The sequence below is a fragment of the Phoxinus phoxinus genome (assembly GCF_949152265.1).
Source record: "Phoxinus phoxinus genome assembly, chromosome: 10".
In the NCBI taxonomy this organism is placed as follows: domain Eukaryota; kingdom Metazoa; phylum Chordata; class Actinopteri; order Cypriniformes; family Leuciscidae; genus Phoxinus; species Phoxinus phoxinus.
The window spans coordinates 7,910,489-7,982,577 of NC_136885.1; the positions used below are offsets into that span (position 1 = coordinate 7,910,489).

Here is a 72,089-nt window from a genome sequence, read left to right on the forward strand (position 1 = left end):
ACCCGACAAATTATCCGCGAGGCAGTCACGGCCAGAGGTCTCTGGTGGGCCCAGTGTTTCATTCGGCACCCCAGCAGATGAAATCATGTCTATCGCCTCTGCCATTTTGGGGACGGCGCGTGCTGAATTAATTTCTTCCTGAAAGTGCATGAAGAGGTCTCCCTTGACTTTCCACGACTGCTCAGCGATCTCTTTCGCCTTCTACACTGGCGTACACCAAGGGCACACTGGAGTCCAGGAAAGACACCTCTGGCTTAACCTGGTTGATATGCGCAAGGCTGAGCTAACCCGCTTCCTCAACTCCCCATATTCCAGGCTGGCCTCTTCGGTGGCGGGGTCAAGGACTCCAGAAGCACACTTTCCAGGAAGTGGTTGCAGGGCCACTCCTTCCCCCGGGGGAGAACCTCTTCTTCCAAATAACTGACATTCCCATCTCTGAGTCCCCAGAGGGCGTGGACATCAGTGTGCGCCGCTTACAAGCCTCGCCACTCTCACCCCCCTTCTGTTGCCAGAACCCTGTCAGAACAGGCCCCAGTGGAACGCAATCCTGGACCTGCACATCTTTTACCGATATGTTGACAGTCTAACGCATTCTCGAATGTGTTCGTCCGTTGGATTGGATTTTGAACGACCTGAAGGACACATACTTTCATGTCTCCATTCTTCCTTGACACAGACCGTTTCTTCGGTTTGCTTTTGAGGCTCAGGCATACCAATACACGGTTCTCCCATTCGAGTCTTCATGAAAGTCGTCGAGGCAGCCCTTGTGCCACTCCGGCAACACAGGGTTCGCATCCTGAACTATCTCGACGACTGGCTGCTCCTAGCTCACTCTCGAGACCAGGTTTGCAGACACAGGGATCTGGTGCTCTGGCACCTCGCCCGTTTGGGCCTTCGGGTCAACTGGGAAAAGAGCAAACTCTCACCTGTGCAGAGGATCTCTTTTCTCTGTATGGTCGACTCGGTCGCCATGTGCGCACAACCTATGAACGAGCGCGCGCAGTCACTGCTGACTTGCCTGAGTCAGTTCCAGAGCAAGGGTGGGATTCCACTGATGTTTTTTCAGAGGCTCCTGGGGCATATGATGTCGGCAGCAGCAGCCCTGCTCGGACTGCTTCATTTGAGACCCCTTCAGCACTGGCTTCGTGATTGAGTCCAGAGATGGGCATGGCAACCAGGCACGCTCCGAGTACTAGTTATTCTGGCCTGCCGTCAGACTTTCACCCCGTGGTCAAACCTCTCTTTTCTACGGGCCCAAGATCCCTCAGAACGAGTTTCCAGGCATGTTGTTGTCTAAACAGATGCCTCCACCACTGGCTGGGGTGCCATTTGCAAGCAAAATGCTGACGCAGGCTCTTAGACAGGATCCCAGTGCCTTTGGCATGTCAATTGCCTTGAGTTGCTGGCAGTACGCTTGGCTCTGCACCGCCTCCGGGTGTTGCTCTTGGACCAACATGGCCACAGTAGCGTACACCAAACGACAAGGTGGTCTACGCTCCCGCCGTATGTCACAACTCGGCCACCATCTCCTCATATGGAGTCAGAAGTTTTTGAGGTCTCTTCGTGCCATTCACTTTCCGGGAGAACTGAACCGTGCTGCTGACGAGCTCTCACGGTTTCAGCCACTTCCGGGTGAATGGAGACTCCCAGTCTTATTTAGCTCAGTTATCTGCCCTGCAGAGAGCTCCATTTGAGCCTTTGCAATCAGCTGAGCTTAAGATCCTGTCTATGAAGACCCAGCCTTGTTACTGCTCTGTCCAGTACGCACCCTCCGTTCCTACGTAGACAGAACACAGTGTTTCAGGACCTCAGACCATCTCTTTGTCTGCCACCTTGCCACTCCTGGGGTTGAAACATTCCACTCTGCGGGCTGGATACCCCAGTGTTCTCCATATGAACCTGCTTGCGGGTCATATGTGTATTCTGTAATTCCTCCCTTCGGGCAGGCATTAAGTTGCATTTTCCACTGAGATGTATCTTGGTATTCCTGTGTTAAGTAGGAGTCCTTCGTCCGTGCTAGTCTCACGGAAGGGAGCTCAGACTTACACAGGGATCTGGAAGACAGCCGAGGTGGCGTGATTAGACTGGGAACCCCATACGTCACTGATGTAATTCGAAGTGACTGAACGAAAGGGAACGTCTCGGTTACGTATGTAATCCTCGTTCCCTGAGGAACAATCCCTTAAGTCTCCCTGCCACTTCCACTGTACTGCTAGAACAGCCTGAGTTCAGTGTCAGCTCCTCAGCAGGTAAACATAACTTGTTGCCAGCATACTTCCTTATATACCCACGAGGTGGGGTGGAGTTACGCTATGCAAATTCTGCAGACCCATGGCATTTTCTTGCTATTGGCTCGTTTTGTAAGAACTCGAAGGTGATAGGCTTTCTAAGCGAAACCCCATTCTTCAGTCACTGACGTAACGTCTCCGTTCCCTCCTCAGGGAACAAAGGTTACATACGGCGGGCAGGAGTGGGACTGAAAAATCCATCCCGCGCAGGTCTTTACCTTGAGGTATACTGCACATGTGATCGATATGACACCTCTTCATTTACTGCTACAAATTGATAATGGTCAGATAAGTATGATTTGAACCATGCCAATACAATTCCACTAATGCCAACATAATGTTCGAGTCTAATACTGCCTTTTACAGTAGAGGTAAATTCGAGATCGGCCTGTAGTTGACTAATTCTGTAGGATCAAGTTGCGTTTTTTTAATAAGCAGATTAATAATGGCCAGCTTAAAAGTTTTCAGGTACATATCCTATGTGTACCTAAGATTCTTCCTCTCCAACAGCAATTAATGAATGGAATTTGTCCTCAGGTAAACTACAATGCACTGTCTGATGTGATACTGTAGTAGACGGTTGCCTGCTTATAATTCTCTGTCCTTAAAGGCCTTTTTGTATACAATAATGCTTTCTTTCCTCAAAATGTGAAAAACACTCTAGTTTTGTTTTCTTCCAGCTGTGCTCCATTTTTTGGGCTGCTCTCTTAAAGCAGCTCTAGGTAACTTTTCAACCTTAATAATATATTTCCAAGTCTCTTGTGATGGTACATCGACTTACAATAGGTTGAATGACACGTCTGCCATAGCCTGACGGGGTCTGTAGCGTTTTTAATCGTACTTTTAAACTTCGGGTTTCGGGTAGTAACCGGCGAACAAAGAGAACTACAAAATTTGACTGCTTTACGGCATATACGTCACTTCCACCACCACCCCCACTTCCTTAAAATCGGACGTGCGAGCCAAACTAGCGTTTGTTTGCCAAATGTTATAGTCATGGACGAAGCAGCACAGAAAAGCAAGAAAGCAAAGGTTTTGTCGGAGGAAAGCAAAAAGAGGAAACGAGAAAGTAATCGCATTAAAGGCAGAACGAGGATCAACATTGGGCCAGCGTTTTCTCGCTGGCGTGAGCTGAAGGAGGAGGACGGAGGAGGGGTGCCCGATGCCACCCGTCCCGGTTCTCCAGGGATTGTTCTCTTTTTTGAGCGACAGTCCTAGAATTTTTTTTTTTGTGAAAATGTACTTCTAAAGTAGAATTTCCTGGTTTCAAATTAAACCGTTTCCGTCTACTGTTACTGTGTTTTATTTATAGTTGTGTACAGTACATCCAATCCTGTGTCCGTAAACGGGTAAAAACCATGGTAAAAACGGGTAAAACAGTGGATTGGCCAATGCCAGGCGTTTACTTTTATTTGATTGGAAACTCAACTTGTCGCCTAGCAACTGCCTGTGCTGTCGGTCGCGCGTGCGCATCAACACACATCCAAGATGATACAGTGTGAGTTTAGTTGCTAGCTAGCTTTATAAAAACTGTCTATTTTTACATCTATTGTGTGAAATGGGGGGAGAGACGGACGAGGAGAATAACACAACAAAATCGGATGAGCCACCAGTGTCAAAGAAAATACTATTTACAACCTACAACTCAGACCCCAAAAAATAATAATAATCTGAGTGTCCCGGTTTTTCACAAATCAAAGGTGGCAACCCTATGTCCGACCGATGCGGACTTTCAAATATCCAATGAAAGCCTATGTCTAAAGGGTGTGTACAAGTTTGGTAGGGGCTACAATTTTGCAAGTAAATATATAAGATGTACAAAATCATATTTTAGGATACCTAACATGTCTGTGATATTTGTTTATTTGTCTTGCCTTGCTCAAGCTATAATGCAAATCGATTTGTAAAATTTGCAGATTCATCTATGGTAGCTTGATATTATAATATTGACGATATATGGTTATTATATCTACCACTCCACACATTGCATTGAAGTATCATATAGATTCAGTAAAACGGTAACCAATAGACTAGGCTACTATAATGACGCTGGCTTGTAAACGTGAGCATCGCGATAATTTTGTCGTTTGAAAAAAAATAAAACCCATGAAATTATATTCATATCATGACATGCTGAAATATATGCCACTGTACCTGGATGAAGACATTTCACACGCGACGCAAGCAGAACACCTGCATGTGAACTCCTCCTACAGTGTTCTGGGCTATCATGGTTGTCAACAAATGCACGTGCACGTATGACAGAGTTTACGACAGTAGTAGATGACAATACTGTTTCCCAACTCTAGGGGGACCCCGAGAGGAAAAGTTACCTGGTGTTACTTTAAAAGGGGTGGTTGATTATGATTTAACTTTTCTACCTTTAGTTAGTGTGCAATGCTGCTGTTTGAGCATAGACAACATATGCAAAGTTACAATGTTCAAAGTTCAAAGCAAAAATGGTTGCTTTTAAAGAAATAGTTTTTTAAGGACTACAAAAAACGGCTGGTAGGGAATACACTACATTCCTCCTGGGTTAGTGACAAGGGCATTATACCACCCCTTTATTTATTTTATTTTATTTCAGGTTTTTTTAACAGGGACAATACACACTAATAATACATATATAAATGTACAGTGTGCCAAAATTAGCCAAAAGGCTATTTTACATCTGCTGTCCCTGGACAGATCTTATTATGTCACACCTAAAAAATAAAAGGATTGAAATAGTACATACAGGTTAATAAGAATAAAAAAAATACTAAACCAATATATAAAATAAAATAATTGGTCAATATCAACAACAACACCAACACACACATGCCAAACTGTCAGTCCATTGAACAAACATTTTTTGGACATGCACAAAAAAAACAATATAACTGGGACAATAACCAACAACAGAGGTTTCACCTATCTAAACACAAATGAGTCAACCTCATCAGAGAAGCACAAACAAACAAACAAACAAACAGGCAGGACAGAGAAGACAGGGTAGCAGCAAGATTTCATGTCAAATGTATTGTTGACAGTCCTGACTAACTGTTAGCCACTTCTTTAAGTTTAATTTAAATGAAGCGTAAGTTTTAAAATTCCTAATGTGAATTTGAATGAGGTTCCATTCACGAGCAGCCCTGACTAAAAAAGCTGTTTGACCAAGTGCACTCTTCCTCAACGGGACAATGCAGTCACCTCTTGCTGCACTCCTTGTAGATCTGTAAGCATGTGGTGCTGTTTACAAACTGGCGCAATACCGGAGGAGCCAGTCCATGTACAATTTTGTACACAAGACAGAGATCTGCATACATAATCAAATTTTCGAAAGATTATTGGACTTTTTAAGAACATGACAATGATGATAATATATGGATTTCCTATCAAGTACATTAAGGGTTTTTATATAGGGAGAGTAGTGGTTTGAGAGAAGTGTTGCTACAGTAGCTTGTGACCAGGTTGTCTAACAATTATAGGTGATATGAGATAAAATCATTGAGTGCATGAACATCAAAGCAGCCCTTTTTGACATGCAGCTACGGACATATCTAAAATTTTCCAGGTTGTACTTAATGCGATTACAAACCTTCTTAATGTGTAATTTTAAAGTAATTGTTATCTATGTATACTCTAAGGTATTTAAAATCTGAGACGACTTGTAGTCTCTCCAATGCTACGACTACATCCGGTTCTGCACAGTGGCTTTTAGATATACTAAAAAACATACATACAGTTTTGGATACATTCAGTTGAAGGCAATTGTAATTTATCCATTCTGTAATCTTTTGCATCAAGTTTGATAGCAGATCAGCAGCTTGAGATGCACTGTTAGCATGTACAAAGATTGCGGTGTCATCTGCATACATTTGGGTGTCGGCATTAGGACAAACATTTGGCAAGTCATTTACATACAAAGAAAATAAAAGTGGACCCGAAATAGAGCCCTGTGGGACACCTGCAGATAAGGAACTATCACCTTGATTGATGATTCCTAACTCTAACAAACCGAGTCCGATGTGTTAAATAAGATTCTACCCCTTTAAGGGCCCGAGTGTGTTTGTTGTACCATAGCATTGGACTATTTTCTTTAATCTTCTAATGTGCTGGAAAAGAGAGAGTCAATAGTTTCTGTAGCAACATCGAGTTTTTCTAAGCTATCTGGGATGCTAAGGAGATTAAACTTAAACTATTAAACTATTCAACTATTTATAAAGCAATCTTTAGTGGCAATCTTTAAGTGATAGTTCTACTATATTTGTGAGTCAGCTTTGCAGCCTTGGCTAAATAAAGTGTACACGAGACTATAATGATATATGTCATCGCTCTGCTGCAGAATTTCAATGCCATCAACATGAATTCCATTTGACAATATTAGATCTAAAGTATGATTACCATAATTAGTGGGGTCATGATAGCATTAGCATTAGCTATTACTTTTATTGTTATCCCTTGTTTCCCAACAGATATTACAAAAATGTGAGGAAAAAAATAGCAAAAAGACAGTTTGAAACTAGATATTTGAAACCAACATACAAAACCACTTCACATTATGTGAAACAAAAAGTCTGAGATATATCTCCAGTGTGACAACGTGCCCCGGTCTCATCAACATATTTTTGATCTCTAGCTTGCTGCTTCATGTTTCTTGTGAAATCACCACAAAATCAATCATGTTTCCCATATGATGCTGTCAGTTCCCTTTTTAAGGGATCTCAGTGCTGCGTCAAGTTGTTGACGCTATGGGAATGTTTCCATGTGACCAGTCTCTGAAGCCCATGTGGAATCACACTAATTCTATTGCCTGCCAGTAGTCATACGACGAGAAATGGTGCGTTGCATGACTAAAATGGTGCCTGCATTGAACGTCATTAGTTTCTATGTCTTCAGGAAGTGCTAATTATTAAGACTTATTTATTTTTTTATTTTTGTCTGCGTGGCTCGGAACATGCACAGTCACACAGTCACTTGTTTCCTACTCAGGGAACCATGATTGCAGTCGTAACCCGATACTTTTCCTACATTTGGTCAGTTAATAATGTTTGATATTTTTTATTGACAGTAGAAAATGCTGTTTTAAACACTTAAAAATAAAGCTTCTCTATTTGCATCTGTGAATTATTAAAATGTTTTTCACACACTCAAAGTTTTTCTTTTAAAAACAGTTAACCGAAAGGTTATTTGGGGAACCCACAATGCTGCCTCTATGGAATCTCTTCAAAAACCTAATTTTGGAACATTTAGTGTAGCTCCAAATGAACTGAAACTTGAAAATGAATAGAAACCTCTATAAATTGTGCTAGAGTTTGAGAAGTGCAGGTGTTCTTTACTGTATATTGAACTCAATTGGTTTGTCATCCTCTTACAGCATGAACACAGTGAGTCGGATGAAGGACAGGTGAGTGTGTGATTCACACTGATGAGATTTCGCGAGGTTTGTGTTCTTATCATCATAAGCGCTAGAGTTACAAGCATCTCTTATCAGGAGTTTCCTTTTGTTTGGACATGGCTGTAAGTGCGGAGCATAATGGGTGGTGGATTTGTGGTATCTGTGAAAGGGTAAGATGATAACTCTCTGTTTGATCTGTTATTTGCTGCGCTTGAGCCAAACTGCTGTCTTACTTCAGCAGATGTCGGCTTCAGATGATTAATTCTCAGCCTCAGGCCAAGATTAATGCTTTGAAATAGCACATCGTCACAATCAAACCACACACATACAATATATATATATATATATATATATATAAAACCACATTTATTTGAATAAGCTGTTGAGATCTATTCAATGTCTCAGATGTTTCTCATTGACAGCATTGAGTTTCTATGGAGAGCAAATAGAGACATTGAGACAGTAGCCTGATCTTCTGACATTTCTCCTTTGTAATCTCACACGTGTCTCCTCGATAGAGAGCTAAGCGATGTTTCAAACTGTGCCTGATATGCCTGAAATTTTGAAGTAGAAAAACTGAAATAGTAATTCCTCGTAAAATGTACAATAATCTGTTTCATTTACAACTTACCACTTACAATTTATTTACAATTTACAACAGTGTCCTTATCAAAACTGCTTTAGGTGTATTGAAATTAGAAGAACAACTGCTGAGAAATGAACATGAGTTGTTGTTTTTGGTTTTGTTTTCCTGTTTTAAGCATTTAGCAATTGCTTTATAAGGGTTTATACTTGAAATATGAAAAAAAAATGCAATGCAAGAGATTCTCTGAAAACAAGAATCATTATCTCCTGATGTTGCGTCTGATTTGAGAATGTTTATTGAAATGGAGCAGAATGAGGAGGTGTCAGAGAAAAGGAGGAGGAGATATGGGAAGGTGCTCATCCTTCATATTTCATCTCCTGTGGTCAGTGGAAGTGTGTCTGCTTCTACCTGTGTGGGAGAAAGACCACGTCCCTGCTCATCACCGTCCCTCCTTCATTCACGCCTGCATTTACAAATAATGGCCATAATTATCTCACACATTGACGTGGATCATCAATGCATGAAGTAAGAGGCTTTTTTGGAGAAGTGCTTTACCCCAAATTGAAGGTACGATTCTTCCTGTGCTTTTGTGTTTTTATTGCATGTTTCATGTTTGGACAGATATTTCAGAAGCTCAACAAACTCTGTTTTTCTGTCGTGTCAGTATTTGACTAAAACAGCTTGTGTACTATTTGGTGATCTTATGCGAGCAGCAATTGAGTTTGTCAGAGAAAATTTGCTTCAAACTATTTCATTCTCGTGGTTTTATTTTTTTAAATTTCACTATTTTCATTATAACTCCCTTAATATTTTGTAAAATGTCTTTATTTATTTTATGTCAAATGATTCAAGCACATTTTGGGTCGTCATTTATCAAAAAATAACATTATTTGTAAACACTTGCAATGAGATTTCAATATTTAAATCCTAATAAATCCCTTATACTTTGTTTAATTTCCTTACTTATCATATGCCTGTTGATTCAAGCTAATTTTAGTCACCATTTACCAAATATGATATTATTTGTAAACAGTAAAACTGCACAGTTGTAAGGTATTTACATGATCTGATCATTAAAATTACTTTCATTGGTGGAACCAATTGATTTGGTCATTACATAATGTTTTGATTAGAGGATTTTTTAATTTTTTTAGACGAAGCTCATGTCCAAGATTTTCTAGAAGGATTATGGCAGTAATGAATCATCTATTACATGTTTATTACAACATAATGACTATCTCATTAAACGGATCTAAATTTGACAATCTTGGTTGTTAATTTTTAAATAGATCTGTTGCTTCAGTCTAGTTTATTTAACAGCCTGCACCGACTCATTGAGCGAGTTTAAGCGGGCGCCATCCGGTTCGGGTTGATCTCGTATCAACATGGTTGATTTGCTCCTCCCTCTGTCTCTCTAATCATCCCTCTTTCCTCCGCGTCCATCACTGCACTCTCCTCATCCCATCAGAGAGGCTCCTGTATCCGAGGTCTCTCTCGATCCTCTGCACTCCTGCCCAGCGACCCATGCCAAGAGGCAGACTCGCAGTCACACTCATGTCCTCAGCCATCGCCCCCGTTAAACCCTCCAGCACCGCGGGCCCCAAGGAGGTGGAGCTGATCCTGGTGAAGGAGCAGAATGGAGTTCAGTTCACCTCCTCCACCCTGGTCAGTCCCAGCGGTCAGACTCACCCGTCAGGGGAGGAGAGGGAGACCTGGGGCAAAAAGATTGACTTCCTTTTGTCAGTGATTGGCTTCGCTGTGGATCTCGCCAATGTCTGGAGGTTCCCCTACCTGTGCTACAAAAACGGAGGAGGTGAGAGAGACTGGCGTCATTGAATGTTGAAATAGGTGTGAAGTCTGAGATGAGCTTGTTTGGTCTTTAAGCGATGCGGAGGAAATTGATTTAAACCTAGTTGTAGAGGAATATAGATTTACTAGCAATTTACAGCTGAATAAGTCGGTGAAAAGAAATGTTTAGTGAAATGTTAACATGTAATGATATTGAGCCTGTAAAACCTTGATAAACCAATATTGTGAATTCAATGTACGTTTCCAGTTTGGACAAGGGTTATTGTAGTTAACTAAAACCATTATACATTTAAAAAACAAAAAAAACTATTGTTACTTGAATTACAATGACCTTCAACTTAAAAAAAATCCTTCAACTAGTTCCCAAAGCAACATTTATCATTTTGATTAATAGCTAAAATAGCAAACTGACACTGATATAAAAGCAAGGGTAGCTTTATATGGACAGTCCACTTAAGACATTCTACTAACTAAATATAACTTTGCAACTACGTGTCAACTAGGAGTCATTATCAGTAGACTGTAGCTTAATATTTTAACTTTTCAAGTTATGTCAGCCTATTCTACTAATCTCTAAACTCTAATGAGAGTTAGTTGACATGTAGTTGCAAAATTGCTACCAATAAGATCTAAAGTGGACTATCAAAATAAAGTGTCACCAAAACTAAATTGACATATCAATAAAAAGGATCAGAAGGTTGCATACTCTATAACTGGTTGGTTGGGTTGTGGTTGTGTCAGGTGCTTTCCTGGTGCCGTACCTCTTCTTCATGGTGATTGCTGGGATGCCGCTGTTCTATATGGAGTTAGCGCTCGGCCAGTACAACCGTGAAGGAGCAGCAGGAGTCTGGAAGATCTGTCCTATCTTTAAAGGTAACGTGACCTTTAGCTGTTGTGTCTCGTTTATTGTGTAATTTTATACAGCTGGCACGTGTACGTCTTAAGATGACACTGCTGTTTTGATCAGATGTTCACTGGCTCTGGAGGCAGAAGGTGTTTGTGTCCCCGAAACGAACTCATCATGACAAACTCTAGACAGGTGCTGTTTATCTAAAGCTGAAATCATCTGCAGTCAAATGGAAGACAGAAAAATTGGCTTTTAGAATGAAATTTGCCTGACAGACCAGTTGTTGGTGGATTGCAAATTTTGCGTTACTTCACATCATGACGGTGGCCTGACACAAGCATACAGAACATATTGAAGCTAAGTGACCTTCACTCTCAGATCTGCACTGTTCCAAAAATAAAAATAAAAACTTTGTTATGGGATGAGAAGCTTTCTATAAAGAATGTATTATTCTCTAGTTCCTTAGAAAATCATCTAGCTACACTTAAAAATAAAGGTACCAAAAGGTAGGTTCTTGCAGCAATGTCATAAAATAACCATTTTTGGTTCCCTATAAAACCTTTCAGTGAACAGTGAATTGTTTTTCTTAATTTAAATAACATTTTTATAATATAAATATTTTTTTCCACTATAAAGGACATTTTGTTCAATGAAAAATTTGCATGGATGTTAAAGGTCTTCATGGAACCATCAATGCTAATAAATAAACTTTATTTTTAAGAGTGGATGTGCTTTCAAAATTCCAGAAACTAATGTGCTGATCTGAAGAAACTGCAATGTCACATTGAGGACTTTTATTATTCACCAAATAATGAAAAGTGAAGAAGATGGCTCTTTGATGAACCTTTTTTTGAACACCTTTTTTTTTTTTTTTTATGTATAAGTTGTTTTAAATGCTGCTTTGGTATAAATGTTCATGCATGTTGGATTTCAAGTTGGTAAATCGCGGTTCTTCAAAATAACATCTTAAATATATTCTGCTTGAAATGTAAAAACGTCCAACACCATACATTCTTTTCAAACAGTTTATTAATCGAAACACAGTATCTAAAGCTTTATTTTAAACACACTCTGCATGGTTGACAAAGCCATCATCTGTTTCCTAAATACGCCTGTTTTCCATATCCGTTACGGGCTGTCAAGCATATCGCGGATGGAGAGAGAGAAGGAGACGGACATTTTAATCACAAGCTTGGCTCTCTGTAAGCCTGCCACTCAACGAGAGATTACTGTAATTACCGCTGATCAACATGTTTGCTTCCTCAGGATCGATGCTGGGAATCACACATGTGCTGCTAATATATGACGGGAGAATCCTGCTGTTTTCTTTAAGACAAAGAACTCAGTTTGAAGGGGCCATGGGGGTTTGATGGCAGTGGAAACTAACTCTGTCTTAAGTTCATGCGCAGAGACCCTGATTTTGAATCTTAATTGCACCTCATATGTCAATTTGGTTGATTGATGTGCTAAATAAGAGGAACTTCTTCGGGAGTAAAGACTGAGCTGGACATTTAAAAAAGTGAAAACTTTCCACAAACAGTGCAGCAAAAAAAATATGATATTATATTATATTATATTATATTATATTATATTATATTATATTATATTATATTATATTATATGATATTATATTATTATATTACTATGATTTTTTGTTGTTGTTCCTTTGGATCTGCTTTGGATTTGCTTTTTTGTGCTTTTTTAAGTTTCCAAGTTATGTATTTTCTCGAACACTACCTGGTGTAACAATCCTGGCATAGTATGCTAAATATACGCACCATGGTGATGCTGGAGTGACCACTCAATACATGGTCCAGATCAGCCTCCTGACAGCAGATGGACTTTGGGCATCGTCATACATCATCTGCACTTACACCAGGTAATGTTTCCGAACCCGCTCTTCACCCCAAACTTAGCGGGTTCTCGACTTCTTCCACCAGTAACGGTAGTACTGTTCGGTCCCCTCGCCATATCGGCTCAAATGCATACGAATTTGGACTTATTATGGGCTCAACAGTTCTGTCAAGTTCATCTTCTTCCATTTCAAAACAAATGTGTGCTCAAAAAGTAAAGAACTGTTTAAATTACTTCACTGGCCAACGGAGCAAACCAACCCTGTGACTGACGTCATACGCTGTGGTATTTTTTATTAAAGTGGAAATCAGTTATCATAAATCATAAATAATGTAAACTTGAACGACTGCTTCATTTCCACTTTAATACTCACTGTTACGTTGCTTTATCGCAGTGTTTCCCAATCCTCTCCTGAAGGACCCCCAACACAGGAACCACAAAGCTGCCCTGGACTGTGTGGAGGAGTTATTTTAGTTCTCCAAGGTGGTCGATGTTTGGAAGATTCACTAGAAGTTCACTGATCTGCCACCGAGCAACGTGTGATGACCTCACACTCATGGAAGGGTTTTGGTGTGGGCTGGACGAGGACAATTCGTTTCCTCATGTCCAGAGGGGATCCCTGTTGCAGTCTAGCGGAGTTCATCAACTTTGCTATCTGGGTGGATGGATTCTCCTTTGAGTTGGGAAATGCTGAAGAGGAGAACAGCGCGACCGTCCAGCCCCACCCAACATCCATCGTCATGTCGCCAATTCCATAGCCCAGCCAGCCATCACCGACTCACATGAACATTTAGCCAGAGCCTACCAAAGACGAGGAGCTCAAGCCTGTCACGATGAGAGAGCCAGAACCTGAAAAAAGGACAGTGCCAGCCATCACCCCGGAGCCTGAGCCCCATAAAGAGTCTGACCATAGAACGTGGGATACCTGGTGGATTATGAGGCTATGGACAAGGACCCCACCACTGAGGGTGAGCTGAAGTTGGACTATGTGGAGTGTAATTATTTGGAAAGTTTAGAGGAGGAAGTCTCCTTTTTTCTCCCATCACCACAGATCCGCCCAGCTTGTGCCCGTGTCATCACTGATCTCCCCTAGTTCAGAGTCCACTGTGTATTCGTCATCGCTGGTCCTGTCCAAATCTGAATTACTTTTACATGCAGAGCACTCGCCCAGCCTCCCTCTCCCACCCCCTCTTCACAATCCAGTCATAATCTTTGGCCCTGACTCTGCTGGTTCCCTACAGTCCATCAACATCTCCAGGTACCCCTATCAAGTGTGCAGATCTCCCACGGGTCCTCCGGTTGCCAGCACCGTCTTGGCAAGAGGTTCCCATAACTCCGCCTTCAGCTTCACTCCACATCGGCCAGTCGACTCACAAGCTCCGCTTTGGCTACTCCCTCCCTTGGCTTTACCCAGAACCTTCATCATTCTGCCTCTGACTGTTCAGTCGTCGTTCACATATTCTTTCAGGACGTCAGCTACACTTATTCCCTCCATCCGTACGGCTTCACCAGACTTCTCCTTCCCTCTGGCTCCTCCTCTGTCCTCAGTCTCCACATTGCAACCTCAGTCCTCAGGCTCCTTGGCTACACTTCCATCGCTCGTCATGGTGGCTTCACAGTGGTCTCCTTAGCCATCAGAGTCGTTCAGCCACGTCAGCTCTCCGTCTGCGCCCTGGTCTACTTTGGTCTACTGCCAACGATTCCATCTCCGTCGGTCATTGCCATGGTCCCTCCAGCATGGCTCCTCCTTCCATCAACTCCAGGAGTTTGCCTACACCTCAAATGGTCTCCATCTTGGATCCTTCCGCCATCAGCTCCTCCCTGGATTCTGCCACCATCTGCTTCTCCCCGGTCCACTCATTTGCCCTCCTGCCGGTTTCCAGTCCTTCACCATCCCTTTGGGGTGGGGGTGGATAGTTCTGTCACACTTTCATTGTGTTTGGTTCTCATTTTCAAGGAGTTTACATCCTGTTTCCTTTGTTTCTTGTTCCTGCCATTATTCGTTTTTATGGTTATTCATTAATTAGTTCACCTGTTTGCATTCAAATCATTAGCATGTGCATATTTATGTCCTTCAGTTCCTTGTCTTCATTTGTCTGGTGTTGACTTGAGTTTTAATACTCATTGTTATGTTGCTTGATCATGCCGGGATATCTGATTTTGTTTATTTGTTTAATAAAGCATCAACTTATTTGAACTTTCATCGTCTCCTCTTAGTCCTTTTTGGACAAAGATTATTGGAGTACGAAGAAAAAACTATTTCAGTCTTTCTCACGTTTAATTCAATGTGTTGCTTGCCATTTCTTTGTAGCTGTTTAAGGTGCCGTTTAAGGATTCTCTTAAAAACGAATACAATTTTACATTGTAGCTGACAATACTTTTGACATCAACTCCTACATTTGTCGTCATCTAATATCCCAAGATGCAAAGATCATTTAAACCCATTAAATCCAGGCTGGTTAGTGCTGGTTTAGCTGGGGAAATGACTTACTGTAGCTGATAAGGATGATTGATCAGCATGTTCATTATAAGGCTGACCAAGGAAATCTTGCTTGTTAAATTATTTATACACCAGCATCAAAACATAACTTGGTGAGCAGTCATGGTCTTTACAGTAGTCCTTATTCACGTCAGGTTTGCTTGGTTTTCTCAGGTGTGGGCTTCACGGTAATCCTGATCTCCCTGTATGTGGGATTCTACTATAACGTCATCATCGCCTGGGCTCTGTTCTACCTGTTCTCATCGTTCACCAGTGACCTGCCGTGGATCCACTGCAACAACACCTGGAATAGTCCCAACTGCTCTGACCTCAATGATACTCTGCTCAACGACACGCATAAGGCCACGCCGGCGCTCGAGTACTTTGAGTACGGCCAGCACAAACACAAGCTGTCATTACAAAAGCATTTCACAAATAGGCCTACAGAAAACCCCCTCTACAATCATTACTGTGCAGTCAGCAAGAACAATCATCATCTACACTGTAAAAAAAAATCATGTAATTTTAACAGAATAATTCTGTTGCAAACAGTAAAAATGCAAACATATTTACAGAACAACCGTACATTTTACAATTTAAAACTTTACAACAATTTACACAAACAAATTACATTTTAAAAATCCAAACAACGGTACATCCAACAGCCCCTTTCTCCTGAATTGGGAAAGGCCACTATTTTTTTTTTAAACCTTTATAATATACTGACATCCACCATAATAACATGGGTGTTAAAGAGAAAGACATGATGAGTTAAAGTTCTTCACAAGTGACTATAGCCGATAGCCTGGGAAAACCCAGACCACTCTCAGTTGTAACTGAGTTAGGGTCTGGCAAAGCTCCATAGACAATTAATTTCCACAGGGGCGTCACCAACGGACGTCGCTCAAATGGCTCTGGGCGCAATTGGATAGAGCTAAAACCAATCAGAGCGACGGAGAAACATCTGAGACTCTCAGCAATTCTCTGTTTGTGTTTTTCAGGAAGATGTAGCAATGGCTTCTGACGACTTTTGCCGTTTTTGTAAATTACAATTTTAAATTGCTTGAAACAGACGCGATAGCTGATTCAAACGAGTGATGTTCCACGGCGGCATCCATCTCTGTAATGTACAAAATCTGTGTCACCGTCGCTGCTCTGTCGTCATCGTGTAAAGCCCGCCCCAACGTTTCTGATTGGTGCCGCGATTTCGACAGATTGGAAATGGGTTTCAATGGGCTGTTTGCCAGACCCACTTGCAGAGCAAATCTAAATTTGCCGGAAGTGGTCTGGGTTTTCCCAGGCTATATAGCCGAGGCACAGTAAATACGAATATATAGAATACCCACAGTGTCATACACACACAACAAAAAACAACATCATGGTAACATACATGTCACTAAATAATGTAATAAACATTTAACAACATAAGATGTAACATAAAACCCGAATGTACCTGAACGATAATAAAAATGAAGAAGAAACATAACTAATACAAGCAAAACCCATCAAATTTGATTATGGGAATGTCAGTATACAGCTTTCACTGTAAAGTAATGTTCTTTTTTACTTCCAAAAACCTTTTGGAATTTACTGTTAACAAATTAACAGATTTTTACAGTCTTTTATAGTTAAAATTACAATCAGTATTTGTTTGCTCTGGTGTCTCTTGCACCTCCAGACGAGGCGTGCTGCACCTTCATGAGAGTACTGGGATAGATGACCTGGGTTTGCCCCGCTGGCAGCTCACCGCCTGCCTGGCCGTGGTCATTGTGGTCCTCTACTTCAGTCTGTGGAAGGGAGTCAAGACATCAGGAAAGGTTCGAGCTCTTACACAAACTCTAATATATATCTGTCTTGCCAAACTGATGTTTTGCTGGTGTAAGTGTACAAAATCCCTATAAAACAAACCTGCCCAAACAGACTGACCAGACTTGGAAAACAGGTAACTAGAAAATTCCACTTTTAGCACTTACCACAAACAGTATAGCAACAATTGGTATTAGTACCCTCACTTAGTATGAAGAGATCAGAAAATGGTGACCATCAGTGCTATGAGGCCAACACAAATATTAAATGAGCTGTTTTTATTTTATATTTACTTTATAAGAGTTACATTTTGTTTTCCCCACCCTGTTAAATACAAAGTTCTGTCATGAAACTCACAGGGTGGCGTATGCTGCCAGGTCCTTAACTCAATCTGCTTGCAATCACATCACTCTCTATAGGGCACAGCTGATTGTTTCCTGCTGTATCAGTAGCCAGTGAGCTTGCATGCTCAACTTTCAAATACTGGTCAGCATTTTCAGTTAGCAGATACTTTCAGAAACCCTCCACCTTCCCTAGCTCCACCTGTACAGATCTGCTGCGGGTAATATGCTATTTTGTACAGCATCAGCAACATGTCTTACTTGCTCACAGCAGTGTGTTGTGTATGTTTTGGCAGTAGCAGCAGTAAGTGGTAGGAAGTATCTTTGTGACCAAACACTGGTATTTTTTATATATTTATTATTATAGGTTACTGATTTATTCATATTTAATCATTTATATATTTTATATTTGATACAGAGCAGAATAACAGAACTTGGTGAATGCAATCAATCTGACTATTTTTTGTACAAATTGCAAAAATCATTTTTCCTTTCCATGGAAAGTGTCCAAATTATTATTATTTTTTTGTATTGAGGGGAAATCGTGCTGAAATTGTTCTGCACAAAATGTATAACACTTTTTTGTTAAATAAAAGTTCATAGAAATTTATAATTTACAAATTTGTATGAATCTGAGACTACTGAGGGGGGACAGATTAAAAGTACGACTTATTTTCATGCATTATTGTTATGTTAGATAATCTTTTAAAAATGTTACTAATAGACATCACAAAAAAAAATCTATGTTTCTGATCGATTAGACATGCTTTCAAATGACGTATTACAACACTACTCATGATTTCTTTAAAAAATCCGGTTTGCGACTGTCATGCAACTTATCTGTTTTCAGAAAATAAGTGAATAATAGACTGTTGTTTGGTGGTTTAAGCATCATATAAATACGATGCATTGATGTTGTACGTTGACATTCATGATATATGTGTGCAGGTGGTGTGGATCACAGCCACAATGCCTTATGTTGTCCTCACTGTCCTGCTCCTGCGTGGAGTCACACTGCCTGGAGCCATGGATGGCATTAAAGCTTACCTGAGTGTGGACTTCCTGCGGTTGTGTGATGCTCAGGTATACACATACATACGTGTACACACACTACCATTTAAAATTATTGGGTTCAGATTTTTTTTAAAGAAATAATTTTTTTCAGTAAGGATGCAGTAAATTGATCAAACGTGACAAAGACATTTATAATGTTACAAACAATTTATGTTTAAAATAAATGCTGTTCTTTTGAACTCTGTATTCATGAAAGAATCCTGAAAAATAAAATGTACCATGGTTTCCACAAAAATATGAAGCAGCACAACTGTTTTCAACATTGATAGTAATAAGAAACGTGTCTCGAGCAGCAAATCAGCAAATTAGAATGATACCTGAAGGATCATGAAACTGAAGAAATTATGCAAAAAATTCAGTTTTGCATCACAGGAATACATTACATTTGCAATATTACAATGGAAAACAGTTATTTTAAATTGTAATAATATTTCCCAATATTGCTGTTTTTACTGTATTTTTTAATCAAATGAATGCAGCCTTGGTGAGCAGAAGAGACTTCTTTCAAAAACATTTAAAAAAAAACTAACAACCCAAAACTTTCCAATGGCTAGTGCATCTCAATATATCATAGACTGCATATAAAGCTTAGTATTTGTATAAAAAGGCTAACCCATAATACTAAAATAAAATGTCAAATTGTATTCAAAAAATAAAACATTTAGTATGCTTTATACAAAAAACGTAGGGAATACCTGAACTACATAACATCTCCATTAAATGCACATGCATATAATTGCATTAAAGAGCAGCTCTTTATTGCTCTTTGAAAACCAGTGGCATTTATACAAATTTGTTTTGATCAGTCAATAGCACATTCTCAGATTCATATGTGTGTGTGTGTGTGTGTGTGTTTACCAATCAATTTCTTGAACGCCTCATAAGAATCGCTCATGTCATCGTCATCAACAGGTGAAGTTACTATTAACCTTAAGTAAGTTTTTCCACGATCCACGATTCTTTCCCGGAGGACCACTTGGCAAAGAGACCTCAAAGCGGCAATTTCAGAATTAGATTAGACACATGTGTGCAGCAGCAATTTGCAAAATTACCCTGTATTCACAAGTGTCTTTCATCTTTCTGCTGAATGAGTTTCCTGCAATTATCTCTAATGATAGCTGTTGTGCGGGCCCTTTTGTGCGGCCGGCCGGGGCCGTTTTGTGTCGCAGGTCTGGATCGAGGCAGCCACGCAGATCTGTTTTTCTCTGGGAGTGGGGTTTGGTGTGCTAATCGCCTTCTCCAGCTACAACAAATTCAGCAACAACTGTTATAGGTGAGCAAAGCCGAGTCATACTGGAGCAATAACGCAAACAGACACAGCGGGATTCACGAGCGACACACACACACACACACAAACGCATTTTCTCACACTTTGTATTGCTGAATTAAAGCCCCTTTGATGCTTTTTAGCACAGAGGCTTTTTGCATGTTCATCTTGACATCGACCGTTTCATCAATCTCAGACTGAACAGAATAAAGCCGCCGATGTTTGTTTGTGTTACAGAGACGCCATCATAACCAGCTCCATAAACTCTCTGACCAGCTTCTTCTCTGGGTTTGTCATATTCTCCTTCTTGGGTTACATGTCACAGAAGCACAACGTCGCTCTAGATAAAGTCGCCACTGATGGTGAGTGAGTGTGTTTGTATTGTGCACTCTCAGAAAAAAAAAAGTACAAAAGGTGTCACTGACACTGCATTCAAAAAAGACTAATATACAGTCTATATTTAATTACTAATATGTATATTTAGGGTACTATACGTACACTTTAGGGTTACATATGTTACAAATGTGTACCTATTTAAAAGGAAGGCTGCCACCTCTTATACCTTTTTTTCTGAGAGTGCCATGTGATTGCTTACAATGACTTCAATGCATTGTTTCCACAGCATTTATTAATGTTCATTCAACATGTAGCACAATTTTAACATTTCAAGTTGTATAAATTAACATGTACATTTACATATATTCATTTAGCAGATGCTTTTATCCAAAGCGACTTACAAATGAGATTATTACATGAAGAATACATAAAAAACATTTATCAATGTATTATGAAGAATAGTATAGTTATAGTTCATGATAACTTAAGTTAACAAATTTAATCTTAATGTAAATTGTTACCATTACATTTAGCTGAAGAACATGATGCCTATTTTCTTGGCAAAATCTAGTTTTGTTAACTTAGTTTTCATACTTAAGCAAAATTTCCTAAAACATTAAATTACTGTAATGCAAATAAATAAATAAATAAATAAAACATCTTTCTCATTAGTGTCATACATAATTTAAAAAATATACTGTAGCATATACAATTTTTTATTTAAACTATTTAGGTAATAATATTATTATTAACAGTATGTTTTATATTTCATATATTAGATGCTCAATGCCTCATGTCCACTGTGAAATAAGCACATGGCACTGACTTCCAGATTGATCTCTTTTAAAGCTTAAGTGTCAGAGTCACTGGAGCCGGTGTTCATTGTGACACTCTTCCTAAACACCAGCGTCTGGAGACAGAGAATGATTTCTCTGAGAGCAAAATCGATGTGTGCGTTGTAGAATGTCAGTGGAATCCAAACATGTCGATTTGTCTGAATCTCAGCAGCATTTCTGTTGGTCTGATACATATTTTCTGGAACAAATGCAAAACTAATTTATGTTTTCTTATGAACTTTAAAACCTTTTGATCACAGACTTCTGCCTAAATGCTGAAATATTTTTTCTGACAAATATTATGCTATGACTCAAAAGTTTGGGGTAAGTCAAATTTTAATGTTTTTGAAAGATGAAAAAAAAATATATATATATATTTTCAATATTATATATATAACAGTATTTCGATTATATTTTAAAATGTAATTTATTCCTGTGATCAAAACTGAATTTTCATCATCATTACTCCAATCTTCAGTCACATGATCCATCAGAAATCATTCTGATATGCGGATTCGCTGCTCGAGAAATTTCAATGTTGAAAACATTGATACATGCTATTTTATTGGATTCTTTGATGAATATATTTAAAATATAAATATTTAATAACAATATAAATGTCTTTACTGTTGCTTTAATGCATCTTTGCTGAATGTATTTTAATGTATGCTATCATTCAGAGAGTGAAGGAAAATCATAGAAGTGTTTAAATAGCATCCCAGGAAAAGGTGGGGATGTTTTTTTTATTTTATTTTCATTGTACAGTGTGTTGGTGAATAATTTGTATTGATATGATTGTGATATTCTAATAAATTATAGACTAATACAGTAACTTAGAGCTGCTTTCTGCAGTTTTTAATACAGTGTATGTAAAGGTGTTGAATCTTTGCTTTTTGCTTCCCTCCAGGTCCTGGTCTGGTGTTCATTATTTACCCAGAAGCCATTGCTACACTACCAGGTTCATCAGTGTGGGCTGTAATCTTCTTCATCATGCTGCTCACTTTAGGAATCGACAGTGCTGTGAGTCGATGTGATAGACTTATTCTGTCCATCTTACCTGCTCAATCTGAAACCAAACTCCAGGTTGCATGTATTTACTGTATTAGTGCAGTACAGTGTTACTTAATGCTATTCATTAAGTGATGAATGGACGCTAATAAACACAATGCCCTGTCCTCATAGCCTGGTAAACCTGGTAAACTTTGTTTTTCAGATGGGAGGGATGGAGTCGGTGATCACGGGACTCATCGACGAATTCAAATGCCTGCACAAACATCGAGAGCTCTTCACGCTCTTCATCGTAGTTTCCACGTTCCTCATCTCTCTCATCTGTGTCACAAACGTATGTGAGAGGCAAACAGCCCTTTAATGAGGCCGCTCTCATCTAATGAGCTTTTCATCTGATTATGAAGAGTCTCTCAAAGACTTATTGGGCGAATGTGTCAAATCTCTCTGTTCATCGTGATCATGTTCTTCTCTTTGGTTTGGTCTCATCTCACTTTTCTCTCCAGGGTGGGATCTATGTGTTTACCTTGTTGGACCACTTTGCCGCCGGGACATCGATTCTGTTTGGAGTGTTGATTGAGGCCATCGGCATCGCCTGGTTCTACGGTGAGGCTGATTCCTCTTCTTACATGTCCAGTGAAGCTGATGTGGCATTAGGGCTCTGATGGGCTTTCAGACGGCTGTGCTCTGGGGCCGCTCACGCTCATTAGGCTCCCAGGGGTCCTGATATGTGGCTTATGGACTCATATCTGTCTGGAATGAGGAACGGTTTACTCTTCTTCACACGGATTTGAAAAACTACTTAGGAATTTGCCATTCAATTTTAACGCTATATTGATCTACTTGTAGTCAAGAAAACATTTTAATTTAGTTTAACAGGATGTACTAAAATAAACAAATTATATATATATATAAAATACATTTAAAAAATGATAAAACAGAAAATGAGAAATATAAAAATAAAAACTATAATATCATCTCAATGATATAAAAATAACTCGACTCTGCTAGCACTAACGATATTTGGGTTTTACTAAAAGTCTTTAAAGAGTTACAAGAAATAATAATACTAATCTGAATGATGGTCTTCTGGGCAAATGAAGAGAAATTATGATTAATTACCAGTAACCACAAAAGTAATATTAGTAGTTAGTTAGTCAGAAATTATTATTATTATTATGATAGAACCATGTGCACATGCTAGGTCCTATTAGTAGTGGCATATATTGAATACAATGTTGTTGTTTTAACAATACGAACGATGGCCCACTGGATTAATAATAATAAAAAAAAATATTATGCATAACTATTTAAAATGTTGGTAAATCTGTCTGAAGTGGATACAAGAGCCACATTGGATTGCTCAAGAATGTTTATATTAGTATTTAGCCGTTATTTATCCCTTAATCAAAGATTTACAACTTACAAATATATACTGTAACATTTGATTAACTGTGCTAAGTAAGGGTGGACATAGACTATTGTGGTTACATAATACGATTGTATCCTTAAAGCTATGGTTAGAAATTATTTTCAAATACTCAATCCCTAAACGTTTCACGCATTGATTTTGTCCTCGAAAAGACATTTCTTTGCTTTTGGCAAACTGGCATGTGGTTGGAGGAATGTGATCTTTGCAAACATACCTAAGGCAACAAACGATTCTTGGAGACCTGAACTTCAGCGTGACTCCATAAGCTCCGGACTGAGAGATCAGCATCAGAGAGAGCAATGATTGAACCTCTGGACCTTGAGATAGCAGGTCACAGGCTGATGCTGTCAGTCAGGCCAAGACCGACCAGCCTGAGGCTTCAGTGGCCTTTTTGGAAGTTCCGTTTGCTGTCGAACACCTGTGCGTTTGGCCCTCTGCTCGTGACTCAGCTCTGCTCTCGCTGTCGGCTGCATTCAGACATCAAGCCTTGATCAAAGCCCTGCGGCCAACCAGACTCACAAAGCAAGAGATCTACATGGAAGCCACAATGAAGTTTGCTTCCGATCAGTTTGTCATTTTTGTCAAGTGCACAACTCGAAGTGATATTGTTTCATGTGGAACATGGATTAATGGTGTCACTCAATATTGGCAAATTCATATATTAAAATATGTTTTTAAGTCAAGTTTGCCTATGAAGTTTATAGGGGATAGAGGGGGCAGTTTTCATACTTATTATGTTTTCTTTCATAACTCACTGGCTACTAGAAATCTACATGCCATTTTTGGCATACAATGATACATATTTACATGTTCCAAATGTACACTATCATTCAAAATGTTAGTGTCATTAAGATTTTTCTTTTAAAGAAATTTATATTTTTATTTAGCAAAGATGCATTAAATCAGTCAAAAGTGACAGTAAAGACATTCTATTTTAAATAAATGCTGTTCTTTTGAACTTTCTGTTCGTCAAAGGATTCCAAAAAATAAAAAGTATCATGGTTTCCACAAAAGTAAAAAGCTGTTTTAAACATAGACGATAATAAGAAAATATTTCAGCATCAGCATTCAGAATCAGCATTTTATAATGATTTCTGAAGGATCATGTGACACTGAAGACTTTAATAATGATATTGAAAATTCAGCTTTGCATCACAGGAATAAATAACATTTTAAAATACATTACAATAGCAAACCGTTATTTTAAATTGTTATAATATTTCACAGTATTACAATTTTTTACTGTATTTTTGATTAAATAAATGCAAACTTGGTGAGCAGAAGGGACTTCTTTTTAAACATATGGAAAAATCTTACTAACCCAAAACAGAGATTAATGTATCACTGATCTGTCATTCAGAGAAAGGACACATCAGAGTTCACAAAATGCTATTGATACAATTGATTGTCACAGTGGTTGGAGAGAATCACCTGTTTGCCTCTGCTCCTTTGTTTTCATTTTCCCGCCATAATCAGTTACAATGGATATTAAATTAACCATCACAGCTGTTCATCATTTAGTTCATCACCATGTGTATTTAAGTTCCTCGCCTCACCTCATTCTTGTTTCCAGTATTGTTTGTGCATGGCGCACTGTTTCGAGTTGTTGGCTTATGTTTAATAAAGACTGTCGTTATTGTACCTTCTTCTTCATCTGTTAACTTAAACCATTACAACTGTATGTGTGTTTATAGTCTAGTGCCTTTTAAATATTTAAAATTAAAGTCTTTAAATAGATATTTTAAAGAGTTGGATTTCAATTCAGTTATACAATTTTCAATTCTTACTTTTTGTTACAGCTGACCTCACAGCCATGACAATATCTCGGATTTGTTTGGTGGGAGCTGCAGTATCAGTGATATTCATGTTCATATTTAACCAACAACCTTTTTAGTTTGGATTCAAAGGAATCAACAGTTTGGAGAGCAGAAGAGACATATTTGACAAGGGAAAAAGGATAAACTAGACTAAATAATTTGAGCTTCACCTTCTGGACATTTACCAGCATGTGTGTTTTTAGGTGTGGATCGCTTCAGTGATGATATCGAGGAGATGATAGGACAGAGACCTGGCCTCTACTGGAGACTGTGCTGGAAGTTTGTTAGCCCATGTTTCCTCTTGGTACGTTTACAATTACGATACCTCTTTTAAAAACACAACAATGCAAATAATTCCGTGCCATTTGTATCATGAAAACTCCCTTATTTAGCATTAAACGATACTTGTTTTCTTTTCCCTTCATTCAGTTCATGGTTGTTATCAGCTTTGCGACGTTCAACCCTCCCAAGTACGGTTCCTATTATTTCCCCACATGGGCTACGATGGTGGGTTGGTGTCTGTCCATATCGTCTATGATCATGGTGCCTCTCTACGCCATTTATAAGTTCTGTTCTCTGCCGGGAAGCTTTTGTGATGTAAGTATTCCATGCGGTGAAAAAACTTTATCGAAATTAATTAAGTCAAGTCAGATTTATTCTTATAGCAGGTTTTAAAATGCAGATAGTTTCAAAGCAGCTTCAAGTAATATTATTAAATCAATAATGCAAACTTCATCAATTATGAAACTACTTAAATATCAGCTGTAAAGCAGCGCTTCTGAATACAACAAATTCATAATTTAGCTCAATTCAGTTCAATAACATAGTTGATGTTATAAGTTAGTGTCATTATCAATTCAGCTCAATTCATTTTTAAAAATGTGTTCTCATCCAATAGAGGGTATGCACATGATGTCACAGTAGACAACATTCAACATTCAACATTCTACAGTACACAACATTCATGTTTTAGAGTGAATGCAGCGAATGTGTGACCGGAGAAATAGGATCTAAACCAAGTGAGAGGGACACCAGTAATAACAATAGACATTAAATGACCAGAAATGGTATCGAAGGCCGCACTTAGATCAAACAAGATAAGTATAGTTAAGAGAACAGAATCAGCCGCCGTCAACAGATCATTGGTAAGTTTTACCATGGCAGTCTCTCTCTGTACTATGTAGTGGATGGAAACCAGACTGAAAGTGTTCAAACTGATTTTCCAACATTGATTGTACAAATAGATTCATCAAGCTATCTTTTTACAGTCTCCCGAAAGCTACAGACAAGAGAAGCAAATAGATCACAGGCAATTTGCAGAAACAACTAGAAACCTGTCACCGAAATGCGAAATGCATTTTGTGTCAGATGTGTTTAAAATCATAATATCACTGGTAAAATCATACCCTAGGCTATATTTGATATTAATATTGTATTGTAATTACATATTTACCATCTTATATTCTTACATATAACATCTATTATGATGAACCTTGTGTTTTACAAAGGGGCAAGGTTGGATAATGTTAGACGAAACCAGTTTTTCTTGCAAAGCAAAGCAACTCACCGGTTGCCTTATGGTGACACCTATCCAGAGATAACTTGTAAGGTTTCTACAAAATATTTTGAAATGTCCAGAATATCCAGTGATGTCCTCGTCACTTTAATTTCACCATCAAACCCTGCCTTGAAGTAAGGCCAAGTGTGAAGTGAAGCAAGACTTCTTAATACACCATTGGCGTTTACAGAAAGCTTCTGTCTATAATGCCTTAGTCCTTTAACAAGTTAAAGGGCTGGGCGATATAAACAATGATATAAGTGATCATCTAGATTTATAGTGTTGTTTAGCAGAAGAAGTGTTCACAGGCTTTGCTTTATATTATCACGGCATCGATAAATGTCATGAAACATGATTCCTGGCCACATGTCAGTGTCAATGGACCACTGGTTCTTTGGCAACTATTAAGGGTCACTGTCGAGTCTAACTGTCTTCAATTTAAGCAGATAACTGTTTGTTTTACTCCCGATTTTGCCGTTTCCCATACTAAAACCAGCCATGTTGCAGGAAGTTTTGCCACTCAGACTGGCTGAGGGAAAGTGACATCAATGCATACTATAGTATCAGAGAAGCTGAATCGATAATATTACTCAGCATTCATTGTCTTTTTTTAAACCTACTAATTTCTACTACTAATTTAACCACTTCTAAAGATTCATCTCTATGCAGAAATTCCAATGCATTATTGTCGATATTAACATCCTTGCAGTCATCTTGTTGTTTCCATGATTCGGTGTGAATGCGTTGCGCTATTATCTCGACAGAAACTGGCGTATGCCATCACTCCAGAGACTGAACATCACTTGGTGGAGCGTGGGGAGGTCCGGCAGTTCACGGTAAGATCTTATTTTCAGGATCACGGGTTGAAAAAAATCAGACCGCTGTTTCATGTGTACTTGGAAGATTACATAAATTTTATGGGTGAACTTTCAATTATGCTAAACATGACATTTTACTGCACCGTTATCACAGATACAGTACATGACTTTTAGGGCAGGCCGATCCTCAGTGCAGATATGCTGTGATTGTTCTAACCTCACTGATTTTCTCCTTAAGAGTATAACTCTTCAGTAATGCATCTGTAAACGTTTGATCTGTGTGTCTTTTTTCACACTCTCAAAAGCATAGATTCTACAGTAAATAGAACATTAAAGGGTTCTTTCAGACGCTTCATATGTAGAACCTTTTAGGGTTTCGCGTCATGAGATAATTTTATGGATTTAGTTGTAATTAATGAATTAAGTTTTAATTCACCTGTTTTAATTACATTTTATGAATTAAACTGCTCGTAAACATACTTTATCACTAGAAAAGTAACTTTATTTTAAGGGGGTGTAGGTACATCTTACTACATGTACTTACTATAGTAATGAAAGTAAATTATGCATAATTACAAGTAAATAACCTTATAACAAAACCTAACCATAACTCTATAGTAAGGACATGTAGTACTACATTAATATTACTCTGTACTTATTTGAATAAGTACAATGTAACTACGTCACCTTAAAATAAAGTGTAGCCAAAATTGTACATTGTACTTATTTGAATAAGTACAATGTAACTACGTCACCTTAAAATAAAGTGTAGCCAAAAATTTAAATAACACGTTACACATGAAAGTATTATGCAATAATTTGAGGCCTTTCTACTTATATAGAACCTTTTATATCATTTTGGCTTTAAAGTTGAGTCCTAAGGCCGTGTGTCCACCAAAGCGCGGCTGACGTGTTTTTTCAATTGGAGCGCCGCGTTTTTAAAACGCCATGAGCGTAGGCGCTGAGTGTCTTTTTCACGCTGAAGCGCTGAGCGTTCGGCGTTTTTTTACAGGTCGCCGAGAGTTGAAAAATGTTCAACTTTGGGTAAAACGCAGCGCTCATCACTGTCACTTTTTACCCAACCGTCCAATCACAGTGGAGGATGGGCGGGACTAACACCACACGTCCAACGGATATTCTGTATCATAGCAACGAAGCGTCTCAACTGAAGAAGAAAAAACAGCAGAGCGCCTAGCATTTTCAGCTGGCTAAAAACGCTTTGATGGACACACAGCCTGAGGGTACATAAAAACAGACAAGTTTTTCCGCATACAGGCGGCAACGTTGCCAAAACGATCCCCCTAAAAATGCTGTCTTCTGCTGCCAGGCCGTTGGCGATGTCACTTTGTAGAGAAACATTAATACACATGCCGTTTTCACAAATTCACATTTTGTACTTTACACAGAGACGATAACGGTATAGTTTTCAATAACTATCACTTTGTAACTAATTTTCAGGCCCCCAAAACGCTGTTGAAAATAGGGGAAGAATGACGAAAACACATAAAAAGTTTTTAGTTGAAAACGGTGTCATGTAAAAGATCACTAACAGTGCATATTTTCTGTAAAGCAACTTCAAACCGACGTTGTGAAAAGCTTTATCTATATGAACATGACTTGTTTCTCACAGCTTCAACACTGGCTGGTGGTTTGAGCGGCACTCTACATGGAGGTTACGAAGGCACCGGAGGACTCGGCTTGGCAAGAGCAATGCGTGTCAGTGCCAACAGAAGCGTATTACTAGTTGTTTCTTTCTCGCATAATCGGATGTGGCTGTTTCGTGACTTCGATCACAATGTGGTTGACATTCTGTCAGTATCAAGTTTTACTCTTCACTATACGATGACTGTTATGATATCTGATGTTGTCCCCACTGAATTATATTGCTAATTTATTTCTTCTTTTTTGTGATCAGAGTACAACTGAGCCTTATTGATAAATGTGATTGAAGTGTCAAAAACTGTACAAAATAATATTTAGCAACACTAAGATTTAGAAAAGTGTAAATAGTGCTATTGAAAAAATAAATCTATCCTCTTTGTGTCTGAGAAGTGCAAATGCATTTATGAATGAGCAGCAAGTTCAGGTTGATCACAACAAGTTTCATGCTTGCTTACAGTATCAATCAGATGCATATTTAATGTATTTATGACGTCCCAGAGAAGAGCTCTCTTCACAGAAGACTTTAGATTGCAATAAGGTTTAACCGTTGGTCACTTTAAAAATATAATTAATGGGCGCCAACAATTGCTCCATGTTTTCAGAACTGCAGAAAAATGTATCTGCATGCAACAACATGCTATGTGTCAATCACTGGTTCTTTTTTGGGCTATTAACATACACATTTTTGCAATTACTCCATGCGGTGAGAATCTTCCAAACGACAAAACACAGTGGCATTTATGGGATTTCTGTCTCTCTGAGTGTTGACATCCACAACTATACTACTGGAGATTTATTTACATAAAAGTTTATTATGAATATTTGAAGTCTTAAAATTGAATGATGTCAGTGCCTGCTTAAATTTGTCAACTATTGAGATGTTAATAAAGAGTGTTTATGTAAAAAAAAAAAAAAAAAAAAAAGGAAAGAAAAAAAAAGGGAAAAGGGATTTGATTGTTTCTCAACACAAACACTTCACTTCATTGGAGTCAATATTTGTGGAAGAGAAGTACTGATTTCATGCTGTGGACATATCACAAAATAGACAATGAATATAACGGACAAAACCAGTGTCAAACAAATTCAGTTTAGGACATTTTATTCTATTGTATACATAACTTTTTTTTTTCTGTTACTACATGTTTCAGAACATTCAAAAGTACCGTTCCCATGATGTTTGCAAAATGATAAAATGGAATGTTCCCTTAATGTCCGCATAACCAAGAAAAATATTTTTGAATCATTTAAAAACTTTTCAAAACCTAATATAAACATTAGCGAAACGTTCTTAGAACAAGTTTTTGTTAGCTGGGTATACCATAGATACTTAAAAACCGAGTACCAAAACTACACAGTACTGCAATTCCATCATGTCGGAATCTTTAAACAAATCTTAAATATTTTCAAGAATATTCTCAGGCTTTTGTTAATTTATCATTCTACTATAGATGATTCTCATTGCAATTATTTTATTTTGAAATGAAAAAAAAAATTACCTCAAACAAATTGGTCTCCTAATCTATTTATCATTTGTTATGAAATGTGCTAGACCTTTAACACAAAAGCAGGAACTAGATAGCATTATTATGCCACATAGAAGAATTTAACAGATTCAAAACCAACTCTTCCTACAGTGCCAGTGTAAGTGACCACAGGAAAACATTTGTGTCAGTCTGTAAACAAATGGCAACAGACACAAAAGTAAATGCAACTGTAATTGGAACTGAGTACTACATTGAAAGAGCATTGGTGTAAACATCATTTTAGCTTGTACAATTTTTTGTCAATGGTAATCGACAGTGTGCCACAGATGTTGTCAATAACGTTTAACTTGTATTGAACCTAGAATGTTGACAATATTAGATAGCAAGGTTCAAACTAAAATGTGTTATCAGCAAAGTGTTTTGCTAAAACTGTCCCTCACAGGCTGCAGAACAGTGGTATAAGCTTATCATTTTGGTGATTTACTTCCTGACTAAATATATTCTGACACAATATAGGCTAATACTACAAACATGGACCCTGAACATGATGTTAAAGTCATTACGAAATCAAAAAACTAGTTTTTTATGGAATATTGCAGTGTTTATTATAAGTCATTCATCCTTGCACATCTTTTTTTATTTATTCCTGTTTAATCAAAATAACTGCAATTGCAGCAATATCTCTTCTGTTCACTGTGATGTGTTCACTGGCATGAGGGTGGGACAACCTGTCACTCACATGAGACTGACCAATAGGAAACTACATCTATCCAATCAATTCCATGTGGACAAAATCAAGTCCCGCCCTTCATTTTTTCTTGTAAGCCGCTTCACTCCTCATCTTATAGTAGTAATTTCTACAGTGTGTGTTTCATCTGACTGTGATTGAACTCAGATCTTCTTGCTCTCACATGGTGACACCTTCTGGATAATTTTTTCACCCTTGCATTCACCCCTTGAATTCTCATCATTTTGCACTATTTTCTGAGAACTGGCTGTTGGACGAACACCATTTTTTTCCAGTCAGGAATAGATTTGTTTCTGTAATCAGGTCCTTTTTTCCTGTAGTTGTGTCTCCACGCTTAGAAAACAAACATTTTGATCTACATGTGCTTTGACAATAATGTTGAAGCTCGTGATGGTATTGAACACAGACATCTTTATTTATTGGTACTGTAAGTCATCACATTTACCAGAAAGACCAGAACCACACATGCTAGCATAAACCTGCCTTAAATGCTGACCTGACCTAAGCTGATCTTTTCTTTTATGTGTGAAGAACATTTAAAAAATCTAAAGAACATTTTCCTATCTGTCAGTCACTATGATGTTATGTCAACTGACAAATGTTTAAAGGGATACTTCACCTCTGGAAAGATGAATGTGTATTTAAAATGGGTAATTTATGTAGAAGAAATGTGAAATTATTTTTGAATTTGGAGCCTTCTAGACTGAGAAAAGCCAGAATTTTTTTTTTTGGCTCATGGGGATGAAAGACAACAACTCCCAGAATGCACTTGCTTCGCTGCCCTAGGCGGCCACGCCTACCGGTAAGAGCGCAGCTAAACAACAAGGCTATGCTACTAGTGAGTCTCCGTGAGTCTGCCCGGTATTTTGATGTCGCCCAAAATGTCCAGGATTCGGTTTTGCGTTCTACAGTCGCCATTCATTGTTTCCTGTGGTGAGCAGGACGAGACTGACGGCCGTGAGAGAATGACGCGAGGCCAGTGACGTGAATACTGATGAGCGGCACCTGTGAGACGCACGTACCGGTCTCGTATCTCTCACAGAGGAGCGGAAATTTTCTTAGCAATGCTAAAACGCACATCAACCGATCGCTTGTTTAGCGTTCATGTAAATACTACATTCAGATTCACCAATCGGAATGAATTCAGTTAGATTGAAACAAAAGGTGTGCATGTAAACAATGAATGGCGACTGCAGAAAGCAAAAGCCGAATCCCAGACATTTTGGACAATCTCGACGGCTGGACATGTCCAGGTAAACTAACCCCTACTACTCGGCTTTCTCCACAGAATAAGAACCTGTTAGCTTAGCTTCCAAATAAAAGATGGCTGACACTATTTGTACATTCTGTGAGTGAGATCCAACCCTCTATGGGCGGGTTGAAAACATGCGGAATAGCACCGTCTACTGGCTGTAGTTTTAATATACTTCAAATATTCGTAATAAACTTTTATGGAAATACTTTGGCCTCTGGCCAAAAAATCCTCATATGACGCAATATGACGATTTTTGCGTCATATGAGGATTTTTTCCAGACTAAAAATACATAAATCTCATCTCAGGGGGATATGAGGCAGGGGGCAGCACGGTAATTCGAAAATAATACTGGCTTTCTACTGATACAAAGCTTAATGCTAAATCCTGAAGTATCCCTTTAAGTGAGATTATTGTAATGGTTAATTGATGTAAATCGTTTCTATTTTGTTTTAGTAGTTTTTGTTGCTTTTCTGCAACAGATGATTAACAATTTATTCGTTTTTATATGTTTTATTCAGATATATTTCTATTTAATCGTGTTATTCTCCCACAGCCCGCACACACAGAGTGAGTGCATTAGGCTACCGCCCGCGCTCGGCCATCAAATCTAGTCCCGCGCCGCACGTCTCTAGATCACGGGCCCGGTCCGAGTATAGCGGCGGGAAATATCGGGCTCGGGCAGAGAATCTAAGCTTTAAACAGGACAGAGTGACACGGCGGATATCGCTCATATACATTTTTTTTGACAACGTAGTTAAAGCGGCAGGCGTGTGTTGCTTAGGCGGCCAAAGTGCTGCGGGGAAACCCTGTGTTACGTTACCGGACACCTATTCAACCTGTTGTTCTATGTGCTATTGTGTAGTTGAATAACTTGCCTTTCCAGATTAAATGTCTGTTCTTGGTCTTGGATTTTGTGAAATAAATTTCTAAATAAATGCGACTTATAGTCCAGTGTGTCTTATATATGTTTTTTTCCTCTTCATGACGCATTTTTTTACTGATGCGACGTATACTACGGAGCGACTTATAGTCCGGAAAATACGGTAGTAGTACTCTTTTTGAAATTAGTACTTTGTACGTTTACTTAAGTACTTTTTTGAGATCAGTAATTGAGTATTATTTCAGCAATGTTACAGTACTTGTACTTAGGTTTTTTTATTTGTGTTCATTCACAATAACAACAATACTTTGTGCTTTTGTAAAATAATGAAAACAAACAGGGTGTGCTTTCTGCCATGTCAGTCTCTGTGAACTTCTTTCTAAAATGCATCACAAAAATGAACCGTAACTCAACAAATACTTTATAATTGATTATTTTGTTCTGTACATGCTGTAGCGCTTTGAGTCTGAGGAAGGCGTATATAAAAAACAATAATAAAAAAAAAATATATATATATGTATGTATTATATATATATATATATTATTATTATTACCAACATTAGTGAATGTATTGTTACATAAACGTTCACACATTTTACTATTGCCAGACTAAAATGCATGAAATCAACAGAAACATGTTGAAATATGGATTTATAAAGTCAGGTAGGCAACCTTTCATTTAAATAATTTAAACCTTTCAAATAAATCGAAATGGTGTACGACACAAGGATGCTTTTATGCTCTATAATTAAAAAACACATTAGGATAAAAAGTATTATCTAAAAGTTTGAGTCACTTCCAATGTGCATTTGAAAAGTAAAATGCGTTTTTACTCCAAACTCACTTCATAACATCAGTCGAGTTTTTGAAATAACTTCCATTTGGCATCTAAAGTGGCTTCTTATGACAGAATGAGGCAGACAGTATTATTAGGCTTACGTTGTAGTATTCTATATGGTACTTAAAAATACCATTAAAAATATACTTTATTCTTATTAAAATACCTGTAATGGCTTGAAGAACACATATACACTTATATATTGTCACAGTCGTGTGTTTATTGTCTTCATGTTTTATAAGTCAAAGTGTTTCTATCTTTTTTTTATTCAGCAACAGCGATAGCTCATACAGTAGCTGGATGCATTTGTCCATATCAGGGATTTCCTGGAAAGTCATAAGTTATATTACTTCTGTGTGGCATTTTTGGACTTACTGCACGATGGTGCCCTCCGGCTTCCAGTAGAATGAAGCAGACATAACATGTTTATAGCGCTCAATAATGCTCTCTCCACCATATTTTGGGTAAAACATTTTTTTTAAAGTTAATATGATAACCCATGTTTATCTCTAGTGTAGTGTACTGAAGTACTCCTTTTCTAGTGATTTATAGTTATAGATCACCTACATTTTCCCAATAAAATAAGTTATTTCATGTAAAATTATTATTATTTTAATTACTATAATTTATTCTTAAATACTTTAGTAATGTTATTAATATAGTGTTAATTCGTTTTTTTATTGTATTTAGTACTACTAATAATAAGAAAGAATAATAATAATAATTATTAATTATTATTAGTCATATTGATATAAGTACAAATTTGTTTGGCTACATTGTGCAGCCATACAAGTAGGCTTAGATCAGTGTGCTCAATAATGTGCCTGTCATGCTGCTAGGTTAAAACACTCACTGAAAGCAGGAATCAAAATCCAAGTAAGTTTTCTTATTATTATTATTTTTTATCTTACTTTAAGTGAAGCTGAAACTTAAGCCTTACCTGAGCAACCCTAGAATCAAAGAAGAAGAGCTGACAACAAAAATTTAAGCAGAGCAGAAGTCCTATGAAATAGCTAATAAATGAGACATACTGTAGACAGCTAAGGTGAATGGCAGAACAGAACAAGCAATACCTGCAAACGCCAACAGACTGCGAGGATGCGTCAGTGAGCAGTGCAAACAATCCATTGTGGATTGGAGGGACCTTTCCAGAGGTTGTCGGCGACCCAGAGAATAACGGGGAAATGGGAGGGGGCTCCTGCGTCAGGACCCTCAGTAGCCTATGAGATAGGGTCCCCCGTCGATTACTTGAAGCACACTGTGAAATATAATGGTTTGAAAAATGTTGTTAATGACACTCCTCTTTACCAAAATCCAAAACTGATAAACTGGTTTATGGTTTTCTGGAGGGAGTTCATGTGGAAGTTTTGTGGGACACAGGTGCACAGGCAAATGTTATCAATGAGGAATGGAGATAAAAAAAACATACCTCATTGAACGGTGAGAACTCTTCAAAAACTGCTGGAGTCCATTACCCTGGTTGGGTTAGCTGTAAACTAGACTGTCCATTCCTGGGCTGGATTGAAGCCGAGTTCAGTTTAGGCCAAAACTCGAGTGCTACCCCGCCACTACTGTTTCCAAAGGTTAGTATCCACTGACTCACATGTAGCAGAACAGACTATCATAGGGTTCGACGTAATGGATGCAGTTCTCAGTCAAAAAAGGGGCCACAAGGCAGAAAGAGATACCATCTGCGAAGTAAGTAGAGCTGGAGTAAGAGTTGGTGCTTCAGGTAATTCAGTCTACAGATTCTGGAAGTGATCAGGTACTGTGCAGAGGGGAAAGAGACACATTTATTTAGCAGCTAACCAAGTCATGACTGCATTGGTTAAAAATGAATAGAGGGTCTCAGTTTAAAGGTCAATGTCTACTCTTAGTTCCAAGCAAATAGCCTTCACTGCCAGAAGGGGTTGCTATTGAAGAAGGATTAGTTACTGTTTCCTGGATCATCTGAGTGGGACAGAGTGTGAGACAGTGAGACCGTGGTTGAGGGAGGAGTATCATGCTTTCACCTTTGATGAGGACGACATTGACTGTATTCCCTCATTTAACCATCACATTACACTTTACATACACAATACCACACCTGTGAAGAAAACATATGTGTCAGTGCATTAGGAAGTAAAAGAGTACTTACAAGATTTACTGAATCGTGGGTGGATTGAAAAGTCCCAGTCACCCTATGCATCACCGGTGGTCTGTGTAAGAAAGAAAGATGGGACATTGAGACTGGGCTGTGATTACAGAGAACTGAACAGAAAATCGGCACCTAATCGACATCCAATTCCAAGAATTCAGGACATACTGGACTCTTTAATCAGTAGTTCCTGGTTTTCGGTGTTGGATCAGGTCAAAGCATATCACCAGTGGTTCCTGGACGAGGAAAGCAAACCCTTGACTGCCTTCATAACCCTGTGATACTATTGGGTGAGAATACCCTTCGGCCTCAGTTCGGCACCAGCCGAATTTCAAAAGATTATGGAGGAGTGTCTAGCAGGTCTTAGAGATGTTGCGTGTAAACCTTTCCATGACAATAATCTTGTCCATAGCCCTAGTTTTGAAGACAATATCCAGCCAGCAATTAGGATACCCAGATCTCACCCAAGTGTTCATTCTGCACTGTGATGCATTGTAAGATGGGCTATGTTCTACCAGAGGCAGAACGTTCCGGGTTACTTGACTGTAACCCTGTTCCCTGAAAAAGCGGAACGAGGTGCTGCGCTGCTTAGCGCATTAGGAACGACTTTAATCGTGACCAGCTGTGAATATTGTGTGTAACACGTCGATAGAATTGACCCGGAGGTAATATAGCCTCGGTCGATGACGTCATCGGCGCTCACCTACGAGGCGAGGCTATAATTAGATGAGCCGCAGGTGCATCGTCAGGATATTTTGTCTGAAGAGCAGTCCTGGGACATCATCAGCACGGCAAAGTAGCGCAGCATCTCGTTCCGCTTTTTCAGGGAACAGGGTTACAGTCAAGTAACCCGGAACGTTCCCTTTCAAAAGCTACAATCGATGCTGCGCTGCTTAGCGCTGCTTAGCGCATTGGGAGCGAGAATACCCACGCCGCCGTGCTTGAAGGTGTCTGGACTCCTTACGGTTGTGTAGGTGTGCTCACAAGAAACGCAGGAAAGCCCTAGATATTAGCTTGCGATGTTGACTCAAGGACGTGATAGCCCGGAGTGGTATGAACATCCAAACTATAAAACTTTATGAATGTGTGCGGAGAGGACCAGCCTGCCGCATCACAAACAAACTGCAAGCAGGCACCTCTTGCCAAGGCAGCAGAGGAGGCGACCCCTCTGGTGGAGTGAGCCCTTAGACCCGTTGGCGAAGCTTGGCCGCGTGCCTCATAGGCAAGAGCAATAGCATCCCTGACCCAATGTGACATGTAGTGTTGCTTTCGTCAACGAAAATTATGACTAAATATCGTCGTCAACAAACCTTTATCACGTGACGAAAACGAGACGAGACGAGACGTAAATGCTGGTCATGTGACGATGACTATAACTAAATGTATAATGCAATATTGTTGACGAATAAAAACGAGACTAAAAGTGGTTTACAAAATAAAAACTATGCTAAAATGTCTCCTCATTTTCATTGACCAAAACGAGACAAATGTTAGTCTCCTTGCACTGGGATTCGAGCAGCTGCAGCTTGCTTAAGGTAATGGCAAAAAAAAACTTTTAGAACAGCGACGAAAATGTAAAAGTAGGCTATATAAACTTTAATATATCCTTTTATTGAAACGGGTGCTTTGCTGTGCAAAGAGACACTTCGAAACATTTCAACCGCTGGTAATAGGCTACTTTCACTTTTGCCGCAGAGACATTATGTCCTATATGTGTCGCAGCTCAGTTTACGATACATAGCCTACTCTGTTGAATGTTACTAATAACAAAACATGAATGAATGAGAAAGAAAATAGCAGGATGTGCTTTTTATATTGAAAATAAATATTAAAAACACGCACACGCATAGTAGCCTGTCTTCGGTTGCGCGCCTAAACGGCCAAATAAACACAGAAATATATTTTAAAAAATGCCAAGTCGAGTATTCACGTAAACACAGTAGATGTAAGTAGCTACTGCATGTGCATTTTCTCTCTCTCTCTCTCTCTCTCTCTCTCTCGAAGAGGATTTATGCTCAAAAGTCATCAGTTGGTAACTCAACCTCACATTGAAAGCCATGCCCAATTAATTCTATTTTGCAACTTATTTATTGTTTGCTGAATATTTGTTTGTTTTTAGTTGTCTATGGACCTAATTATTAGCCTACTGTTTAATTTTAATGAGAAAAAAGCACGTCTTTAATAATAATAATATTATTCTCTTTTTTACTGTGGCTCTTTTGGAAAGTGCATTAACCAAAAAAAAAAAAAAAGGCTCTTTGGTCAAAAAAAGGTTCCCGACCCCTGATTTAGAAGATGCCGCTGCGGTGAGTTAGAGAAAGGGACATTTATGTGTCTATAGGCTATATTCTTTGTAAAATAAATAGGGCCGATGTTGTAAATTCAAATCAGAGCGTTTTCCGTGTCTAGTCTATAAGGTAACAATATAATAAGATAACATTGTTTGAAATGAGTTTGGCTAAAACAAAATTTGTTTCGTCTACATTACTACGAAGGCTAGTCTACTTATATAGTTAGGGAAAGTTAAGCATTTCTTTGGCCAATCTGCAAAAAAATTTCTTACCAATAGCTTTTTTTACCATGTGTTCCTATAGGTGTCTAGTAACACCTCCCAATTTATCCACAGCCAAATCCTCGGGGAAACGCCTGGAGAGGCCATCAAAGTTGGGGTGCCCAGAGGGCCTGGGTACCAAAAAAAAAAAAACATTTTTTTTTTACCAATATTAGCTTTTGAGATGTCTAACTATGGGTTTTTAGGGGTGCTGAATCTATCCCAGCCATTAGTTTTGAGTAAAAATGACTCCAAATCCATACAAAATCCATAAAAATGTTTAAAACCATTACAAAACAAAACTTCCTAAATCAGTTTAAAATTAACCAAACCTCATCCAACTCCCCTGCATCTCCCTCACTCCTGTTATCATCTGGCTGGTTGATGTTCTGGCAAGAGTTACCATGACAGTTCCCACAAACAGAGATACACTTGACTCCTAGCTGCACCTGAGAGTGTCACAGTCCTCAGCACAGTTGCAGCTGACAAACTTCAGAAGGTGGTCCGGTGCAATGGGACCACCTCTGTTGTAGGGACTGGTGCATAACCTTGTTCTCCTTGTTTCCATCCATACTCAAGGACATCCAGTTATGGACTTTGTCAAGTCAAGTCACCTTTATTTATATAACGCTTTTTACAATAAAGATTGTATCAAAGCAGCTTCACAGTGATAATATGAAAATAATACAACAAAGTTTGCTTCTAGAAGAACATTGCGGCATCGTCCACCTTAAGTAAGGTAGATCAATAATATTGTTGAATATTAAATGTCCCCAACTAAGCAAGCCAACAGCCAAGGCAACAGTGGCAAAGAACCAAAACTCCATCAGTGACAGAATGGAGAAAAAAGCCTTGGGAGATCCCAGGCTCAGTCGGGGGCCAGTTCTCCTCTGGCCAATCAGTGAACAGTGTATGATTATGATTCAGGCAGCATTGCAGGTCAGTTATGACACAAACTAGTGAGCAAAGTCAGATTGGATCAGAACATTTATCCAGTTCCATCTGGTTGGAGGTCGGAGCCATCACGTCGGTATGTAGACGGGTTTGTTGAGGATTAGTGCTGATGGCTGTCGTGTCGATGAGGCCTTCACAGGGCTGATGAGGGATGCTTTGTGGATGGGACCAGGCGCAGGTCCTTCATCTGATCTGGATACGGCCCGGATTCAGCTGACTTCAGTAAACAGGAGAGAGACTAGTTGACTAGTGTAGCAGACTTTATAGCAGTAGCCTATCTCTGGTCTGGAGATATGCCCGCAGAGAGTGCTGTGCTGCAGCTCCTGTAGTCGGAGGCAGTTTCTCAGGCTTGATGCTCCCGGCTGCGGCCCGGACAGTTGAACAGTTCGCAGCCAGCTTTGATGATGTCACTTTTCTTGGCTCTGATGTCATTGAACACATCCATGGCCCCCTCTGCTTTGTCAGTCTTGCAGAGCTTGGTGAGCAAAGTTGGTTTGCTAAACCCAGAAATTGCTGATATGGTATCGCAGCCAGAGAAGCTGTGTAGGAAGATCAGGTATGTAACAGAACCTCTCCGGGAGGGCCACCCGGATCTTTCCAACATCGTAAGATGTGTCTTTAGCTGTTGTGAGAAAAACCGGGTGGTTTGCCCTATGATGGACCAGCATAACCAAACCGTCGGTGTCCTCGGCCCTCACCTCAACAGAGGACTCTATTGCCTCATTTAGTGATGCACACACGATAGAAGTGTCAGCATCATCAGAGCATTGGTGTACACCCCGAAAGCCAAAAATATTCAGACTTATAAAACCGTGCGTATGCCAGAACCTGCGCAGAATTCACTTTATAAATCCCAGTCAGAGGAAGACTGTGCACACATGCGTCTCCTCCCCGAAATAACCTTACAACGCCTAGTTTTACTATGCATATCCTCATCTGCATATCATTTGCATATGATTATTCATCCACATGTTTAACGGTACAAGACATTAGGAAAATATGAAATACGGATGTGCCGTCACATTACATTAATAAAAATGATTTAGTAGCCTCTCCTTGTCATGATTCTAGTCAGTGTTCCCGTCTTGTTCCATGTTTAGCAGCTCCCCATTATGTTTAATGTTTATTAGTCTCCCCAGGTGTTTCCTATTAGCCACGCCCTCTTGTTTTCTTGTTTAGCTTGTCTACTTCTGTATTTATGCCCTGTGTCTAGTTTCAATCTTTGTCAGTTCTTAACGTTGTTTGTTCTGGTCAACTCTGTTGAGTCTTGTTCCTGAGTCTGAGTCTATATTTATGTAGTTATAAATTTATTTAATAAAGTAATGCTGCACGTGGATCCTGCTTCCTCCTCTGCTTCAAACTACCGTGACAGAAGAACTGACCATAACATGGATCCAGCAGATTGTCTCTTCTGCCTCCGCCAGGGTAACCGTCCGATGGAGGAATATGTGAAGGAGTTTTGTGAGCTTTGCCAATGGGTGGACTTTAATGATGCTGTCTTAAAGGACATGTTTGGCCATGGACTTAATAAGTTTCTTAATTTCCTCATGCCTGACGATACCCCTCACTACACTCTAGTGCAATATATTGGCTTTGCCCTTTTATTGAGCGGTTCGCCATTTACTGTGGGTTTTGCGGATGAGGAACCCCGCAAGCTCACAGTCTCTCCTAAGCCTGAGCCAGTTCATGTCATGCCCTCTTTGGCAACTCCAGTACTCACACCGCTCGCCAGCACACCAGAGCCTCATCGGATCTGCCCCGTCATGGCCGCCAGTCCAGTGTCTCGTCCCGCCAAGACCACCCTTCCGGAGTTTCGTCCAGCCTTGACCACCCTTCCGGAGTCTCGTCCAGCCCTGACCACCCTTCCGGAGTCTCGTCCAGCCGTGACCACCCTTCCGGAGTCTCGTCCTGCCGTGACCACCCTTCCAGAGTCTTGTCCAGCCGTGACCACCCTTCCGGAGTCTCGTCCTGCCGAGACCACCTTTCCAGAGCTTCTTCACGGCATGCCCGCCACGCCTGAGCCCTCGTCTTCGAACAAGATGGCCGTCACCACGCCTGTGTCTTCGGACAAGATGGCCACCTCGACGCCTGTGTCTTCGGACAAGATGGCCGCCTCTACATCTGTGTCTATGCCTGTTTCTTCAGACAAGATGGCCATCTCCACGCCTGTGACTTCGGGTAAGATAGTCGCCTCTACACCTGTGTCTATGCCTGTGTCTTCAGACAAGATGGCCATCTCCACGCCTGTGACTTCGGGTAAGATAGTCGCCTCTACACCTGTGTCTATGCCTGTGTCTTCAGACAAGATGGCCATCTTCACGCCTGTGTCTTCAGACAAGATAGCCGACTCCACGCCTGTGTCTTCAGTCAAGATGGTAAGATGTGTCTTTAGCTGTTGTGAGGAAGACCGGGTGGTTTGCCCTATGATGGACCAGCATAACCATAACGTCTGTGTCCTCAGCCCTCACCTCAACAGAGGACTCTATTGATTAATTTAGTGCTGCACACACGATAGAAGTGTCAGCATCATCAGAGCATTGTTGTACACTGATCCTACTTCTTTGGAAGGTCTCAGGAAGTAGCAGAATGAGCTGGGCCTTGTTGTGCTTGTTGTCAAGGAACTTTTCCCGTGGAACAATGTTTTTTTTAAGTCTGAACGAATCTGAATGTCACAGCATGCATTTTTTGTACGTCTCAGGTGGTCATGGTCCTTGGTGGAGCTACCGTATCCGTCAAAGATCACAATAATCCGTAGGTGCTTCTCTCCATTGATTTTGGGAGCAGATCTGAAGACTTGACCTTGTGCTTGGTTTCCATTGTATCCAGAACAGTTTTCAGCTCAGTAAACAGCCCAGATGGAGAAAGACTGATGTTGTTAACGCCATAGTTGGATGGTTGGAGGAAGTCAACCCCTTCGATTCCATACGTGACAGGAAGACTCTGGTATCTTTCTCTACGGGGTTCAGCAGCACTCCCGGGGACTCAGTCAATCTTGATCAGGCAGAGGAGGTTGGCAGAGCCATACAGGTCAAGATGGATGGGAAAACTGTTCTGATACAAAGTAGGATCAGTGTACACCAATGCTCTGATGATGCTGACACTTCTATCGTGTGTGCATCACTAAATGAGGCAATAGAGTCCTCTGTTGAGGTGAGGGCCGAGGAAACCGACGTTATGGTTATGGTGGTCCATCATAGGGCAAACCACCCGGTTTTTCTCACAACAGCTAAAGACACATCTTACGATGTTGGAAAGATCCGGGTGGCCCTCCCGGAGAGGTTATGTTACATACCTGATCTTCCTACACAGCTTCTCTGGCTGCGATACCATATCAGCAATTTCTGGGTTTAACAAACCAACTTTGCTCACCAAGCTCTGCAAGACTGACAAAGCAGAGGGGGCCATGGATGTGTTCAATGACATCAGAGCCAAGAAAAGTGACATCATCAAAGCTGGCTGCGAACTGTTCAACTGTCCGGGCCGCAGCCGGGAGCATCAAGCCTGAGAAACTGCCTCCGACTACAGGAGCTGCAGCACAGCACTCTCTGCGGGCATATCTCCAGACCAGAGATAGGCTACTGCTATAAAGTCTGCTACACTAGTCAACTAGTCTCTCTCTCTCTGGGCCCATCCACAAAGCATCCCTCATCAGCCCTGTGAAGGCCTCATCGACACGACAGCCATCAGCACTGATCCTCAACAAACCCGTCTACATACCGACGTGATGACTCCGACCTCCAACCAGATGGAACTGGATAAATGTTCTGATCCAATCTGACTTTGCTCACTAGTTTGTGTCATAACTGACCTGTAATGCTGCCTGAATCATAATCATACACTGTTCACTGATTGGCCAGAGGAGAACTGGCCCCCCGACTGAGCCTGGGATCTCCCAAGGCTTTTTTCTCCATTCTGTCACTGATGGAGTTTTGGTTCTTTGCCACTGTTGCCTTGGCTGTTGGCTTGCTTAGTTGGGGACATTTAATATTCAACAATATTATTGATCTACCTTACTTAAGGTGGACGATGCCGCAATGTTCTTCTAGAAGCAAACTTTGTTGTATTATTTTCATATTATCACTGTGAAGCTGCTTTGATACAATCTGTATTGTAAAAAGCGTTATATAAATAAAGGTGACTTGACTTGACAAAGTCCATAACTGGATGTCCTTGAGTATGGATGGAAACAAGGAGAACAAGGTTATGCACCAGTCCCTACAACAGAGGTGGTCCCATTGCACCGGACCACCTTCTGAAGTTTGTCAGCTGCAACTGTGCTGAGGACTCTGACACTCTCAGGTGCAGCTAGGAGTCAAGTGTATTTCTGTTTGAGGGAACTGTCATGGTAACTCTTGCCAGAACATCAACCAGCCAGATGATAACAGGAGTGAGGGAGATGCAGGGGAGTTGGATGAGGTTTGGTAAATTTTAAACTGATTTAGGAAGTTTTGTTTTGTAATGGTTTTAAACATTTTTATGGATTTTGTATAGATTTGGAGTCATTTTTACTCAAAACTAATGGCTGGGATAGATTCAGCACCCCTAAAAACCCATAGTTAGACATCTCAAAAGCTAATATTGGTAAAAAAAAAAAATATATATATATATATTTTTTTTGGTACCCAGGCCCTCTGGGCACCCCAACTTTGATGGCCTCTCCAGGCGTTTCCCCGAGGATTTGGCCGTGGATAAATTGGGAGGTGTTACTAGACACCTATAGGAACACATGGTAAAAAAAGCTATTGGTAAGAAATTTTTTTGCAGATTGGCCAAAGAAATGCCTAACTTTCCCTAACTAATACTATATTGACTGGGTTAAATAGAACTGCATTGCATTACTAAAAAGAGACTAAAATACTATTTTCATTGACTAAAATTAGACTAAATGTCATTAGTTTTCGTCGACTAAAACTAGACTAAAATGCTCAGACTTTTCGTCGACTAAAACTAGACTAGACTAAAAAGAGTATGAATGTGACTAAAACTAATAAAAACTAAAATGACAGCTTGACACAAAGACTAGACTAAAACTAAAATTAAAACAGGCCGCCAAAAACAACTATAGTGACATGGTCTGTTTAGTGGCGGACACAGGACACAGTCTGTGAGACCTCTCCTGCTCCGGCGTTATGAACGGTGGAGGGCAGAAGGCCTCTAGAGTGACCGGATGTACAGCCGAGAATGGTACCTTAGGCAGGTAATCAGGATGAGGATGCAAAATCACTTTCACCATTCTTGGGGCAAAGTCTAAGCAGGATGGAGAGATAGACAAAGCCGGCATATCCCCAATTCTTTTCAAAGAAGTTATTGCCATGAGAAAAACCATCTTCAGAGTCAGAAGTTTATCAGATGCTGATTCTAAAGGTTCAAAGGGGGTTTCAACCAGACCCTCGAGAACTATAGCTAAGTCCCATGAAGGGATCTTGGTTCTTATTGGAGGCCTCAGTCGCCTGGCCCCACGAAGGAAGCGAGAGAGCAGAGGATGTCTCCCTAGTGGCGGCCCGTCAATCAAGGTGTGGCAAGCCGAAAGAGCGGCCACATAAACCTTAAGAGTGGCAGGGCATGTGCCTGTTGATAATTTATCTTGCATGAAGTCCAGAACTGAAGCAATCTGGCAGTTGACCGGATCTACATTGTGTATAGCACACCACCTTTCAAAAACACCCTATTTACTAGCATAACTTTGTCTAGTGGAGGGAGCCCTAGCACCTAGAATGGTTTCAAAAACATCCGGCGACAGCCCAGTGTTTCTTAATTGGTACCCATCAGGGGCCAAACATGAAGGTTCCACAGGTCGGGCCTGGGATGGAATATCGTGCCCTCCGCCTGAGATAGAAGGTCCCTCCTCTCCGGAATCGCCCATGGTGAGCCGTCGAGGAGAGATATTATCTCCGAGAACCACACTCTGTCCGGCCACAGTGGCGCTATCAGCAAGAGGCACGACCCTTGTTGGCGAACTCTGGCTAGAACTCCCGGGAGCAGAGAAACTGGAGGAAACGCATAAAGGCGCATTTTGGGCCATGTGTGCGCCATCGCATACAGACCCAGGGGGGCTGGGTGACTCAGAGAGAAGTAAAGGGGACATTGCGCTGTCTGCTGGGAGGCGAAGAGGTCCACTTCCGCTTTGTAAAATTTGGTCCAAATCTGATTCACTACTTCCGGGTGGAGTTTCCATTCCCCCGTCGGTAGTGTCTGTCTGGACAGCAAATCTGCTCCCACATTCAAACGCCCTGGAATGTATACTGCCCTGAGTGACAGGATCTTGTCCTGGGCCCAGAGAAAAATCTGCCTCGCTATTCTGTTCAGATTGCGTGAGCGCAGACCTCCCTGGTGATTTATGTAAGAGACTGCCGCTGTGTTGTCCACCCGCACTAGGACATGACAGCCTCTCAGCTGAGGGAGAAAGTATTTCAGGTCCAGAAATACAGCCATCAACTCGAGGCAGTTGATGTGCCAATCGAGCTGATGACCCTCCCATTCCCCTTGAGCTGGACGACCACTTAAGACCGCTCCCCAGCCCATCAAGGAGGCTTCTGTCGTTAGCAATTTGTGACGACAAGGCGCTCCTAAAGTGGGACCCAAGGCGAGGAACCGGGGTCTGAGCCACAGAGATAGTGTACGAAGCCCTCGGCGCGTCACTTTTATTTGCCTTTGAGGATTGGCCCTTGGATGAAATCCCCTGGCTTTTAGTCACAACTGTAACGGTCTCATGTGCAACAGCCCCAAAGGAATCACCGTGGATGCTGAGGCCATGAAACCTAACATTCTTTGGTACTGACGAACAGTGCGATCTTGGCCTAACCTGACTTTGCCCATGGTTAGCCGAATGGTCTCGATTCGAGCGGGAGACAAATGTGCCCGCACCGTGATCGAATCCCAAACGACTCCGAGATAAGTCGTTCTCTGGGCAGGAGAAAGAACACTTTTCTTGGTGTTGATTTTCAACCCTAGAGAAACTAGATGAGCTAACACAATGTCTCTGTATTGAAGCTCCATCTTTTGCGAATGTGCTAGTATAAGCCAGTCGTCTATGTAATTCAAAATGCGAATGCCCTGGAGTCTTAGTGGAGCCAGAGCTGAATCCATGCATTTGGTGTACGTGCGGGGTGACAAGGCTAGGCCGAATGGAAGAACCCGAAATTGGTAAGCTTCGCCCCCGAAAGCGAACCTCAGGAACTTCCAGTGTTGTGGCAATATTTGTATGTGAAAATATGCGTCCTTCAGATCGCTCGTGACGAACCAATCGTGATGTTGAATTTGCGACACAACCGTCTTGACGGTTAACATCTTGAACTTGAGCGCTTTGACTGCACGGTTTAAGCCTCGAAGATCTAAGATTGGACGCAACCCCCCGTCCTTTTTGGGGACCAGGAAGTATCTGCTGTAATAGCCCGACTCCCTCTCTGGCAGAGGAACATGTTCTATGGCCTCTTTGCTCAGAAGAGTTTGTAGCTCTTGTGACAGTACATGCATCAGCTCCGGTCTCACGGAAGTGGAGACCACGCCGTTGAAACGTGGAGGACGACGAATAAACTGGATTCTGTATCCTATCTGTACTGTGCTTAATACCCATGCAGAAATGCCTGGCAGAAGTTTCCACGCTGCCAGGCACAAGATGTGGCGGAGATGGAGAGGTATTGTGAGGGTAACAGGAAGGGGCGAAAATATCTTGAAAGCGCCCCATCCGTTAAGGGCTACCCTCACCAGATTGGGCGCCAGACCATCAGGACTTTCTCTTTCTATTAATGATAGACCTGAGGTCTGGCTTGGGAGGTTGCTGAGCACGGCGAGCCTGTCCCCAATCTTAACGAGGGGGAGCACAGTCCGCCACGCTCTGTTTCTTAATCTCCCTAGGTTTTGAAGGACCGGGGCGAGGCTGGGTGGCCGACGGCCCCTCCCCTTGAGTGCGGCGAGGAAGGAATTGAACGAATGCCTCTTCGTGCTTTTTAACCTCCTTAAACCTGGTGACAACCGTATTCACAGAGTCACCAAACAGGCCAGATGGAGAGATAGGAGAGTCCAGAAGAAACATACGATCCTTCTCTTTAATACCTGTTAAATTAAGCCACAGATGCCTCTCCGTGCTGACTAAAGCCGACATTGAACGACCGATGGCACGGGCCGTTTGCTTAGTCGCACGGAGAGACAAATCTGTGGCTCTACGAAGATCAGAGAATGCTTCCTCATCAATGGTACTGCCCACACTCAAGTCCTTCAACAGGTCAGCCTGGTATGCCTGTAACCACTGCCATAGTGTGCAGCGCAGCACCAGCCTGACCTGCAGCTTGATAAGTTTTACCCACTAATGATGATGTTATCCTACAGGGTTTAGTGGGGAGGGTAGGTTTCTTCATCGAAGATGCTGATTCAGGCGAGAGATAGCTCGCGAGCGTCTCTTCAACCCGAGGAATCTCCGAATACCCCGCGACTTCGCACCCACGATAGTCGAAAAAGTCGATGTCGAGGGCACAAAGACGCGAGAAGTATATGGTTTACTCCATGATTTAGCCAGCTCATCATGGAGGTCCTCGAAAAAGGGGATAGAGACTGATGTTGTGGTCTCTCCCCCCTGCCACCGGACAGAAACCTATCCTCTAGCTTACTTTGTTTGGGGGTCTCTTGTTCGCGTGGCCAGTCAAGCTGTAACCTGTCCACCGCGCGAGTAACCACCTCGAGCAATTCCTCGACGATCTTTTTCCACGAGAGGAATGCTCAGAGGCGGGCTCGTGGTCTGAAGACCCAAGAGATATATCATCCCCCTCGTGAACCGAAGAAGCACCGGAGCGCGCTTCGAGATCACGAGAAGGGATGTGTGGATCAGGTGACGCAGCAAGCGAAAGGGACGGACTCATCACACAGATCCATGCGAGAGCCCCACGATGGCAATGTGGGTGCGGTCTGGAAATAGTTCAGACGAGAGCGCAGCATCTTAACAGTGAAAAGTTCACAATGCTCGCACTCGCCTTTCTCTAAAGCCAGAGCCGCATGCTCTTCCTCCAAACAAACAAAACAGTAATCGTGTGTATCCAGCTCAGACATGGGGCGGGAGCATGGAGGAACACAACGCTTACTGACTTGTTGGCTCATTTTCTCCTCTTTTTTTACTTTTTAAACTCTGTTTTGTAACGTGAGAGAAAAAGATTGAGAAATTAGAATTTTCTGCACACTGCCTGATGAAAACTAACTCCTAACAAAGATCTGAGAACAGATAAAAGATAGAGAGGGTTTCTAGACGCACACATGCACAGAATGGTCTGAAGACAAAAGACCTGACGATGCACCTGCGGCTCATCTAATTATTGCCTCGCGTCGCGGGTGCGCGCCGATGACGTCATCGACCGAGGCTATATTACCTCCGGGTCAATTCTATCAACGTGTTACACACAATATTCACAGCTGGTCACGATTAAAGTCGTTCCCAATGCGCTAAGCAGCGCAGCATCGATTGTAGCTTTTGAAAGGGAACAGCAAATTGGTGGGTATTGGTTATGCTTCCAGAACTCTAACCACGCCTGAGAATAATTACCACCTTCACTCAGGAAAGTTGGATTATCTGTATCATACTCCACCTTTTACAGTGTACAGTATACTGATAATAATCCTTTGACTTATGTTCTCTCCACAGCCAAGCTCAACTCCACAGGCCATAGATGGGTGGCTTTTCAACTTCTCCATAAAGTACCATCCTGGCAAGAGCAACGGAAAATATATATAGGAAGACGGTGCACTTTGATTACTTATGAATGGGAAAAAGTGCAATGCCCAATGTGGTGAATAAGCCCCGTCTTCTCCATGAAAGTGCCAATCATTGATTAGTAAAGTCATCACGTCACTGCAGCTGCCGTTAGAAGCTCCGGTTGCTATAGAAACAGGCAGTGTTCTGAGATGAACGCTTAGGACTGTGCATGCACATTAACTTTGTCCAGGTTGAAAAATGCAGCTTTTTGTCATGATTTGAGCATTTAGAAACTAAATGTATGAGACAGTTGTTGTCAGATTTCAGTGGTGATTTCAAATATGAAATTCAATCGTAAGATTGGCGAACAGTTTTGGAGAAGCGCACGCACTGGCGCCGTTGTACAATGGCTGCCGTCGCATCATCCAAGTGGATGATCACACTGGTGGTGGTTGAGGAGAGATCCCCTGATATGATTGTAAAGCGCTTTGGGTGTACAGTAGTACACATGAAAGCGCTATATAAATGCCTCATTCTATTCTATCATTTTAAGTATTCAAAACAGAGCCGACAGATATGAAAATATTTTGAGACAGTGGCCAAAATTGTACATCAATGGGTATGGCATAGTCTACAGAAAAACCTGTGGAAGAGATCAGCTTGTTTTGACAAAAGAGTATCACCAGACTGTGTTCAGTGAGCTTCATAAAGACATGGGACACTTAGGAGTAGAGAGGACAGTGAATTTGATTCGTGATCGGCTTTACTGGGTTCGTATGCAGAGTGACACAGAACATTGCCAATGAATGTGAGTGTTTAATGCAGAAGAAACCACACAAGGCCACGAGAGCTCCTCTTGTTTCAATCGTACCCACACGACCATTTTAGCTAGTGTCTTTAGACTTTTTACATCTGGGAACCTGTAAGAGCGGTAGGTTTTCAACCTACAGCCAACAGAAGGGAATGAGAATTATGCTGAGTATGTGAAGAATTGGCAAGAGAGGTTGCGTCAAGCTTATGAGATTCCCTCCAGAACAGCTGACAGGGAAACCTCAAGGAGTAAACAGGGGTATGACAGATTAATTAATGGTGTAGATCTTCAGCCTGGTGGACAAGTGCTGGTTTGGAATCTATACGAAAGAGGAGGACCTGGAAAGCTCTGATTGTACTGGGAAAAGAACAGTGTACTGTATGTCACCGCCAAAAGGAGTGACAAGAGTCCTGTGTAGGAAGTCGTACCTGAAGAAGTAGGTAAAATGAGAGTGTTACATCGGAATCTACTTCTCACTTGTGATACTTTGCCATTGGAGAACTCAGAAGCAACACAACCAGAGACAGTGAGAAAAGACAGAAATTGCTTGAGAGAAGTTTAGAGGGATGTGTCAGAGAACAAAGACTTCCAAGATGGTAAGCTGGTGTTACAGTTTCCTACTTCCTTGAGTTAGAGGCATAATCCTCTTTGTCTCAACCCTGAAGCAGAACCGTTCACGCCAAGTGTAGAGCAGCACTGGGAACGAGAGCCACAGAGGATTGAGGAGGAGATTGCAGATGATATGCTAGATGAGTGAATTGAGGAGGATCCTGGGATGCCTGTGGGAAGGTCAGAGGTATCAGAATAACAAGCATCATTTGAGAGTGAGGATGATGACTCTGATTCACCTGTGAATTTTTCACAGAGAGGATACATTTTTATTAAGGAGAGAAAGCCATCGTCCAAAGATTCTGACTTATTATTGTTGGGTCAGCCATCTGTGGTGTAGGTTGCAATGGATAGATTGAATGTGAGTAAAGAGTCTGCAGTTCAAAGACTGTGGCCAGTGACCACCCTGGACAATATTGGAGGTAACTAGTTAAACTTATACTGTTTAATTCATTCAACCAGAACTTGTGTGGAAACAAATGTTTTCATGGACAACGGTATATATGAAAAAAAAAAATCTGATTCTACAATTGCTAAACATAAACAACTGTAACGACGAGGCTGAGGCGGTGTTAGAATCCATTTGCGGATGTTTATTAGCAGCAGGTTTTAGAGACAGAAACGTTAAGCCAGGCAATAGGTCAAAACCACAATAGCAGTCCAATCTAGTGACATACACAAGGGTAATCCAAAAGGCAGAGGTGAGCAAACAGGCAAGAGGTCCAAACACAGTCATCAGTCCAAAACAGGCTACCAAAGCAGAGGGGTAATCCAACAGACGTAAATCAGAAAATCAGGCAGAATCATACACAAGATAACCAGGCAGAATACAATGAAAACGCTCTGTAAGGCAGATGAACTGGCAATAATTTGCAAAATGCAAACACACAGAGTGTTTCTCAAAACCAAGAATGCAAAGAACGGACTTGTGTTCTTGGGGAGAACACTCTTGCTAGTTGTTCTTGGAAGAATGAACTCACAAGGTGACGAGCACACAGAACGCTGCTGACAGTTTGAGACGATGTGTTCTTGCTGGTATTGTGCAATAATACCCCCACACAGACGCCGTCTGCAGTACCCAAACATAACGAAAATTATTGACGATAACAGCCAGGCTTTATTGCCCAAGCCTACCCTCAGCTCAAGGGATTACTCTACAACTGTACACTACAATGTAGGCCTAATGTATATTCATAACAATAAAGCAACGCCTGTCTTATTTCATTCTGCTTCTGTTGTTTGTTTGTGTACATCACTAGCCAACGGCGGGATAAACAAACAAAAGGCAATGGTCTCTTGGCTGTGGGGTAAAACGAGTCTTTGAGCAGACTGGCCGGTTGGCTCGCTAGCTAACTTAACACTCGCAGGCGCTTATGGAGATTCTCACTTCTGAAAACGTTTGAGCACATTTTCGATTCGGCATACATTTTCGTAAAAATGCCAATATTTGAAATCTACACAGTTGATTTCTCGCATCAAATGTTCTCAGAAGTGAATTTAGTGATGAAATAGCATACGAAATTGTAGAAAAACAACTTTCTTCTTTGACCTGCCTCTCCTTCCTCGAAATCCGAAATGAATGCTGGGATTATTTCTGCCGTCAAGTTCACACAAGTTACCAACCGATGCATCCTCGGTAAAATGGACATGTCAAGAACACTTCCGGGATTTTTAACCATTCTTGCCATGCAAACTTGTGTATTGGGACAGTACTTGGGCCACAAAAGATGACGTTTCACAAGAACACAAGTACAGACAAGAATACAGATTGAGAAAGGCCCACAATCTCTTTTTAAATACTGTTCAAACAGGAAATGCAAGAAGAAGTAGAGGGAGCGGTACACAGTCAATACTCAGGCGAGGGCTCCCTCTGCTGGTGTGGCGTTACAGCAACTAAGGACATTCTTGACTTACTCTAGACAGTAAAATGAAAGGAGTAGTAGACTAAATAATTTTCTGGCTGAAATTGAGAGTCTATTACAAAACAGTGTTTACAAGCTAGATAAGTGTTTACTGTTGCTGGAAATATATAATTGTGGGACAATGGACAATGCAACCAATGGTTATTTTGACCTATTGTAGAGTGTATTTCAAGTGTTTTGAAATGTAAGTCATCAGAACTATTATAATGTGTTTGCTGAGAAAATTATCATCATAGTCAAATCTAAAATGTTTGTAAAACATTTTTCATTTAGTAGGGGAGAGTGTAACGCAATGAGTGTGTGAGTATTGCACTCCAGAAATGTAAACCTTTAAGGGAGTCGGCTATTGCCACGGCCAGCTCGTTCCCTACTGTCACATAAAGAGGATCACACATGCAAACGAATTGCTTGAATTGTTTGAAGATTATTTATTAAGTAGAAAATTATCTGTTACATAAATATAACACATTGTCAAAGGATTTAAACAATAAAGAGACGATAATAATACAATGGGGTGATGAACGTTGATAAAGAATAAACAAAATAAAAGAAAGCAAGTTGGAGCAAAAGATTTCTCTGGAGAACTATGCTCCACCAGAGGAAGTACTGATGAGCAGATCACTACAAACTTTTATACTCTCCACCCATATATTAATCAGTTAACAGTGACGTCTACAGCCAAATCACATTGGTCATACTACCCCCAGCAGGTAAGAAGTAGCAGACAGGGTCATAACACTATATGTTATGTGTAGTATTAAATATCCATTGTGAGCTTAGTAAATGAATGAGTACACCAGTAGGTGGCAGTGATTTTGTATAATATTGGTTATGGAACCGCAGTCTCCTGTGAGTTTGAGAGCAAAACTTCCTGTGAGTGATAGCCTATATCGTGTGCTCGAATTTGCCCCCTATAACCTCATTCCATATTCCCTACATTACTCCACTAATATAGTACACTTGACGGAGTGAATGAAAATGAGTGAATGAATTCAGACACTGAGTATTCTGGAAGGGCTGCCGCTTCTGCATAGTTTGTGCTTGCTGTTTAATAATTAATTGAAACATAGCAAACTGGCAGCTCCAGTAGTAATGAAAAGATTGATCCTGAACTCTACTATGGAAACTAGCATGTATAAACCCCTAATTTAACTATTTAATAATCAATTAAAAAGGAATTTATACCTGTATGATATTACACTGGACTAGCGCGGTTTGTAAAATGGATGGATGATTGATTCAGCTGCGGCACCATCTCCTGCTGAATTGATTCGGCACGTAACTCTCACAGTGCATTGTGGGTATTCTCTAGCCATTGAGCATAGATCAGTTGTACACTCGTTATTGCGGTGCATTGTGGGATTGAATGAGTGCACTCAATATTGTCCAATATGGTTTCGGACACCACTGCAAATGGCTGTCCCCTCAAATAGTGCCCTATTTAAGGGTATAGGGTGCGATTTCGGACACAGTCCTAGACTTGGTCGGTGTCATAGCTGGGGGTGTGGTGGAAAACAATCATTTCCCCCTGACAGGAAAAGCAAGGTGTAACCCAGTGTGGCCTATACGTAGAATCAATTCTGCCGCTTGACAGATACATAAAAAAACTGAGCGGTATTGGATCGGATTGTCCGTACAGTATGTGACTGGATAAACGACCCAACGGAATGGCCAGAGGTGTCATTTCCCGACATTTTTGGTCAGGGTCCCAAGGTCATCCAACAGTCTATATTGTTATCCCATGTTCATTCAATTTTAAATTAACAAATAAAGCTACATGCATGACAAAAGAAAAGAACGGATATATAAACTTTATCACAGTGTCATTGATGCCAAAAAGTTCATCAATCATTTGACAAATATTTGTTAAACGTGATACTGCTGTAAATTAACATTTGACATTAGACTAATTGCATGTTTCTATTCTAGCCCCCCAAAAAACATGTACATAAACGAAAGCCCTTTGTATTGCACACGGCATATTCAGAAAAACATATAAATTTCATAGCACAAAACTCTGTTTTTGATAATTTTAAAATGTTAAATGTGTGTGTAACTAGACACAGGTGGAGGAAGATTAACTAATCAGGGATTAACAAGAACAGTTGCAGACAAGACAGAACATAATTGTGACAGTATGTAATGCATACTCTAAACCCATTAAATTCTGGAACACTGAATTAACATCTTCATCGAAAGACTGGGTGATTTTTTAAGCAGGCTGTTATTTGTCATAATATTTGGGGGAGCAGCATGCATTTTAATGAGAAAATGTCATTCAAGTGTCGTACAATGTAATATGACATATATATATATATATATATATATATATATATCAGCCTGTGAGCTTGAGGCACAAGTTTACATGAGCCCAGCCATTCCCATAATGAAACAAATAAGACTTTTGAATGATTTGTACATCAGTTTGTACATAATACGCTTTAACGTTAAGCTGACTGCTTTTCTGGACACAGTTTGAGTCCCGTAACTAGTATATTGCCATTTTTGTTAAACAACCTTTTGCCATTACAAGCAATGAAATTGAAATCATTACAATAATACCAGCATCATGTAGTGCACATGTTGGTTACACTTTATTTTGATGGTCCACTTTAGACATTCTACGAACTATAAGTAACTTTGCAACTACATGTCAACTAACTCTCATTAGAGTATTAGTAGACTGTAGTAGACTGTCAGTAGACTGTTAGGTTATGGTTAGGTGTTAGGGTTCGGGTCAGGAGAATAAATTGACTTGTAGTTGCCAAGTTACTTATAGTCACTAGAATAACTGTTGGGGGACCATCAAAATAAAGTGTTATCAGATATCAATCATGCAGTTGACTAATAATCTAATGAGAGTTAGTTGACACATAGTTGCAAAGTTACTTATAGTTAGTAGAATGTCTAAAGTGGACTATCGAAATAAAGTGTTACCCAAATGTTTAATTGTAATGGATGTATTGCACAGGCTTCACATCTGACGTAAGGTCACAATATATCATGGTAACAGTTAAACCGTAACATCGGTTCCGTCTGTTTATTAGGCAGTATAACACATTTTGGATAGTTTTTTTTTTTTTTTTTTACTGCACCAAGCAAAAATCAATCATAATCATTACAAAGATTAAAGATCAAGCTAACAAGGTCTACATGCGTTTATTCGAATAGTTTCGGGTGGTTGTGATAAGACGCATGTTTTTGCGCTGAAATACTGCATGCAAAAGTGATGCAACTGTTAAGATACTACTTAACAGGAAAGACTTCTTCCGCTGTAGGGAAACTTGTGCATATTAAAGTCAGCATTATTTGGAATGGAAGTTGTGATATTTTGTCTTCCTATTGTGACATATACGGGACTTCATTTTGTCCGTGAGTAACTGGTTGGACGGATTTGGTTTTCTATTAGATTGCTATCTCATGTGAGTGATAGGTTGTCCCGTTATTGGGCCAGTAAACACATCATCAGAGAAGATATGTCACTGCAAGAGGGAGGATGGTATTTTTATTAAAGATTTTGAGACACATGCATTTAATAATAATAATAATAATAATACACGGATAAAACTTTTAGAATAAATATGCTACTGCAAAATTGTCATAAATTCTGCATATTGATTTTAAGAAGTTTGAATTATTTGCGTTCATAGAAATGAAACAATGAGTCTCTGATTGTTTATCAACACAGCCAGTTTCCATTTTTCTGGCTGGCATATTTTCTGAGACGTTTTGGCAGTCAATAAACCCTCAGAAGGAAAGTTCAGAATATTACATAACAAATCATCTAGCACTTAATAAAGGTAAAAGCAGAGGCCCCGGTGACCTTATGGGTAAATAATTGTTTTGGCCTTCATCGAGATGACTTGTGTGTTCCCGAATCCTGCTTTCTGATTATGTGCGACAGCCTCAATCTGAAGAAGATTTTCCGGCTGAGGACGAGCACTGGTGAGCCAACCGGAGACGAACACAGACACACACCTGAGGACAGATGGGAAAATCTGATCACTTCAGTGGTGTCAAGCAGGCAAAGCTTCGTATTAGGCAAATAAATGAGCTGATTTAGACGTGCAAATGAAACACTAACCATCATTGATTGAAGCTGATCAGCAGCTGTTGACACTTATGAGACAAATTGGCATAAATGTGACCATCTGGAGCACAGAGCTGGATATGATACACCTGTTGAACTCTGGTACTTAAAAATGAATACAGTATGGTTGTGTTTTATTTTCATTTCATTTTTGTGTTTCATTACAGCTCTTCAACTTTATCAATTATAAATACAGTTACTATAACTTCAAGTTAAAACTTGAAAATGAACAGGATGTTGATAAAAAAGGTGAAGTCATCGCTCAATGAGGGAATGATATGATGTCAATCTGAAAATCATTTTCATATTTTCAAGCATTTTTTGAAATTTGAATTTTATCAAAAATATTTGATCAAGTAGGATGAATCATTTAAAGGGACAAACCATTGGTAACACTTTAGAATAATGTCAGTAATAAATAACTACACAGGAACAAATATGTAACACATTATTAACACTCTAGACACTACTAAGTAACAAGAAACTAATCAAGGAATTAGTACCGTAAGTAATAGTGCTTACTCAAATTTGGTAGTTCACTAATCAGTAACTAGGCCTACTATTTTTTCGTACTACCCAGAGGACTACTAAGAACTACAGGTTCACAATTAACATGAATAATGCATAATTTATAATTAGTTCTAAAGTGAAGGTCATGGTAACCCATAGTAATGACCCAAGATCCTTCAGAAGGTATTACGAATGATTTGGATCAGTATTCTAAAGTGAAAAACATGATATCTCTAGTAATGACAATATCTCCATTGAATGGCCTTGCAGCAGAATACAGGGTATTTAGTCGTTTTCATGGATCCTTGTGAATAGGGATCATTTTGACAATGGTGTCGTCTGTACGCTGAAAACTCGAAGGAAAAAAATCTGTTTTAAGCATATCGTTGTCGTGTAAACGTACCCCTGAAGTAAAAAAATAAAAAAGCATGATAACTCCATAGTAATTACTGAAGTCATTGTAAGCTTTTGAGGTTGTTGTATGTTCTCTTACGAGAGGTCTCTCGTACTGCGTAATATCTTACGCTAGGGGAAAATCTCTTTTCCACGAGATATTGAAGCCAAAAATAATCCTTAATTCTGAAATAATGTGAAACGCGTTGCGGCAGCATGCAGACATAAGCAAGACAGCTTGCGTGCCTATTGTCTGCCCTGCGGCAACTGCAGCAGCCTATTGAGAGAGGCCCCCGTGACGTCAGATCCAATGGGGGTGCTTCGCACCCACTACGTCACATCCCGCCGAAACAGGCGTGGCTTGGGCCTATAATACAGCTCGACAGGCTGATAGACTCAGATTTTTCATCTCTTCAGCGAAGCTCTCGCATCGCTGGATCCTGAGAGGAAGAAGCCGCGCCGTCAGAAAAAGCCTTCTACGGGCCTTTGCATCTGAAGCCGCTGGTCGACAACTCGCTGCCTTCAGTCGCCGTTCCTGCTATGCTATCCGGCTTATTATATCCTTTTTCTCTGCAAGTGTGTGTTCGCCGCTGCCCGGAACCTCCTCCAACCCGCGAAGGCTCACCGGTTCGCCCGCCAGCTTCGCCGCCTGCTTCACCCGAGTCCCTCACTGACGGACAGTGGCCGCCGTCTGCCGCCGCTTCCGTCATGGATGATGATGGAGAAGCCGTGTCTGTGGAGGATGACTGCTGCTCTATCCTGGCTTCGGGCAGTGAGGACTGGTTGAGCTCTGTGGATCTTGCCTCCTCTGCTCGCCAGCCTTCTGGAAAAAGGGCCAGCATTGAAGCAGAGCTGATGCGTCTGCTCACGCAGCCCGTAGCGAGCCTCGGCCTTGAGTGGTCGACGCCCGAGGTGCCTGCACTCAACCGGATAGATGGACGTTTCCTTCAAGGGGACCGCGTTTCGCCGTCTTCAAGACCCGCGCCTTTTCTTCCTGAGCTTCACGAAGAAGTCGCGAAGTCCTGGAAAGCCCCCTTCTCAGCCAGAATGCGTACCTCTGTCTCAGCAGCATTCTCCGTGATGGACGGTGCTAAAGACAGAGGTTACCATTATCTTCCTCCTGTGGAAGAAGCTGTAGCGGCCCATCTTTGCCCGCCCTCTGCTGGACGGCATGCTAAGATAGCGCTACCAATTTAAAGCTTGCCGCACGACTTCAGCCATACACAGTCGCGCTTACACCGCCGCTGGACAGGCTGCATCTGCGTTGCACTCGATGGCCATCCTGGAGATCTTCCAGGCCGACCTGCTCCGTAAGCTGGATGAGGAAGGACCGGGAGCTATCAGCGTGCCGGACTTAAGAAGCGCCACGGACCTAGCTCTTCGCGCCACTAAGTCTGCTGCACGGGCCATAGGGCGGAACATGGCCTCTCTCACCATAGCGGAGAGACACTTGTGGTTGACGCTCTCTGAGATGTCGGAGTCAGAGCGCACCGTGTTCCTCGACGCCCCCATCTCTTCTGCCGGCCTCTTTGGATCGTCCGTCAAAGATTTCCCGGATAGACTCGCTGAGGTGCAGAAAACGTCACAGGCTATGAAACACTTGAGGCCTGCCTAAGCGCTCCAGCTCCGCAGCCGGCCGCTCAAAGCAGCCGTCTGCTCGAAGCTCTCAGCCGCAGCCGCAGCCCGCCGCCCGCCACCGCTCCCCAGCGTCGACAGGCCCGTGACCCGAGACCACGCTCTCGCTCTGCTGGCCCTCCACGTGGGCCCCGGCCTAAGATTGTGATAAAGCCTGAGGCCTCAAAGTCTTCCTAGCCCGCCTAGGAAAACGACGGTGTTCAAGTCCCGCTGCGGCCAGACTTCCACCAAAACTTCTCGCTCGTTCAGTTCCAGAAAATGCGACTGTTCCAGTGTATTTGCAGAAAACAAGCCGGTACGACAGCCCGTTTGCCTGCACATAAACGTCGTTTTTACGGCGACCCGGATAAATCTCATGAAGAGTATATTTTCTGGTATATTCAACCCCTAGCTATTCATGAAAATGCATGGGCAAAGCTTCCCGGGGTATCAGAATGGGTGCTGAACATTATAAAGAGAGGCTATTCGCTACAGTTCTTTCGACGTCCCCGCTGTTACGCTGCGGAAATCGAAACTACGGTAGAAAAGGAAGTAGCACATCTACTTCGAGCCGAAATAGCGAAACTGTTGAGCAAAGGGGCCATAGAGCCTTTATCTCAAGCTCAGAGCGAAAGGGGTCTATACAGCAGATATTTTCTGGTACCGAAAAAAGACGGGGGTCTCAGATCCATTCTAGATCTAAGACAGCTGAACAAAGTGCTTTCGAAACGCCGGTTCAGAATGCTCACAACCAGGAAAATCCTCACGCAAATTCGCCAAGGGGACTGGTTTATGTCAATAGATCTGAAGGGCTCGTATTTCCAAATAAAAATAGCGTCACGTCACAGGCGATTTATGAGATTCGCCTTCGAGGGCCAGGCATATAAATACACTGTCCTCCCATTCGGCCTGTCCCTAGCACCCCGTACTTTACATTTACAATGGGCATGGACACAGCGATTGCACCCCTGAAACTTCGGGGCATGCGAGTTTTGAACTACTTGGAAGATTGGCTGATTCTAGCTCGATCACACTCAGAGCTCATTGAACACAGGACCATATTACTCGAACATCTCGAGAATCTAGGTCTCAAAGTCAATTGGGCGAAGAGTTCACTGTCTCCCAGTCAGAGAATATATTTTCTGGGCCCAGAACAGGTCTATGACAGCACAACTATCGTCACAGCGCAGACTGAGTATTCAGCGCATGACGAAAACCTTCCACTGCGGCTCTATGGTCCCACTCAGAAAGTTTCAAAGAATGCTAGGTCTCATGGTCTCAGCATCTTCAGTACTCCAGTTGAGTCTACTTCGCATGCGCCCACTGCAGTTCTGGCTAAAAACGCGAGTACCATGTCGAGCGTGGACCTCCGGCCTTTTTCGCCTCAAGGTCGATCAGAAATGCGTCTCAGCTCTGAAATACTGAAGAGCAACCGATTGGTACAGGTCAGGTGTAAACCTGGGGACTTCCTCGAGTGTGAAGGTGGTGTCTACGGACGCCTCCACCTCGGGATAGGGAGTGCTGCTCGAGGGCAGACCGTTCTTTGGCCAGTGGTCAGAACGGGAAAAGCTTCTACACATAAACTGCCTGGAAATGATGGCAGTCGACAACGCGCTGAGGCGCTTTTGTCCCCAGATAAAAGGAAACCACGTCTTGGTCCGTTCGGACAACATGTCGGTGGTGGCCTATACAAATCGCCAAGGAGGTATCAGATTCTGAAAACTTTACAGGCTGACGGAGCCTCCTGGTCTGGGCTCAGCACAATCTGCGCTCGTTAAGAGCAGCACACGTGCCAGGCCACCTGAATGTGGGACCAGACAGACTGTCCAGAAACAATGTTCCGGCAGGAGAATGGTCTCTACACCCGCAGACAGTCCAACTGCTATGGAAGACATTCGGCAGGGCGAAGGTAGACCTGTTTGCGTCTCAAGAAAACGCTCACTCTCCGGAGTTTTTCTCCAAGAGCAGGGATGCGCTGGCCCACGTCTGGCCCCGCAGCCCGCTCTATGCTTTTCCCCCTGTCACGCTCCTGCCTCAGGTATTAGAGCGAATCAGGGAAAACGGATTCTCAGTGCTTCTTGTGGCTCTGTTATGGAAGAACCAGGCTTGGTTCCCAGTTCTGATGCAGCTGACAAGCACTGCCCCATGGCCGATACCAGTGAGGAGGGACCTCCTCTCTCAGGCCAAGGGCTCGATCTGGCATCCTCACCCAGAGCTTTGGTCCCTACATGCATGGGCCATCAACGGGTACCTGCTAACCTCCCGGTGGGAGTGTTAAACACGATCACGCAGGCTAGGGCCCCGTCTACTAGACGGCTCTATTCCTCTAAATGGTCTGTGTTCTCTAGCTGGTGCACAGCTCGTGGCATATCACCCCCAGACTGTGGGGTGATGGAGGTTCTCTCCTTCCTGCAAGAGCTACTGGATAAGGGCAGAACCCCATCCACGCTCAAGGTTTATGTGGCGGCCATAGCAGCGTTTACTAAACCGACGCTTGGCCAGTCACTTGGAAGGAACGATCTGGCCATCCGCTTCCTTGGTGGAGCTAAGAGGCAGAATCCTCCCAGACCTCCCTCAGTCCCCATGTGGGACCTTCCCTACGGTTTTGGAAGCCATGAAAGGTGCCCCATTCGAGCCAATCCAATCAATAGATGTCAAACACTTGTCTTTCAAGACAGTGTTTATTCTGGCTCTCGCTTCGGTAAAGCGTATAGGGGACTTGCAAGCGCTCACAGTGAGCGCGACATGTATGAAATTTGGGCGAAATGACTCAAAAATCATACTCAAACCAAGCCACGGGTACATTCCTAAATCCCTCAACACACAGTTTAGGGCACAGGTGATTCCCTGCCGGTCTCTAATGAGGAAAAGAAAGCAAGCTTCCTTTGTCCGGTCAGGGCATTAAGGGCTTATGTGTCTCGCTCGACTGTCTTCAGACAGACAGAGCAGCTCTTTGTTTCATATAGCGGAAGTTCTAAGGGACTAGCTGCTTCGAAACAGAGTCTATCCAGATAGATAGATGCTATAGCGCTGGCTTACACCTCTAAGTGCCTGCAGTGCCCGTTCAGAGCGCACTCCACAAGAGGCATGACCTCGTTGTGGGCTTGGTCTAGTGGGATTGCCTTACAGGATATCTGTATGGCAGCAGGCTGGGCCTCCCCGTCTACATTTATAGACATTTATATACATAAGGTTTTATAACCTAGAGGTTCCCGCCTTGCAGGCTAAGCTGCTTTCGGTCTAATAAATCAGAACTGTCTGCCTCGATGCTATCAGCTCAGAATATTGAAACTGCTTGAGCACCGCTCGCTGATCGATTAAATAACTCTATGGGCAGTATGTAAGACCCATAATATACATCAGTCCAGGCCGAGTTTCTCACCCTGACTGTGTGGAACACTATTGATATAATTTGCTCCTTATAGGACGCTACTTATTACGGGAATGATGCTGTTCGAGCCCCTCTTCCTGGACTCTCTGCGAGTCCTTGGTGATCATGCACTATATGAGCCCCGGGCACCTGCCCTTGGGACTTTGGTGTTGGATCTCAGCACGCACAGCGTTTTACACTGTGTTCCCCTAGCGTAATACGAGAGACCTATTACGCAATACGAGAGACCTCTCATAAGAGAACGTACTCGGTTACTAATGTAACCTCGGTTCTCTCTAGAAGAGGGATCAAGTGCTGCGTATCTTTGCCGTGCCTGCAACACGCTCTGGTTCACTTCGGCGATGAGAAAATCAGAGTCTATCAGTCTGTCGAGCTGTATTATAGGCCCAGGCCACGCCTGTTTCGGCGGGACGTGACGTAGTGGGCGCGAAGCGCCCCCATTGGATCTGATGTCACGGGGGCCACAGGGCAGCCAATAGGCGCGCGAGCTGTCTTGCCTATGTCTGCATGCTGCCGCAACGCGTTTTACATGATTTCAAAATTAAGGATAATTTTTGGCTTCAATATCTCGTGGAAAAGAGATTTTCCCCTAGCGTAAGATATTACGCAGTACAAGATACCTCTTCTAGAGAGAACCGAGGTTAGGTTAGTAACCGAGTACGTTTTTCGATATAAATTCCTTCCAAAGGATTTGGTAACACTTAAATCATTACTAGTAGGTTACCATGATCTTCACTTTATATTGCTGATCCAAATAATTACTAATTCCTTTAGAAGGATGTAGTAACACTTGAGTCATTACTATCCAACTCCTTACAACAACATCAAAAGCTTATAATGATTTCAGTTAATATTAGGGAGTTATCATGCTTTTCACTTTAGAATACTGATCCAATTAATCCTTCTGAAGGATTTGGTAATACTTTAGTCATTACTAGTGGGTTACCATGCTCTTCACTTTAGAATTAATTTATTATACATTACGCATTATAAACATTAATTAAAGCTGCAAGCAGCGATGGAGGGCCCAAGCCAGTGGCACCGCCACCCGGTGCCTTTAGTGCAACTTGTTTTTTCATACTTTTGGGATTTTGACGACAGGTCCCGGGTCATCGTTTTTTTTTTCATACTTTCCTATCATGGTTAAAAGGTAAAAGATATTCTTTAAACTGATGGCAGTTAAGCTCCATCCACAAAAAAATGTAATCAGCCTTTTTTTGAGCCACTTCATCAAAACCTCTCATAATGAGGGTGGGGGAACGGATTTCGACAGCTGTTTTTTTGCCGTCGGATTCTGTTCCCCCCCTCTCATGTTTCTTAGCAGTGAGGTTCAAATACTCAACAAACGTTTGTTTTCCAGTTGTCCCCTATAGCCTAGTGGTCTAAGCACTGACATTTAACACTTTTGGGATTTTGACAACCAGAGTTCAAGTCCCGGGTAATGTTTTTGTTTTTTCATACTTTTGGGATTTTGACGACTGGTCCCGGGTCATCGTTTTTTTTTTTTTTTTTTTTTTCATACTTTCCTATCATGGTTAAAAGGCAAAATGTATTCTTTAAACTGATGGCAGTTAAGCTCCATCCACAAAGAAATTGAGTTCAAGTCCCGGGTCATGTTTTTTTTTTTTTTTTTTCTCATACTTTTGGGATTTTGACGACAGGTCCCGGGTCATCGTTTTTTGTTTTGTTGTTTTTTTCTTCATACTTTCCTATCATGGTTAAAAGGCAAAATATATTCTTTAAACTGATGGCAGTTAAGCTCCATCCACAAAAAAATTGAGTTCAAGTCCCGGGTCATGTTTTTTTTTTTTTTTTTTCTCATACTTTTGGGATTTTGACGACAGGTCCCGGGTCATCGTTTTTTTTTTTTTTTTCATACTTTCCTATCATGGTTAAAAGGCAAAATATATTCTTTAAACTGATGGCAGTTAAGCTCCATCCACAAAAAAATGTAATCAGCCTTTTTTTGAGCCACTTCATCAAAACCTCTCATAATGAGGGTGGGGGAACGGATTTCGACAGCTGTTTTTTTGCCGTCGGATTCTGTTCCCCCCCTCTCATGTTTCTTAGCAGTGAGGTTCAAATACTCAACAAACGTTTGTTTTCCAGTTGTCCCCTATAGCCTAGTGGTCTAAGCACTGACATTTAACACTTTTGGGATTTTGACAACCAGAGTTCAAGTCCCGGGTAATGTTTTTGTTTTTTCATACTTTTGGGATTTTGACGACTGGTCCCGGGTCATCGTTTTTTTTTTTTTTTTTTTTTCATACTTTCCTATCATGGTTAAAAGGCAAAATGTATTCTTTAAACTGATGGCAGTTAAGCTCCATCCACAAAGAAATTGAGTTCAAGTCCCGGGTCATGTTTTTTTTTTTTTTTTTTTTTTTTCATACTTTCCTATCATTGTTAAAAGGCAAAATATATTCTTTAAACTGATGGCAGTTAAGCTCCATCCACAAAGAAATTGAGTTCAAGTCCCGGGTCATGTTTTTTTTTGTTTTTTTGTTTTTTCAAACTTTTGGGATTTTGACGACAGGTCCCGGGTCATCGTTTTTTGTTTTGTTGTTTTTTTCTTCATACTTTCCTATCATGGTTAAAAGGCAAAATATATTCTTTAAACTGATGGCAGTTAAGCTCCATCCACAAAAAAATTGAGTTCAAGTCCCGGGTCATGTTTTTTTTTTTTCATACTTTTGGGATTTTGACGACAGGTCCCGGGTCATCGTATTTTTTTTTTTTCATACTTTCCTATCATGGTTAAAAGGCAAAATATATTCTTTAAACTGAAAAAAAAAACAAAAAAAAAAACGATGACCCGGGACCTGTCGTCAAAATCCCAAAAGTATAAAAAAAAAAAAAAAAAAAAAAAAACGATGACCCGGGACTTGAACTCAATTTCTTTGTGGATGGAGCTTAACTGCCATCAGTTTAAAGAATATATTTTGCCTTTTAACCATGATAGGAAAGTATGAAAAAAAAAAAAAAACGATGACCCGGGACCTGTCTGTCACATTGTTAATGTGTTTTCTGTTGTTTCCATGGACTTTTAGGTTGTTTTTCTCATTCAGTGTTTTTCTTCATCTCTGTCGTCATTTTCATTAGTTCATTTTCATCACCTGTCTAGTTAATCAGTTAATCATCCTTCATTGTCATCACCTGTTGTACCCTCGTCATCCTCTGTGTATTTAAGTTCCTGTCTTTCTCCTTTCAGTGGTCGGTCAATGTTTGTATATGTTATTGTGTATGGAGAGTGTTACCCTTGCCTGTACCAGTTTTGTTTAAGTTTTATTATAGTAAAAGTTTGAATTGGAACTTTGGGCCTCTGCCTGTCTTCATCCGCACCATACCCGTGACAGATTGACCGACCACTGAAGTAATGGAGGACGCTATGGAGGCATTTCTGTTTGATCAGAATGGGAGTTCATTGGAGGAGTTTGTGGATGTTTACCTGCATCTACATCAGGATGTTTACTGGGAGGAAGAGTTTCTTAAGCAACGGTTCTGGAGAGGACTTGATGATCCACTGGCCCAGATATTGCTGCGCAGGGACTTAGATCGACCGTTTATTGAGTTTATGGACAGAGCTCTTTGGGTTTGTGGTTCCTCCCTCACGGTAACACCAGCCGATCCAGAGGCACCGCTGGTCCCGTCCAGCCCAGAGCTTCCTGCACCGCTGGTCCCGTCCAGCCCAGAGCTTCCTGCACCGCTGGTCCCGTCCAGCCCAGAGCTTCCTGCACCGCTGGTCCCGTCCAGCCCAGGGCCTTCGCCGCTGGTCCCGTTCAGCCCAGAGCCTTCGCCACTGGTCCCGTCCAGCCCAGGACCGCCTTCGCCGCTGGCCCCGGTCAGCTCAGAGTCCTCTTCGCCGCGGGTCCAGTCCAGTGCTGACCTCCCCAAGAAAATTTTGGGGGGGGGCAATAAGTCCTCTGAGGGGATCGTGGAGGCCCTTCCGACACGGTCGCCATGGCCGCCCGAAGGGTCCTCACCGCCATGGCCGCCCGAAGGGTCCTCACCGCCATGGCCGCCCGAAGGGTCCTCACCGCCATGGCCGCCCGAAGGGTCCTCACCGCTATGGCCGCCCGAGGGGTCGTCTCCGCCGTGGCCACCCGAAGGGTCCTCACCACCATGGACGCCCGAAGGGTCCTCACCGCCATGGCCGCCCGAAGGGTCCTCACCGCCATGGCCGCCCGAGGGGTCGTCTCCGCCGTGGCCACCCGAAGGGTCCTCACCACCATGGACGCCCGAAGGGTCCTCACCGCCATGGCCGCCCGAAGGGTCCTCACCGCCATGGCCGCCCGAAGGGTCCTCACCGCCATGGCCGCCCGAAGGGTCCTCACCACCGTGGCCGCCCGAGGGGTCGTCTCCGCCGTGGCCACCCGAAGGGTCCTCACCACCATGGACGCCTGAGGGTCCGTCTGCTCCGCCATGGCCACGCCCTCATCCTGCTCCGCCCTGGCCACCTGCACGTCCTGCTCCGCCCTGGAGGCTTCCTGCTCCAGATCGGCCACCTGTTCATCAGCCTCCAGGGCGCCCACCCTCCCACCCCTTTGGATGTTTTACGGCGCGAGGACGCGCCTGGGGGGAGGGGGGGGTTCTGTCACATTGTTAATGTGTTTTCTGTTGTTTCCATGGACTTTTAGGTTGTTTTTCTCATTCAGTGTTTTTCTTCATCTCTGTCGTCATTTTCATTAGTTCATTTTCATCACCTGTCTAGTTAATCAGTTAATCATCCTTCATTGTCATCACCTGTTGTACCCTCGTCATCCTCTGTGTATTTAAGTTCCTGTCTTTCTCCTTTCAGTTGTCGGTCAATGTTTGTTTATGTTACTGTGTATTGTGTGTTACTCTTCAGCCTGTACCAGTTTTTTGTAAGTTTATTCTAGTAAAAGTTTGATTTGGAGAATTCTGCCTTTGCCATTCTTCACCCGCACCTGACCTGTGACACTGTCGTCAAAATCCCAAAAGTATGAAAAAAAACAAAAAAAAACATGACCCGGGACTTGAACTCAATTTTTTTGTGGATGGAGCTTAACTGCCATCAGTTTAAAGAATATATTTTGCCTTTTAACCATGAAAGGAAAGTATGAAAAAAAAAAAAAAAAAAAAAAAAAACGATGCCATACTTTTGGGCAAGTATGGCAAGTATGGCATCGGCAAAAAAGTATGACTTTTTTTTTCATACTTTTGGGATTTTGACGACAGGTCCCGACCTGTCGTCAAAATCCCAAAAGTATGAAAAAAAAAAAACGTGACCCGGGACTTGAACTCAATTTCTTTGTGGATGGAGCTTAACTGCCATCAGTTTAAAGAATATATTTTGCCTTTTAACCATGATAGGAAAGTATGAAAAAAAAAAAAAAAAAAAAAAAAACGATGACCCGGGACCTGTCGTCAAAATCCCAAAAGTATGAAAAAAAAAAAAAAAACCATGACTTTTTCATGGTTAATCATGGTTAAAAGGCAAAATATATTCTTTAAACTGATGGCAGTTAAGCTCCATCCACAAAAAAATTGAGTTCAAGTCCCGGGTCATGTTTTTTTTTTTTTTTTTCTCATACTTTTGGGATTGTGACGACAGGTCCCGGGTCATCGTTTTTTTTTTTTTTTTTTTTTTTTTTCATACTTTCCTATCATGGTTAAAAGGCAAAATATATTCTTTAAACTGATGGCAGTTAAGCTCCATACACAAAAAAAATTGAGTTCAAGTCCCGGGTCATCGTTTTTTTTTTTTTTTTTTTTTTTTTTTTTTCATACTTTCCTATCATGGTTAAAAGGCAAAATATATTCTTTAAACTGATGGCAGTTAAGCTCCATCCACAAAGAAATTGAGTTCAAGTCCCGGGTCATGTTTTTTTTTGTTTTTTTTTGTTTTTTCATACTTTTGGGATTTTGACGACAGGTCCCGGGTCATCGTTTTTTTTTTTTTTTTTTTATACTTTCCTATCATGGTTAAAAGGCAAAATATATTCTTTAAACTGATGGCAGTTAAGCTCCATCCACAAAAAAAATTGAGTTCAAGTCCCGGGTCATCGTTTTTTTTTTTTTTTTTTTATACTTTCCTATCATGGTTAAAAGGCAAAATATATTCTTTAAACTGATGGCAGTTAAGCTCCATCCACAAAAAAATTGAGTTCAAGTCCCGGGTCATCGTTTTTTTTTCATTTTTTCATACTTTCCTATCATTGTTAAAAGGCAAAATATATTCTTTAAACTGATGGCAGTTAAGCTCCATCCACAAAAAAATTGAGTTCAAGTCCCGGGTCATCGTTTTTTTTTTTTTTTTTTTTTTTTTTTTTCATACTTTTGGGATTTTGACGACAGGTCCCGGGTCATCGTTTTTTTTTTTTTTTCATACTTTCCTATCATGGTTAAAAAGCAAAATATATTCTTTAAACTGATGGCAGTTAAGCTCCATCCACAAAAAATTTGAGTTCAAGTCCCGGGTCATGTTTTTTTTTTTTTTTTCTCATACTTTTGGGATTTTGACGACAGGTCCCGGGTCATCGTTTTTTTTTTTTTTTTCAAACTTTCCTATCATGGTTAAAAGGCAAAAGATATTCTTTAAACTGATGGCAGTTAAGCTCCATCCACAAAAAAATTGAGTTCAAGTCCCGGGTCATGTTTTTTTTTTTTTTTTTTTTCATACTTTTGGGATTTTGACGACAGGTCCCGGGTCATCGTTTTTTTTTTTTTTTTCATACTTTCCTATCATGGTTAAAAGTCAAAAGATATTCTTTAAACTGATGGCAGTTAAGCTCCATCCACAAAGAAATTGAGTACAAGTGGTCATGTTTTTTTTTGTTTTTTTGTTTTTTCATACTTTTGGGATTTTGACGACAGGTCCCGGGTCATCGTTTTTTTATTTTTTTTTATTTTTTTAATACTTTCCTATCATGGTTAAAAGGCAAAATATATTCTTTAAACTGATGGCAGTTTAAGCTCCATCCACAAAAAAATTGAGTTCAAGTCCCGGGTCATGTTTTTTTCATTTTTTTTTTTTCATACTTTCCTATCATGGTTAAAAGGCAAAAGATATTCTTTAAACTGATGGCAGTTAAGCTCCATCCACAAAGAAATTGAGTTCAAGTCCCGGGTCATGTTTGTTTTTGTTTTTTTTGTTTTTTCATACTTTTGGGATTTTGACGACAGGTCCCGGGTCATGTTTTTTTCTTCTTTTTTTTTTCATACTTTCCTATCATGGTTAAAAGGCAAAATATATTCTTTAAACTGATGGCAGTTAAGCTCCATCCACAAAAAAATTGAGTTCAAGTCCCGGGTCATGTTTTTTTTGTTTGTTTTTTTTCATACTTTTGGGATTTTGACGACAGGTCCCGGGTCATCGTTTTTTTTTTTTTTTTCATACTTTTGGGATTTTGACGACAGGTCCCGGGTCATCGTTTTTTTTTTTTTTTCATACTTTCCTATCATGGTTAAAAAGCAAAATATATTCTTTAAACTGATGGCAGTTAAGCTCCATCCACAAAAAAATTGAGTTCAAGTCCCGGGTCATGTTTTTTTTTTTTTTTTTCTCAAACTTTTGGGATTTTGACGACAGGTCCCGGGTCATCGTTTTTTTTTTTTTTTTTTTTTTTTCATACTTTCCTATCATGGTTAAAAGGCAAAATATATTCTTTAAACCGATGGCAGTTAAGCTCCATCCACAAAGAAATTGAGTTCAAGTCCCGGGTCATGTTTTTTTTTGTTTTTTTTTCATACTTTTGGGATTTTGACGACAGGTCCCGGGTCATCGTTTTTTTTTTTTTTTTTCATTTTTTTTTTTTCATACTTTTGGGATTTTGACGACAGGTCCCGGGTCATCGTTTTTTTTTTTTTTTTTTTTTTCATACTTTCCTATCATGGTTAAAAGGCAAAATATATTCTTTAAACTGATGGCAGTTAAGCTCCATCCACAAAAAAATTGAGTTCAAGTCCCGGGTCATGTTTTTTTTTTTTTTTTTTTCATGCTTTTGGGATTTTGACGACAGGTCCCGGGTCATCGTTTTTTTTTTTTTTCATACTTTCCTATCATGGTTAAAAGGCAAAATATATTCTTTAAACTGATGGCAGTTAAGCTCCATCCACAAAAAAATTGAGTTCAAGTCCCGGGTCATCGTTTTTTTATTTTTTTCATACTTTCCTATCATGGTTAAAAGGCAAAATATATTATTTAAACTGATGGCAGTTAAGCTCCATCCACAAAGAAATTGAGTTCAAGTCCCGGGTCATGTTTTTTTTTTTTCACACTTTTGGGATTTTGACGACAGGTCCCGGGTCATCGTTTTTTTTATTTTTTTTATTTTTTTATACTTTCCTATCATGGTTAAAAGGCAAAATATATTCTTTAAACTGATGGCAGTTAAGCTCCATCCACAAAGAAATTGAGTTCAAGTCCCGGGTCATGTTTTTTTTTTTTTTTTTTTTCATGCTTTTGGGATTTTGACGACAGGTCCCGGGTCATCGTTTTTTTTTTTTTTTCATACTTTCCTATCATGGTTAAAAGGCAAAATATATTCTTTAAACTCTGATGGCAGTTAAGCTCCATCCACAAAGAAATTTAGTTCAAGTCCCGGGTCATGCTTTTTTTTGTTTTTTTGTTTTTTCATACTTTTGGGATTTTGACGACAGGTCCCGGGTCATCGTTTTTTTTTTTTGTTTTTTTTTTTTCATACTTTCCTATCATGGTTAAAAGGCAAAATATATTCTTTAAACTGATGGCAGTTAAGCTCCATCCACAAAGAAATTGAGTTCAAGTCCCGGGTCATCGTTTTTTTTTTTTTTTTTTTTTTTTTTCATACTTTTGGGATTTTGACGACAGGTCCCGGGTCATCGTTTTTTTTTGTTTTTCATACTTTCCTATCATGGTTAAAAAGCAAAATATATTCTTTAAACTGATGGCAGTTAAGCTCCATCCACAAAAAATTTGAGTTCAAGTCCCGGGTCATGTTTTTTTTTTTTTTTTCTCATACTTTTGGGATTTTGACGACAGGTCCCGGGTCATCGTTTTTTTTTTTTTTTTTTTTTTCATACTTTCCT

The 72,089-nt window shown here is 41.0% G+C and overlaps 1 protein-coding gene across 1 annotated transcript; it reads left to right on the plus strand.

Moving 5' to 3' along the window:
* The first annotated feature begins 8,639 nt into the window (after positions 1–8,639).
* slc6a3 (solute carrier family 6 member 3) lies at positions 8,640–30,096 on the plus strand. The gene is made up of 15 exons (XM_079626008.1): positions 8,640–8,821; positions 9,723–10,067; positions 10,805–10,936; positions 15,418–15,631; positions 16,922–17,060; positions 18,339–18,473; positions 19,634–19,737; positions 19,969–20,093; positions 21,811–21,923; positions 22,117–22,245; positions 22,415–22,514; positions 25,361–25,461; positions 25,587–25,754; positions 27,480–27,551; positions 29,164–30,096. The coding sequence occupies exons 2-15, from the start codon at positions 9,779–9,781 to the stop codon at positions 29,185–29,187; spliced, it is 1,845 nt and encodes a 614-aa protein (XP_079482134.1). The 5' UTR covers positions 8,640–8,821; positions 9,723–9,778; the 3' UTR covers positions 29,188–30,096.
* The last annotated feature ends 41,993 nt before the right edge of the window (positions 30,097–72,089 follow it).

Coding starts and splice junctions, on each gene's coding strand:
- slc6a3 (XM_079626008.1), top strand. CDS start 9,779: ATGCCAAGAGGCAGACTCGCAGTCACACTCATGTCCTCAGCCATCGCC. Junction 20,094..21,810: donor AGATAAAGTCGCCACTGATG/GTGAGTGAGTGT, acceptor GCTTCCCTCCAG/GTCCTGGTCTGGTGTTCATT. Junction 22,246..22,414: donor CTCTCATCTGTGTCACAAAC/GTATGTGAGAGG, acceptor TTTTCTCTCCAG/GGTGGGATCTATGTGTTTAC.